Source organism: Dermochelys coriacea, chromosome 3 (assembly GCF_009764565.3).
Source record: "Dermochelys coriacea isolate rDerCor1 chromosome 3, rDerCor1.pri.v4, whole genome shotgun sequence".
Lineage (NCBI taxonomy): Eukaryota > Metazoa > Chordata > Testudines > Dermochelyidae > Dermochelys > Dermochelys coriacea.
This window is the reverse complement of record NC_050070.1, coordinates 201,244,922-201,317,010: the sequence shown is the minus strand read 5'-3', so window position 1 is coordinate 201,317,010 and position 72,089 is coordinate 201,244,922. Positions and strand designations below refer to the sequence as shown.

Below are 72,089 nucleotides of genomic sequence, written 5' to 3'. Positions count from 1 at the left end.
ACAACACCTGTGCTTAGGAATCAGCCAGTGTGTTTCTGGATGCAATTTTTAAAAAGTACCAATAGTGAACTACAAAGTGCTAAATAGTTGGGGCCCAGCTATGCCAACACCCAGAGGCAGATTAAGGTTTCATGGGGCCTAGGCCAGGGTAAGCGGAGGGCCCCTAATGATGCCTTCTGCCTGCAATTCTGCCCACAGGCTACCCCTCCCTCCCCCACAGCCCTGCTCCTGTTCCAACCATGCTTCTGCCCTCTTCCGCAGCCCCCCCGCCACTGCAGTCTGAAACCCGTTTGCTCCTTTCTACCCTCCCCCCCAATACCAGAGAAGCTCTGTCCCCCCACCATGGCCATGGGGCTGCAGCGAAGAGTGAGAGCTCCCCTAGCCCTGAGGCCAGGGCAGGGAGTGAGAGCTTCTCCAGTCCAGGAGCTGCAGCCAGGGTCTGGACGCTGGGGCTTCCCCCACCCTGCCTGGTGCTTCTGCCGGGAAGTGGGGTCAAGGTGCAGGGGCTCCCCCTGCCCCAGCTTCCTGGTGCTGTTACCTGGAATGGGGCGCAGGGGCTTCTGCCGGGGAGTGGGGTTGAGGTGCCGGGGTGCCAATTTTTCTGGGGTCCCCCAATTGGCTGGGGCCCCTGGGCATGAGCCCTGTCGGCTCAATCGCTAATCCGCTGTTGGCAACACCAACTCTCATTGTTACTGTAAGAGTTGAGAACAGAAAAAGTGTTTGGTAACAGTCCCTTGATTTAAATCTGAGGGGTCTGGCTGTGAGATTTTGAGCAAGGGCTAATCAACTCTGGAACGTACTTCAGTAGTTGATTGGCAGAGCCCAATATTGCAAGGTTTCTTCATGCTCTCAGCTCTAAACACGCCTTCCTGGCTAGACAATGAAAGAGGGAGAATTTTAGGTTTATGTTTGAGGGGAAGTATCCATTCTAGTATGGGCACTGGGCCTGTTGAATTTGAATGGATCTTTGTAAGTGGTTGTACATGTGGATAGTGGTTTAGGTAGACGCCATATTAGAAATCAAAATACACAAATAAATTCAAAAAATCTAGGGTTATAATAGTTGATACTAGCAAACTTTTTGGAAGGGATATGAAACCTCGAACTTCAGTGCTTACGCCAATCTTTAACTATTAGAGATCAGGAGACAAGTTTTGGTTCCCACAAATCAAGAAGAATGTTGATAAACTGGAGAGGGGTCAGAGGAGAGCTACCGGAATGATTAAAGCATTAGAAAACCTGCCTTACAGTGATAGCCTCAAGGAGCTCAATCCATTTAACTTAACAAAGAAAGGTTAAGAGGTGACTTGATTACAGTCTATGAGTACTTACATGGGGAACAAATATTTAATAGTGGGCTTTTCAACCTATCAGAGAAAGGTCTAACAATCCAATGGCTGGAACTTGAAGCTAGACAAATTCAGATCTAACGTAAACCTGTACAGAATTGTTGGGTATTGTATTAAATTAACCAGAAGCTTGATCACATTGCAATCTGCACAGGAGTCCTCATGGGTTTATAAACTCTACCAGAAACCCTGCAAGTGTTATGATCTCCAGCGGTGTTGCTGCAGGTCCAATATGCTTTGCTAGAGTCGGCAAATATTTTGGGAAAGATCCTCAATGACATTAGTGAGCAGTTGCTTGTACCAGTAGTCCTGTTGACAGCAGTGTGTATATAGTATGACTATTTACCATTAGATAAGGAAATTCTCCAGATGAGGAGAATGCCTCATGTAAGGGAACCATTTTGTCTAGGGAGGAGGGGAAGATACAATCAGTCTACATGGCTAATAGGTTTTTCATGTCTTAAGAAATTAGTCATGTATGTTTTTGCAGAAGGGGCACAGAATAGGGCAGGAGCTGGATACATGCCTCAAGCTAGTGACACTCAATTATCCAGGTGCCTTTTCATACTTGAGAAAAAGGCAGATATCAGACAATGCATACAAGCAGTCAAGAAAGTGGGGAAGTTCTATGGCCTGTGTTATGCAGGAAGTCAGACTTGATGATCAGAGTGGTCCCTTCTGGCCTCAAAATCTATGAATCTATCAATATTTAATGCTAAGATCATGCAAGGAGCAGTTCTAGTTAAAGATATGCTTGCATATACCCTGTGTCATCTTTGTGTCATGCACGCATGCTTTAGCTCCTTGTGCTGACATTCCTGTATTTCTCTACATACATTCAGTTTTGCCAGTCCCCAGTGTTCAGAAACACATGAGTCAGATGCCCAAAAATCATGAGTGGCTTAAAAATACTGATTTTTTTTTTAAAGAAATGTTGGGTCCTTTTTATTTGTCTTCTGGCTTTTGAGCCTTTAGGGTGCACTTGGGTCACCTTTTCAAGTTTTTCCCTGCAACCATGAGAGCTAGAAACATACGTTTCATTTACAGAGAGAGAGAGAGAGTCTCACCAAATCACATGCCTCCAAGAGCTGAGGCTCTAAGGAAAACATCCAGTATTACAAGAGTTGCTGACACTGTGTATGAATGATCTGGGATCCAGCTGCTAGAGAGACTGCTGCTACTCATGTTTTTGCTGTTGTCTGGATATATTGCCTGGAACTGTTGTCTCGTGTTTTATGACCTTCAATGGTGGCTGCAAAGTGAGGCCTTGAGGGTAGCACAGTAAAGCAAGTTAAAACTGGGGAGATTCTTAAAGCTTAATATGGCTGTGAAGCAGCCCCTCCCCACTGCAGAAAAGATATAGGCAAAACAAAACACAACTCTTGCCTGTTAGCGTGATTAATTCCGATAGTGCTTGTCACCATGATACCCAGCCATCCTCCTAAACACAGGAGTTTAGAAACAATATACAAAGGGTTAGTCAAATGCTCAATGAAAATCAGTAGTTGTTGCATCCTGCCCTAGCTTTTACCAAGTCCAGGGTATTCCAGAGGCGGCAGCTCTCAAGCAAGAGCAATCTGGTGATGTGTGTGGAGTTCTCAGATGATCTTAACGGCTGGGGCAAGGTACCGGGTGAAAGATGGTTTCAGATAACCCAGTCCCAGACTGTTCAGATTTTAAAGATCATCACCTGCAGCTTGAATGGCACCCGGTGCAGATTTGAGCACAAGTGTCATGCGTCCATGCTGGCCTGGGTCACTCAGAAGCTGGGAACTTGGACTCTGATCCTGCAGTGAGTTCCCTATGGGCAGATCCCCATGGAGCCCATTGACTTCAGCAGGGCTCTATGTATGTGTACACAGCACTCCACAGCATAGAGCTGACTGCAAGATCAGGGCCTTGCATTCTAGTTCTGTTGGAGCTTCTGGGACGGCTCCAGGGGGAGTCCCAAGGAGACCACTTTGCAGTGTTTTATACAGAAGATCCCAACCTTTCCTGTGTTCTAGGATAGCTCGTTTCTCTCCTCAGACGGTTCATTCCTTCTCCATTTATTGCTTTCTGTTGTTGCATTTCTTGTACCCGCCTTTTCCCTGGCTGTCCCTAAACATCCTCAGTCTCTTCAGAGGTCCCCTCTTTTCTTTTCTCCTTCCTATGCTTTATTCATTTTGTCCCTTGGGGTTTGATCACTTTCCTTCTATTTCTAAAGCCTCTATTTCCCTGGTCCTATTCTGATTTATTTAATTCGTTTCATTTTCCAATTTCACACTCATTTCCTCTCCCTCGTACTGTTTTTCTCCTCTCCTTTTTCTCTGCTTTGCTCTCTTTTCCTTTCACACAGCTTTCCATATCACTCATCCAACCTTTTCCCATCACTCACCTAACTGCTGCTTTCTACTTCCTCGGTGCCTAAGTCGACCTGCTGTTTGCAGGAGGAGGCAGCTCTTTGTCAAGTTTTTGAATGATGTGTACACATGAAGAAAGTTTTGCCTATTAAAAATCATGAGTTTCATCAATAGTAAAGGGAAATGCAAAATGATAAACTTCCTAGATTTTACTCTTGTCTGTAGCTGGCTGGATTATTTTCACTGTGAATGAATTATCCAAAAGATTGAGCCTTCTTTCTGTTCACGAAAACTCATCCTGACAAGTGTGACTGTATTTGGTATTCAGAAATATTCAAAGAATAGTTTGGCCAAATAATTTAAAAGATAGGTGCCGTTTGAAGTCTCTTCATTTTGACTATTTGATAGTCAGTATGTGAAACGGATAACCTAGGTCATATGGTATTGTTCCTGATCCCTGATTGGATGGGTTAAACTCTTTACACCGAAGAATTCATAAATAAATAATGATGATTAACAAATTGTAAATAATGAATTAGCAAGCACACTTGTTCCTGCACAAATATCATACCCTTCTTCATAAGCACAGGTCTATTCAAATGGGGAAAAATTCTTCCCTTTACAGAGAGCCTAGGCAAGACATCTGCACCACCAAACACCACTCAATCCCTAAAGACAGATCATATGGCCCAGAGAGTTTTGGTTATGCAACCAAAAGTCCTTCTCTATTAATAGCGCAATATTATTGCTAAAAGTCCAAACACTGCCAACCATCTTAGAAATTAATGGAAATGTACTTAAATGGCATAATCAAATTAATTGACATTTGGTCAATGTAGAGCTAAAACTGGGTTCAGGGACTATACCTGCCCCTTTGCCTCACTGCCAATACTTGTGGTTTTGCATTTATATTTAAAATAAAGTTTCTCTTTGCTGTGGCTGTGTGAAAGATTCACACAAAGAATTGGGGAAACTGACTGACTATTGAATGATAAGAGTGATACTGACTATTAGAATGGATTGAAAATTGGACAATTGCCATCTCAATTTCAATTTTGCAAAACCACATTTTCTGACAAAAAACCCCAACCCAACCAAACAAACATTGACGGAAGATTCTTGACCGGCTCTACTGACTATATGCAGAGTGGTGCTTTAATGCACAAAGCAATAAACTAAAAAACAGAGAAACATTCCCCCCACCAATCCAGTTTCATTCAGAAACGAGATCTCAGGTAATACTTATAACAATAATGAGTAAAAAAAGGGTACAGACAGAAATATGACTTTTAAATTGATAGAGTCCCTTTCTAAAGCTACAATTATAGTAATAGAAAGTAAAACCACATAAAGTTAGGATGATGAAGTGACACAGCTCAGATCACAATATACAAAACTAGGGAAATTCTGGGTTAAGGCTGTAACCCAATTCTTAACTCACTCCCCTTTCTATCCACTGGGCTATGCTCTAAATAAAATGCGTCAGAGAGTTCACTTTCTAGTTGCACTTCTATCTTTTATCCTTCCCTGCGGCAGCTCCTCCAGAAATTTTATTCATGAGCCATAACACCGGAGAGCAGTGCACGTCTGATTGCATCAGTCATGTTGAGCTACATGATATAAAACAATACAACATGACTGACATCACAGCCAAGATATGGGTGAGGCGGGGGCGACGGGGAAGATACTTTAAGTAAAACCTCAGTTTTTTTGAGAAAGAAAGGAGCAAATATCAAATGTGCTTGAGCAGAATAATCAGATGCAAGGGGAAAAATCTTCCCATTAACTCCAGGTGGTATGCACAGTGGCCTACGTGCATGTTTGGTGTATAATAAATCCTAACTAATACTTTGCTGAAAAGCACAATACCATATATCTCAAAGCACATAGCAGCTAAAGGTAAGCATTATTGTATGTAAGTAAGATGGTGGATGGATACACCAGCCAGGGAAAGGCAAAGTCCTGTCTCAAGGGGGTAACCTCATTGCCACAAAAGGATTCGAAACAAGAGCAAAGTGGCTGCTATCATTTGCTTTCAGCCACCACCGGCCTTTACAGCTTTCAACAAACTGGGAGTGAAGAGAAAACGCACTTCCTCGGGTACCTTTCCTAGGCCTCTTGCCAGGTCCCCCTAGAAGCGCTTTCCTCAAGGCCTTATTTCAACTCCCTGCTCACTTTCTGAGGGTGAGCCAGGAGAACTCCTTTTATTGTCTCCATCAGGGAGTCACGTGATGAGCAGCTGATTTCTCGCCATCATGTGCCCTGTCTGGAGACTGCAATTCCCAGTAACTCCTGGACTTAAAGGGGATATGCCATCATAACAGACACAGTGGCTAAGCCTGTGCTTAGAGATCTCTGCTTTATTACATCCTCAAAATCAACGAGGAGTCCGGTGGCACCTTAAAGACTAAAATTTATTTGGGCATAAGCTTTTGTGGGTAAAAAACCCACTTCTTCAGATGCATAGAGTGAAAATTACAGATGCAGGTTATTATTATGACACATGAAGAGAAGGGAGTTACCTTACAAGTGGAGAACCAGTGTTGACAAGGCCAATTAAATCAGGATAGATGTGGTCCACTCCCAATAACTGATGAGAAGGTGCCACCGGACTCCTCGTTGATTTTGTGGATACACACTAACACGGCTACCCCTCTGATACTTGCTACATCCTGTTTCACAGACAGAAAAACAGAAATACAAAGAGCTTAAATGTCGTCTCCGAATCAATGGGTATGTCAACACCAGCAGGAAGATGCGATTCCCAGCTAGAGTAGTCATATACACGCTAGCTCCTCTTCAGCTAGCATGCTGAATACCCAGTGTGAATACCCACAAAATACTAGTGTGGTTGTAGTGATACAGACTAACCACTCAAATACATACCCAGAGTGTCAGGTGGGATTGTCCTTGGGTGGCTGGCCCAAGCCATAGCCCATCCTGCTATGGTCACATTGCAAAATTTAGTGCACTAGCTTGAGCAGAACTACTTCATATAGGTCTGCCTGTACTGGGAATTACACCTCCCAGCTGCTGTGTAGACATACCCAAGAGGACTCAGTGGCTAACTCCCATTCCCGTGCTTTGTGCTTTTAAACCAGGGCTGAATTTGTCTCAGTATGCTGTGTAGATATGGCTTAAATATCGTTACATGGGAAAAAGCAACTTCTTAACTAGGAGAGTTGCAGGGGAAAAAACCCTAATGGTTTTTGAAAAATGCCATTTCCATTTGGATGAAACTTTATTCAAGTGGAAATTTTCTGCATATCTCTAGGCTTAAGTAAAATATTTGATAATATTGTTGGATGAACTCATAAGAGCTGTTTGATCTTCCATCAGCAATTTGACATCACTTCTCTGGACTGGGCCACATTGGAGTATAATGGACTGCTCACAATTTGGATTTATTTTTTCACAATTTATTTCATGCAACTTTGGAAATATTTTGCATTAAGCTGGTTGAAGCTTAAAGCTGGTTGAATTTAAAAAATTTTCATGCAAATTATTTGAAGATTTTCATAATTTTGTATTTACCTTTTTGGCTGCAGCTCGTAAAAGTAAAGATTTTCATTAAAATTTTCTATATTTTTTGCAATATCTTTCATCATCTTTTAGTCCGCTCTAATATGAAGTATGTAATGCTAGAACTTTTGGAGAACCGGGATTCCACCTTGGATCCATGTCTAATTGTGTATCACAACAGTTAAGTGTTATATGGCTCAGATTCGCCTCATTTTTTCTAAATGCAGCTGCTACTTGCAATATTTATTTTTAAACGGAGTAATGTCACCTTTATTTGTGTGCAGAGCAATTCTATGAAATAACAGGAAAATGAATTGTAAAAGTTAACACAGCTCATCTCATGTCAATTTGACAGGCATGTATGGGTTGATGAAGAAGCCTTCGGTCCTGCTGTGGGAAGAACAGGAGCCAGACACAAACCGATTCTCTGAGGGAAAAACGTCTTATAAATGGAAGGATGTTTACAGAACTCCAGGTAGGATAAACTTTAGCCAGTTGAGCACATCTGAATATGTTGCTCCTCTTAATCCCTCTCTAGACTTGAGGGGGGGAATTTGTAAAAAAATGTGTAAGCCTATTTGTCTTAATGGAGACTTTTTTTAAGCATCACTTAGCACCTCCGATGACAGGGTTCAATATCTTTAAAAATGTTGTAGCTGCTCCTGGTCAACTTTAGACTCCACCCCTCACTATGGTTGACCATAATTAACTTTGAAAACATATTTAAAATCACCCATTTGAACACACACACACATTCTTTTCTAATCTAGCCAGGGCCTTACTGTAATTAGAATTTGGCAAATAATTGATTTTGCAGTTCAGTGGCCAAATTGGGTGAGAGAGGGGAGAGATTGATTCAGCTTGAACGAAATGTTTCATTTAATTCTTGGGTGCCCCCCCTTTTAAAGTTAATTCTTGCTAAATTTCAAAACAAAAAGTGGTAACATTTTGTTTTGAAAATATTTTTTTAAAATCACTTTTTTGGCTATTTTTTTTAACCCTGGTAGGGTTTTTTTTCCCATCAAAACTCTTCTCATGTTTTCCTCATGTTTTACTTTTCATCTAGTGGACTAAATAAAAAAATGGTAAGCTCGTAAGGACTTATCTAGACTAATACTTAGTTTGCGGCAAGCTGAGTTGCAGATCTACCCTGCACTAGTCTGCCGGGAACTCAGGGTATATCCACATCTGAACTGGGAGGTGGGATTCCAAGCTCACATCGATGTACTTCTGCTAAGTCTGCTTGAGCTAGTGTCTAAATATAGCAGCGTGCCCACAGTTGCATTCTTCTCTTTGCAGCCTTCCTCATGGCACTTCTCTTTCTCCCTGTGAACTATGTGGTGACTTTTGCAAAGAAGAAAAGCCTGCAGTTACTTACTAGCCTGCTGAAGTCCAAAAACTGACAGGTGAGACAACATCTGCATCTTAGATACATCCAGCCTGGCAGAGGGTCCATTCACGTCACACTCCTGAGCAGATGCTGCCCTAGACTCCAAAAATCAGGGTCATTCCAAAATCTGGGGAGTTTAGACCTGAGGCTATTTTCAACCCTTTTAAAATAGGGGCTGTTTGCAAAAGTCACACCTGGATTTGGTTTTTGATTTCCAGTGGCCCCAAGATCCCATGGTGTTCAGACTCAGGGTTTTGGTTTGGGCAAATCTCTAGTATTGGGACATGAGACTGCAAAGTATGCCTGAAATTCTCCCTATCCTGTCCTGTCAGATATCTGTCCTTGCTTTAGAAATTCTATCCTGAAAATTCACTGGGTCTGAGTCTGATCTCTCTTACACCAATATGAATGAGAAGGAACTTCCTTGACTTCACTAGATGTACATTTACAATGTTGTTTTAACCTTGTTGGTCCTAGGCTATTAAGCAAGGTGGGTGAGGTAATATCTTTTATTGGACCAATTTCTTTGGTGAAAGAAACAAGCTTGTGAGGACGGAGGGGTCAGATGTGGAGTGATCACTTTGTGAAAAGTGTTCACCCATCCATGATACAGTGTTTTTGTCTCTTATTATTTTCTGTGTGAGTTCATTGGAGAGCAGAATTATTGTCTTGTGTTACCCCCATAGTTGTTACTTGAGCATTTAGTGCGCTGGACAAGGTATTTTCTGATAGGCATGTGTAAGACCCAGGGATCCTGAAAGGTGTGTTGGGGCATGGGGGGGTATTGATCATCATAGCAGGGGTCACATGTCTCAGTCTTCATCCTCAAAGGAAACCTGCAGAACACCTTCAAAAGATGACTCTGGGAGCTTAAATTCATAACTTTGCTAGACACTAAAAATCATGGACATAGAAGAGACACTGGATTTATGGCTCTGTAAGTGTGTGGGACTCACCCCTGTGGTGCCTCCTGCTGGTGTCCTGGGAATTAGCTCTACTTCCAGCCTTGGAGTGCCCTCTGCAGGCCGGTATCCTGCTTACACCAAGCCCCTGTGTCCTTCCCGGACCCGGTGCCCCTTGTACCCCAGGGTGTTGCCCCCTGGCAGTAACCCCTTACTTGCAGGGTCTCCCCTCCCCAGGGAACCCCCACCCCCTATCCCTACCTTGCCTCAGTCATAGGCTACTGCCAGTCACCAGCAAGACCCCACGCTGTGGGGCAGACTGCAGTATAAGCCCCTCATCACAGGCCAGACTGGGTTTGGACCTGCTGCCTCTGTCTAGCCTGGGGCTGTCCCCTGCACCTGTTTGGCCTAATACTAGGCAACAGCCTGGGGCTTTCCTGGCTGGAGCTCCCCCAGCTCCTCAGGCCCTTCCCCAGCCCTGCTCCAATCCAGGTGCTCTGCTTGGGTCCCTGCAGCCAGGTTCCTCCCTCAGACTAGAGAGAGGCTCTTGAGCTTCAGCCCAGCAGCCCCTTTATAGGGCCGGCCGAGTCTGTTTGGGTGTGGCCACAGCTAAGGCTGCCTCCCAATCAGCCCTGCCCCTCTCCCAGGGCTGGCTTTTAACGCCTTTGGGCTGGGAGCGGTAACCCACCCCAACCCCGTACAGGCTCGTTAAAATGATGTAACACCGATTACTACAGGCTTTCAAGACCTTATCCACTAACCCTGCTTTGTCCTACACTGCAGAGATGTAACTGCCCAGTTCACCTTGAATGGTCTCTTGCAACACATGTTAACTCCTTAAGCTAAACAAGCTGTTCCACCTTGTATTTAGCTGTCATCCTCTGAGTACATTTCCCAGACCCGAAGAAGAGCTCTGTGTAAGTGCAAAAGCTTGTCTCTCTCACCAACAGAAATTGGTCCAATGAAAGATATTACTTCACCCACCTCACTAGATGTATGCCAATATTAACTTTTTCCTGCCAAGCCCATGGGCTTTAACCTATGTCACATCAAATGAGGTCACTTACTCTTATGCTACCAAAAAAACCTCCAAGGCAGAACCTTCCTCTGAGTCTCCCATTGGGTTCTAAGTTGCTTGCTTATTCAAGGCTCAGTTCTGCTTCTGCAAGCACTTCCACTGAAATCATTGGGACAACTTAGGAGGGAAGAAACCAGTCAGCACGGGTGGCAGAATCAAGGCTTTAGATTGTAAACTACTTGGGGTGAGGACAATGGGCCAAATCCTGTGGAATTCTGCAGTCAGTGGAGTTACTGTGGATTTGGATTGGCGTCAGAGCAGAATTTGTCCAGGCCAGTCTCTAATATTGAGATATGATGTGCAACATGCCTCAAATTCGGGACCTGAACTAGCCACCTATTGGTTTCCACAAGGAATTTAAGGTGCTTGTTCTGAACTATAAACCCCTAAATGGCCTGTGACCTGTCTGCATGATGGGCCTTCTCTCCCCCATTGCAATGCTAGCACAGTTGCAGGCAGTGAAAGCCCTCAAGATGGAACTGATGGGAAGGAAAGCTGCCAGCAAGGTGTGCTTCATGAGGGTCCCTCGACTTTGGAACTCACGCCCCTGCTTGGTCCAAGGTAGCCAGACAGTGTTGTCCATCAGGGTATACTGCAAAGGCCCATGCTTCTGGGGAAAGGAGGAGTAGGGTAGAGACTGCCTTTGTGCATGAGGTGGGTCATGTTTGGGTTTCTTCTTACCACTGATTGGCTTTTTTATTGGTTAAAGGCAAGGAGAGGCTCCTGGTTCTGTATGTATGAACATACTTCTTGTGGGTGGTAAAAGCACCTCAGAGGTATTCAGGTAATCCCATTGATTGCAGTGGGAGTTAGGCACCTAAATACCTTTGAGGCCCTAGAAAGCCCAGTAAAGTTAATGAGAGTCTTCATATTGACTTCAATGGATTAGACCTCAGAGCTTGGCATAGATGCTTTTTGAAAGGAATATTAGAAATGGAAATAAATAAATATCAACTTCTCTCTCATTTTGTCTGCACACGCTCACCAGTGGCTGTGCCATAGTAGTGATGTGATATGGATAGGAAAACAGTTCAGTCGAAATGGAATAATTTCCATGAAATCAGAATGACTGGAATTGTTCACTGCTGAAGAAAAAGATTAACCCCCCCCGCCAATACATTTATTTCAGCATGGAACGAAACTTGTGGAATGACTCAACGGGTTATTAATGCCACAGTGAAAAGGAGATACAGGGAGGAGTAACTTGGAATGGAACTGACTGTTTCCTGACTTGCAAGAATCAAGTGCTGAATGGTGTCTTCAAACTTAGTTATAAGACAATGAGAAAACATTGTGAATTAGATCTGGATGGAAGACTATTCCCCTAATTGTATTGCAAGTCTGCTTTCAAAATCACATTTGTAACTGAGAATACGGTGAATGTTGAATTTGTACTGGGATAAATGATCTAAGATGGAAGGAAATAATGAAAAACTCTCCTGAAAGACTACTGAACATTAAGCTTTCGACATACGCTGTGCTATGACTTGGCTTAATTGATGGACAAACTGTTGGTCTTTCATCTCTCAAATTGCAACTCAGAATTATCATTACACATGTGAAATGTAGTCCAGTTCCGGCCCACAGAAAAGAACGACACTTAAGTGTCAAACTGAGCCAAAACTAACCATTAATTCAACCATATCAAAAAGTTTTGTTTTGATTAAAGCTGTTGAAATGAAATGTTTTAACATTTCTGAATAGAAAGTTTTGGTTTCTAGCCAAAAATGTTTGGCCTTCGGTTTTTCATCAAAAAGTCAAAATTTTCTGTGGTAAGCAGACACTTTAAAAAACAAAACTAAACAAAACAAAACACGCATGTAGTCAAACACTCAATTTGCAGTTGAAAAACAGTTTCAATGGAACATTTTTAATCAGCTCTGGTGAGCAATAACATTTTGTCCAGAAATTCCTCGTGCAGTTTCAGATGGATAATGTATTCTTTATTTTCTCCACTAAACAGTTCCATGTCATTGATGTGGGCTTTTAAATGGCTGCTGTTTCATGGATGGTTAAATGATACCTATTTGTATTCACACTGGTATGTACAGCCTGCTTGTACAGTCCTTATTTGAACAAAACACCTTTTAGCTTCAATGGAAATTTTGTTTGCTTAAAGACATGATAGACTAATTGTTTATAATGCTTTATGATCCTTTGGGATAAAAGGAACTATACATTTATAAAATTATGGCTTTAAGGCAATGCTGTTGTGAAACCCAATTATGATATGCCTTCCCTAAAAATATTATAATACAAATTAGCTACATCAAAGTAATCAGAAGTTATATGTTGAGATTTTCGAAGCTGTCTAGGGGATCTGAATGCTTAACTCCCTTCAGTTTTAGTGGGAGTCAGCCACCTAAATCCTTTAAGCAGTCTTGAAACTCTCAGTCATGTATAACAACATTGATAAATTCACTGTTAAAGTTAACACCTTAGCACACCTATTGTTGCCATATGTCCCCATTTAAGCCAAAGGGCAACCTAATTTTGCCAGACCAAAACAAATACGCAAGTCAGAACTGGTCAAAATTATTCCTTTATTTTTTTTTTTTTAAAAAAGGTTTTTTTCCTGCAGCAAATATTTTTTTCTTTCCCCCTGCCCATCCCCATCCAAAAAAATAGAAAAATGGAAAAGGAGAGAAAAAGCCTAAAAAATGAAAAACAAAGCAACTTCGTTTTAGGTTTTAAAATGTATATATTTTCATATTTTCAATTTTTTTTTTGGCAGAACACTGAAAAAATTCGAGAGTTTTGAGAAAATTTTCTGGAAAACAAATTCCCACCCCCGAAACAGACTCACCATTTTCCAGCCAGCTCTAATGAAAATGCAGCTGGGCTACAAATGTTTGGTCCCATGGCAACTAAACCCTCAAATTCAAGAACTGACAATGGAAATGACAGCTGACCACTCAAGCCCTGAACCTTCTCCCATTGAACTCAATGGCAAAATGCCTAATAATGTCACACATGCAGGACCAAGCTGAAAATACACCTGCCTTTCCTGGGTAACCCTCTCAGAATATTTCCCAGCCAAAAGGGTTTATTTACATTACATGATCACTGACATTCTTTCCATTTTCAAAAATATCATGGCAGATGTTATAAACCAATCACATTCTTTGCCAGCTGCCTTTATCAAAGCCACAGTCCCTATATATGCCAACTCTAGCAATGCAGTCAAAAAATACAGCACAAGGCCAATATCAGTACAATTCCACTGGGATAGCTGCTCCTTGGAGTGGTAATTCTCCTGTTAGAATACCTTGCTGTGTTTTCAGGCCTGGTGCTGCAGAATTCCCTTACACGATTAGTGTTTACTCACATGAGTAGTCATACTGAAGCCAAATCTAACTGAGTATGGACTACTCACCTGCATAATGATCTGCAGGGCTGGCGTTTTAGATAAGAAGGTTTTGGGGATAGGAATACCATTTTATCTGCTCGTGTCACTCCTGAAAAGCACTGTAATGCAATGTCAATAATAAATAGCCATTACGGTGGTCTGGTTTTATATTATTGTTACTAACTTGATCAATAAAAACATTGGATGTGCCCTCTTATCTGACCTACATGCTTGAGTTTCTTTTATATGCAACTTCAGAAAAATACAGAATGTATTCACGTGTTTGAATGTCCTTGCAGCTCAACTTTTAGTATATTAACCTATGGGCCAGGAAAGTGTGGGTTCAAATCTCATTCCATGGCTTACACACAACACAGCATAATAATAATTCTGTTAGAGGTTCCATGCATCATACTACACATTGAGCTGAGCTCCTCCTCAAGTTTGCGTTTTCCAAAGTTGGTATTCCTCCCTTTTAATTCAGAAGGGTTTGAGCTTGATCCACATCTTTCGGGTCAGTCTGGTCCCAGCTGAGAGCATGGCTTTCTCAGAGTTAGGATTTCATGTGTAGAACTCTACCCCTAAGAGTGCCCATCTTGGGTCAGCTACTGTTCATTTAACTTCCCCTGTTTCCATCTGCCATTCTGTATGGATAGAGTGGCAGTGTTTGACATAGGGAGAGTCTGCTGTTAGTCCGTCATGTCTGGTTAATGACCATTATCCCACTCATATTCTTGCTGAGTAGTACCTTACTACACGAGTAATCCTATTAGTTTAAGCAAGACTAGTTGTAGAGTAAGGTGCCACTCAGGGAGAGTAATGGTGTTAGAACCTGGCCTTAAATAATCAATTTGTTTTACATAAAGACATTTGGGAGCTAGGCACATAGATTCTTTAAATAAAGAATTTTAAAAATGCATACTTCCCCCCAAATCCCTAGAGACCTTTGAGTTCTTCTTCAACAAAGCAGTTTCCTTGTCCCCTCATTCTCTGCCCCTTTCCTAGCCTGACCGTTTGTTCGTAGTTACAACTTTCTCCTTTCCTCTAGCTGTGCTCTATAAACTTTGAAGCAGATCTGCACTTAGCACTGAATTGGGCTTCCAGGTAATGGATCAGATTCTCAGCTAGAGTAAATGAGTGTAGCTTAGCTGACTTCAGTGGTTAGCTTTGCGGACTTTCCAGGATACACAAAAAGGTGACTAAACAGACAAAGGAAGAAGAACAGGATAACAATGGGGATAGATGTGATTGCACAGCTTAGTTGTCGCACTGCTGACAGTAGTCACTTTTGACAGAATAGGTCATGCTGATGCAGGAGTGGCACTGTATGTGAAAGCAGCATAGGATCAAATATAGTAAAAATCTTGAATGAATCAAACTGTACGATAGAATCTCTATGGATAGAAATTCCATGCTTAAATAATAAGATATAGTAGTAGGAAAATACTACTCACCATGTGACCAGGATGGTGATGGTGATTGTGAAATGCTCCAGGAAATGAAAGACTATAAAAATAGAAAACTCAATAATAATGGGGGATTTCAACTCTCCCCATATTGACTGAGTATATGTCACCTCAGGATGGGATGCAGAGATAAAATTTCTAGACACTAAGCCCTGGTCTACACTAGGCGTTGGTTGAATTTAGCAGCATTAAATAGCTTTAACCCTGCACCCGTCCACATGACGAAGCCCTTTTTTTCGACTTAAAGGCCTCTTAAAATCAATTTCCTTACTCCACCCTTGACAAGGGGATTAGCGCTGAAATCTGTTTTGCTGGGTTGAATTTGGGGTACTGTGGATGCAATTAGATAGTATTGGCCTCTGGGAGCTATCCCAGAGTGCTCCATTGTGACTGCTCTGAACAGCGCTTTCAACTCAGATGCACTGATCAGGTAGACAGGAAAAGGCCTGCCAACTTTTGAATTTCAATTTTCTGTTTGGCCAGTGTGGCAAGCTGCAGGTGACCATGCAGAGCTCATCAGGATGGAGTCCCAGAATCGCAAAAGGGCTCCAGCATGGACCGAACGGGAGGTATGGGATCTGATAGCTGTATGGGGAGAGGAATCCGTGCTATCAGAACTATGTTCCAGTTTTCGAAATGCCAAAACATTTGTGAAAATCTCCCAGGGCATGAAGGACAGAGGCCATAATAGGGACCCTAAGCAGTGCCGTGTGAAGCTTAAGGAGCTGAGACAAGCCTACCAGAAAATCAGAGAGGCGAATGGCTGCTCTGGGTCAGAGCCCCAAACTTGCCGCTTCTATGATGAGCTGCATGCCATTTTAGGGGGTTCAGCCACCACTACCCCAGCCGTGTTGTTTGACTCCTTCAATGGAGATGGAGGCAACATGGAAGCAGGTTTTGGGGACGAGGAAGACGATGATGATGAGGTTGTAGATAGCTCACGGCAAACAAGTGGAGAAACCGGTTTTCCCGACAGCCAGGAACTGTATCTTACCCTGGACCTGGAGCCAGTACCCCCTGAACCCACCCAAGGCTGCCTTCCAGACCCGCCAGGCAGAGAAGGGACCTCTGGTGAGTGTACCTTTTAAAATACTATACAAGGTTTAAAAGCTAGCATGTTTAATGATTAATTTGCCCTGGCATTCGTGGCTCTCCTGGATATACTCCCAAAGCCTTTGCAAAAGGTTTCTGGGGAGGGCAACCTTATTCCATCCACCATGGTAGGACACTTTATCACTCCAGGCCAGTAGCACGTACTTGGGAATCATTGTAGAACAAAGCATTGCAGTGTATGTTTGCTGGCATTCAAACATCCGTTCTTTTATCTCTCTGTGTTATCCTCAGGAGAGTGATATCATTCATGGTCACCTGGTTGAAATAGGGTGCTTTTCTTAAGGGGACATTCAGAGATGCCCATTCCTGTTGGGCTGTTTGCCTATGGCTGAACAGAAATGTTCCCCGCTGTTAGTCACGCGGTGGGGGGGGAGGCAAAATGCGACCTTGTAATGAAAGCACATGTGCTATGTATGTAATGTTAACAGCAAAGTTTACCGTGAAAGAGTTGTTCTATAAAATGTGTCTTTTTAAATACCACTGTCCCTTTTTTTTCCCCTCCACCAGCTGCATGTGTTTCAAGGATCACAGGATCTTCTCCTTCCCAGAGGCTAGCGAAGATTAGAAGGGGAAAAAAACGCACTCGCGATGAAATGTTCTGAGCTCATGCTGTCCTCCCACACTGACAGAGCACAGACGAATGTGTGGACAATGTTAGAGTGCAGGAAAGCACAAAATGACCGGGAGGAGAGGTGGCGGGCTGAAGAGAGGGCTGAAGCTGAAAGGTGGCGGCAGCATGATGAGAGGTGGCAGGATTCAATGCTGAGGCTGCTGGAGGATCAAACTAATACGCTCCAGTGTATGGTTGAGCTGCAGGAAAGGCAGCAGGAGCACAGATTGACGCTACAGCCCCTGTGTAATCAACCACCCTCTTCCCCAAGTTCCATAGCCTCTTCACCCAGACGCCCAAGAACGTGTTGGGGGGGCCTCTGGCCACCCAGCCACTCCACCCCAGAGGATTGCCCAAGTAACAGAAGGCTGGCATTCAATAAGTTTTAAACTTTTAAAGTGCTGTGTGGCCTTGTCCTTCCCTCCTCCACCACCCCTCCTGGGCTACCTTGGTAATTATCCCCCTATTTGTGTGATGAATTAATAAAGAATGCATGAATGTGAAGCAACAATGACTTTATTGCCTCTGCATGCGGTGATCGAAGGGAGGTGGGGAAGGTGGTTAGCTTACAGGGAAGTAGAGTGAACCAAGGGGCGGGGTGTTTCATCAAGGAGAAACAAACAGAACTTTCACACCGTAGCCTGGCCAGTCATGAAACTGGTTTTCAAAGCTTCTCTGATGCGCACCGCACCTGCTGTGCTCTTCTAACCGCCCTGGTGTCTGGCTGTGCGTAACCAGCAGCCAGGTGATTTGCCTCAACCTCCCACGCCGCCATAAATGTTTCCCCCTTACTCACAGATATTGTGGAGCACACAGTAAGCAGTAATAACAGTGGGAATATTGGTTTTGCTGAGATCTAACCACGTCAGTAAACTGCACCAGTGTGCTTTTAAATGTTCAAATGCACATTCTACCACCATTCTGCACTTGCTCAACCTGTAGTTCAACAGTTCCTGACTACTCTCCAGGCTGCCTATGTATGGATTCATGAGCCATGGCATTAAGGGGTAGGCTGGGTCCCCAAGGATAACTATAGGCATTTCAACATCCCCAACAGTTATTTTCTGGTCTGGGAAGAAAGTCCCTTCCTGCAGCTTTTGAAACAGACCAGAGTTCCTGAAGATGCAAGCGTCATGTACCTTTCCCAGCCATCCCACGTTGATGTTGGTGAAACGTCCTTTGTGATCCACCAGTGCTTGCAGCACTATTGAAATGTACCCCTTGCGGTTTATGTACTCGCTGGCTTGGTGCTCCGGTGCCAAGACAGGGATATGGGTTCCGTCTATGGCCCCACCACAGTTAGGGAATCCCATTGCAGCAAAGCCATCCACTATGACCTGCACATTTCCCAGGGTCACTACCCTTGATATCAGCAGATCTTTGATTGCATTGGCTACTTGCATCACAGCAGCCCCCACAGTAGATTTGCCCACTCCAAATTGATTCCCAACTGACTGGTAGCTGTCTGGTGTTGCAAGCTTCCACAGGGCTATTGTCACTCGCTTCTCAACTGTGAGGGCTGCTCTCATCTTGGTATTCTTGTGCCTCAGGGCAGGGAAAAGCAAGTCAAAGTTCCATGAAAGTGCCCTTATGCATGCGAAAATTTCACAACCACTGGGAATCGTTCAACCTGCAATACTATGCGGTTCCACCAGTCTGCTTGTTTCCTGGGCCCAGAATCGGCGATCCACTGCATGAGCCTGCCCCATTAGCACCATGATGCCCACATTGCCAGGGCACGTGCTTTGAGAGAAGTCGGTGTCCATGTCCTCATCACTCTCATAACCGCGCTGACGTCGCCTACTGGCCCAGTTTCGCTTTGCCAGGTTCTGCTGCTGCATATACTGCTGGATAATGCGTGTGGTGTTTAATGTGCTCCTAATTGCCAAAGTGATCTGAGCGGGCTCCATGCTTGCTGTGGTATGGCGTCTGCACAGAAAAAAGGCGCGGAATGATTGTTTGCTGTTGCCCTGATGGAGGGAGGGGTGACTGACAACATGGCTTACAGGGAATTAAAATCAACAAAGGGGGTGGCTTTGTGAGAAACTGAATGGCCGCCTCAAGGATAGAACTCAAAACTGTGTTTAGCAGGCCATCGATTTCACAGAGGGAGGGAGGAGAAAATTATACAAAACAAATCTGGTCTATTTCTTGTTTTGAGCCACTTCATCTATCTTTATACATCTTGCTGGCAGCAGACTGTGCAGTACGACCGCTAACCATTGTCACCTCCTGGGTGCTTGGCAGAAGACGGTGCAGTATGACTGCTGGCCATCATCTTCTGCTGGCTGCAGATTAAAAGACAGTGCACTGCCGGTAGGACTCAATCGCCATGAGATGAAACAAGGGAAATGACCTGGCTGAGTCACTCTCATGTTTGCCCAGGAGCCCGGTTAAAAGAGCACCCAGGATTACGTCAATGATGGCTACCAGTCATACTGCACTGTCTGCTGCCAAAAGGCAATAAACTGCTGCTGTGTAGCAATGCAGTACCACGTCTGCCAGCACCCAGAAGACATACGGTGATGGTTAGCTGAGTGGGCTCCGTGCTTGCTGTGGTATGGCGTCTGCACAGGTAACTCAAGAAAAAAGGTGCAAAACGATTGTCTGCCCTTGCTTTTACGGAAGGAGGGAGGGAATGGGGGCCTGACGATATGTACCCAGAACCACCCGTGACGATGTTTTAGCCCTATCAGGCACTGGTATTTCTACCCAGAATTCAAATGGGCGGCGGAGACTGTGGGAACTGTGGGATAGCTACCCCAGTGCAAAGCTCCGGAAGTCGACGGTTGTCTTGGTACTGTGGACACACTCCGCCGACTACATGCACTTAGAGCATTTGTGTGGGGACACACCCACTCGACTGTATAAAAATGCTTTGTACAAAACCGACTTCTATAAATTCAACCTAATTTCGTAGTGTAGACATACCCTAACACTATAAATGACTGCTCCTTGGTGCAGCAAGGCCTGGAACCCACAAGGGGTCAGGCAATTCTTGAACTAGTCCTCAGTGGAGCACAGGATCTGGTCTAAGGGGTGAATATAGCTGAACTGCTCAGTAATAGCAACCATAATATAATTAAATTTATACTTGGGGAAGGGGGAATGCCTAAGAAGCCCACCACAGTAGCATTACATTCAAAAAGAGGAACACAAAAATGAGGAAGCTAATTAAATGGAAGTTACAAGGTACAGTCACAAAAGCTGCAAACCAAATAGAGCTTAACTTAAATTTACACCCCAAATTAAATTAAATTTGGTCCTAGTAAGAGGACCAAAAGGGTGCCACTATGGCTAAACAACAAAGTAAAACAGGCAGCTAGAGGTAAAAAGGCATCCTTTAAAAATTGGAGGTTAAATCTTCCTGAGGAAAACAGAAAGGAGCATAGGCGCTGACTCTGTGGGTGCTCTTTGGCTCAAGCATCCACAGAAAAAATCCGGGATGCTCAGCACCCACAAGCCATAGTGGTTCCTGGCCCCCCCTGAGTTTTATGCCTGAGGTCTGCTCACAGCACAGGTCCCAGAGGGAGTGTGGAAGGTGATAAATTCTGTGCTGCTCCCAGCTTCTGTTTAAAAACAAACTCCCTGCCAAAAGGGCAGAGGCAGGGTGATTAAGATAACAAAAGGCTTGTCATTAAATTAAATTATGGATCCTTAGATGATCCTGAGAGCATTGCCAGGCACTCCAGTTAAAAAAAAATCAGAAACCAAGCGTAGGAATAAATGGTACAGTTTTCAGAATGGAGAGAGGTGAGTAGTGGTGTCCCTCAGGGGCCTGTACTGGGATCAGTGCTGTTCAACATATTCACAACTGATCCGGAAAAGAGGGTAAACAGCGAGGTGGCCAATTTTGCCGACGATACAAAATTACTCAAGACCGTTAAGCACAAAGCTGACTGCAAAGAGTTACAACGGGATCTCACAAAACTGGGTGACCTGGCAACAAAATGTCAGGTGAAATTCAATGCTAAATGCAAAGTAATGCACATGGCAAAATATAATCCCAAAGACTCATACAAAATGATGCAAAAAGAAAAGGAGTACTTGTGGCACCTTAGAGACTAACAAATTTATTGGAGCATAAGCTTTCGTGAGCTACAGCTCACTTCATTGGATGCATCCGATGCATAATGAATAATTATGCAACTGAATGTTAATTATAATAATTAACAACTGAATAATGTAGCTGTCCTTAACTTTCATCAAGAGCATACCAGGGAACCAGATGTAAATAAGATTGCTGACAGTTTCATCCAGAAAGCTACAGTAAGATAAAATGTCTTTAAATTGGGATGTTAGTGAAGACAGCTTGTAGGTGACTGCAATGATTTTCGTGTACTGTAATTCATAATGTAATTATGTAGTTCATAACAATTTAATCATTATTAAAATAGTGAAGCATAAACTCTGACAAGACAAGTGTAAAAGTGAAATTAGGCAGGCCAAGAAAGAATTTGAAGAGCAACTAGCCAAAGATTCAAAAACTAACAACAAAAATATTTTAAGTACATCAGAAGCAGAAAGCCTGCCAAACAGTCAATGGGTCCACTGGATGATCAAAGTGCTAAAAGAGCACTCGAAGATGAGGCCATTGCAGAGAAGCAAAATGAAATCTTTGCATCAGTATTCACTTGCAGAAGATGTGAGGGAGATTCCCACACCTGAGCCATTTTTTGAGATGACAAATCTGAAGAACTGTCCCAGATTGAGGTGTCAGAGGAGGTTTTGGAACAAACTGATAAATTAAACAGTAATAAGTCACCAGGACCCGATGATATTCACCCAACAGTTTTGAAGGAACTCCGATATGAAATTGCAGAACTACTAAGTGTGTTATGTAACCTATCATTTAAATCAGCTTCTGTACCAGATGATTGGAGGATAGTTAACATGATGCCAATTTTTCAAAAGGCTCCAGAGGCAATCCTGGCCATTACTGGCCAGTAGGCCTAACTTTGGTACCAGGCAAAATTGGTTGAACTGATAGCAAAGAAGGAGAATTATCACACAAATAGATGAACACAATTTGTGGGGAAAGAGCTCTTTCTTTTATAAGGAAATTCATGCCTCACCGATCCCATAAGAATTTTTTGAGGGGGGTCAGCAACATATAGGACAAGGGTGATCCAGAGGATATAGTGTACTTGGACTTTCAGAATGCCTTTGAAAAGGTCCCTGACAAGGCTCTTAAGCACAGTAAGCAGTCATGGGATAAGAGGAAAAATCCCCTCATGGATCACCAACTGGTTGAAAGGCAGGAAACAAAGGGTAGGAATAAATGATCGGTTTTCAGAATGGAGAGAGGTAAATAGTGGTGTCCCCCAGGAATCTATAAGTGATCTGGAAAAAGGGTCAAACAATGAGGTGGCAAAATTTGCAAATAATATAAAGTTACTCAAGATAGGTATGTCTAAAGTAGAGTGCAAAGAGTTACAAAGGATTCTCACAAAACTAGGCAAGAAAATGGCAGATGAAATTCAATGCTGATAAATGCAAAGTAATGCACTTTGGAAAACATAATCCCAACTATCTATACCCAAAATGATGGGATCTAAATTAGTTGTTACCACTCAAGAAAGAGACCTTTGATAATTCTTTGAAAACATCCACTCAGTGTGCAGCAGCAATCAAAACAGTGACCAGAACATAAGGAACAATTAGGAAAAGGATAGCTAATAAGACAGAAAATGTCATATTGCCTCTATATAAATACATGGTACACCCACATCTTGAATACTGTGTGTAGTTCTGGTTGTCCCGTTTCAAAAAAGATATATAGAATTGGAAAAGGTACAGAGAAGGGCAACAAAAATTAGAAGTATGGAACAGCTTCCATATGCGGAGAGATTAAAAAGACTTTTCAGCTTGGAAAAGAGACGACTAAGGGGGGTAGAATATGATAGAGGTCTATAAAATCATGAATGGTGTGGAGAAAGGATAAATAACATTTCCTTATTTACTTTCACATAGCATAAGAAACAGGGGTCTCCCAATAAAATTAATAGGCAGCAGGTTTCAAACAAACAAAAGGAAGTACTTCTTTACACAACAAATAGTCAACCTGTGGAACTCATTGCCAGGGGGTGTTGTGAAGGCCACAGCTCTAATAGGGTTCAAAAAAGAATTAGATAAGTTCATGGAGGATGGGTCTATCAATGGCTCTTAGCCAAGATGGTCTGGGATGCAACCCCATGGTCTGGGTGTCCCTACCCTCTGTCTGCCAGAACCTGGGAGTGGATAACAGGATGGATCACTTGATGATTGCCTGTTCGGTTCATTCCCTCTGAAACACCTAGCATTGGCCACTGTTGGAAGACAGGATACTGGGCTAGAAAGACCATTGGTCTGATCCAATATGGCCATTTTTATGTTGAAACCTTGGCCAGATCTTGTATGTGCTAAGAACTAGTTGTATATGCAATTTATTTAACACAATATTATTTATGATTTATTGTCAAATATCCTTGTCAGGCATTTTGGTATTGGACAGCCATGGGCCTTTCTTATGTTACTTATTGTTGATGAGATTTTGTTTGGGCAAGGAGAAAAAAAAAGTTGCCTTCAGCTGTTTCTTTCAAATCCCCAAAAGGATTAATAAGCACTGTCAGGAAGCTTCATGACATGTAAAAACTAATTCATCTGCAGTAAGTTTAGGATAATGCTAATTACATTATAAAGGGCTAAAATTGAGCTGAGAGAATTTCGCAGTTGTTGACTCCAAGAAATTAACTCTCAGAAAATTTAGGACCAGATCCTCAACAGTTGCAAAATGGCCTTCCTCCACTGAAGTCAATGAAGCTGAATAGAACTAGCTGATTTACGCCGGATGAGTATTTGTCCCCATAGGCTCAAAGACTAGCTGAGGTTGTGCCATTTATAAATTTTAGTCTTTGAGCAGTTCCACATAATTGCAACAGTAAATGCTACAGGCTATGTCTGTTCAATGAACCCTGTATGCGATGTTCCAAGACACAGGGACACCGAAATATATGGCCATGAGATTGGTTTGATTTAACATCTGATTTATGCTGGCATTCCCTGAAGAAGAAAAAAAAAAAGAAACCAGCAGAACACAACTCCAGGCAACGTTATTGTATCAGCTCTTAGAAAGTCTGAGCAGGAAGCATGAGAGAGGCCATTGTTTTTGTTCTTGGTTTTGGCTGGGATTTTATTTTTCCTGGGCTGTTCAATGACTGATGCCCCATACTCAGGAGCACAAAGTTAAATGGGTTTTGAAAACTGTAGCATCGCATGATTTAAGTTACCTAACCATTTTTTCACAGCGGTGGCTGGACATCCACCAACCAGCTTCTCTGGGGAGCTCATGCAGATGTGCTTTTCACTGCATGGAATCATGGGACAAAATAAGGTCAAGGCTTGAGGATGGTCGAATGTATGTCTGGGGCTGGACTCAGAAAACAGTGCCCCATCAGAGCTCCTCACCACACCTGTGTGCACAATCGGAGGCAACTCTGATAACTCACCAACAACAACTAGTGTCATAGGCATATACACAGTTCCTTGAACTCGAAAAAGACTGCAATATCAAATCTAGAGCTGGGCTTGACTAGCAAAATTCAGATTAGGTCTAGATTGGAACTATTAACATTATAATTAATTATTTGTATTGCAGGAGCACCTAGAAGCCCCAGCTAAAGTCATGACCTTATGCCAAGACTTATGCACATGTTCAACTTTATATACGGTGACTAATTCCATTGACTTCTATGGAGCTAATCACAGTGCATAAGGTAAAGTCTTTGCAGTATTGGAGCAGAAAAGACAGTGACTGATCTGAAAAATCTTACAAAATTTTGAGAATCTAAACTGACAGGACAGTTAAAAGGTAGTAAGAGAATAGCAGCCTGGAGAGGGGAAGTGACTTGCCCAGCGTTAGAAGGACAGTGGGTGGCAGAGTTGCGAATAGAATGCAGGTCTCCTGAATCCCATTCCTGTGTCTGTTAACTAGATAATGTTGACTCCCAGACTGAGATCTGTGTAGCAGGTTTTAGCCTTTATTACAAAACATAAGAATGGCCCTACTGGGTCAGGCCAAAGGTTCAGTTAGCCCAGTATCCTGTCTTCCAACAGTGGCCTGTGCCAGGTGCCCCAGAGCGAATGAACAGAACAGGTAATCACCAAGTGATCCATCCCCTGTTGCTCATTCCCAGCTTCTGGCAAACAAATGCTAGGGAGACCATACCTGCCCATCCTGGCTAATAGCCATTGATGGACCCATCCTCCATGAATTTATCTAGTTTTTTTGAACCCTATTACGGTCTTGGCCTTCACAACATCCTCTGGGAAGGAGTTCCACAGGTTGACTATGCTGTGTGAAACTATACTTCCTTCTGTTTGTTTTAAACCTGCTGCCTATTAAATTTCATTTGGTGACCCCTAGTCCTTGTGTTATGAGAAGTAGTAAACAACACTTCCTTATCTACTTTCTCTACACCAGTCATGATTTTATAGATGTCAGTCATATCTCCCCTCAGCTATCTCTTTTCCAAGCTGAAAAGTCCCAATCTTATTAATCTCTTCTCAGATGGAAGCCGTTCCATACCCCTAATCATTTTTGTTGCCCTTTTCTAAAGCTTTCAATTCCAATGTATCTTTTTTGAGATGGGGCGACCACATTTGCACACAGTATTCAAGATGTGGGCGTACCATGGATTTATACAAAACAAATCCATACAAAGATGTATTTATACAAAACATCTTAATCCAAAAATCTGAATCCAGATCTAGGTGCAGACATTCACCCTGCCAAAAGTTCAGGGATGTTTGGATTTAGGATACCAGTTGCAGCCCCATCAAATGTGGGTAATACCATTGACTAATCAGTCACCCAAATGAGAGAACTTGCATGAGTAACACTCTGCAGGATTGGACCTGTAAAATGAGTGCACATCTTGATCAAACAGGTGATCATCTGATGCCTTCTTTCTGTTTAAAATACGCACTGGATGCTATTCTTTTTTAGTGCAAGTTCTGTAATGGAAAGATACAGAACGTGTTTCTCCATTTTTGAAAATAAAAATGTATGCTGTGCTAAAGTTACTGAAATGTGCCAGGGAACAGCAGAGGATATTAGACTTGCATTGTCCTCGATGATGAATTTGAAATATCTGCTTTGTAAAAATCATTCCTGATTCCCGCAGGTAATAGAGCCCTTTTGAAGAGAACATAATCAAACTTCTGTAAAATCATATATTGAGAGAAACTTTAAAGACCCAATGTCCCATCCGACCCAGCATCCAATATCTGCACATAACCACAATAGCTGGAAGAACTTGGAGAAACCTTGCCCAGCAAGCAAGCTATTTCTTCATGGTAAAAATAAAGAGAGGAATCTTGAGAGTCCAGAAATTAACAGGGGGAATGTGAGAGCAAAGGGATTGAGAGGAGCTGCTCACAGGAGACTTTAAGCCTGCAGCAGGCTTACTAATTGAGTTAACCAGAGACCCTGGTTTCAGGGAGGAAGCTTCAAGCAGCTGGTTCCTTATGAAAATGCTGAAGCGGTTCCTGAAGGAGCAGACTCTTGAAAATCTGTCAGGGAGTCAGCTCTGAGCAAGGCAGGTGCCAACTGAACCCCAGAGCAGGTCATCCCCGAAGAAATGATAAAAGGACCCTGGGAAGGAACCCCCTCGCTCACCCAGGCTCTGAAGTAAGGGCCATGTCCTGGGATCGACTTTGGCTTTTACTTTGGAGTCATTTTGTCTGAATAAACCCAGCCCCAGTAAATGTGATGATTGGATGAGCAGGCATGGGGAGTCTGGGTAAAAGGGCCTGGAGAAGGGAGAATAAAGGGCAGGGCACTGCAGAGGCACTCCAGCCACAGGGGGGCAACGGGGGGCGGCCAACTCAAGTACAAGGAAAAAGCAAGGACAGCAAAACATGAAAGAAAAAAACTAGACAAGGGAAATAAATAAAAGGAAAGAAGAGCTGAAGCGCTAACCAAATGCTTTCCACCAGACAAATGGCTCAAACAAATAAAAGTAATACCAGTGTTCACAGGAGCATTAGAGGCGGGAAAGAGCTGCCCGGTCATCTAGTCCTTTCATTCCCCTGCATTACAACAGAAATGTCTCTACGTACTCTTCATGAGTGCTTTAAGCAGCCTGCTCTGGATTATTTCCTGTGGTTGGGCATCAGAACTAGCCTCTGAAAATGATTCCATCAATGTGCCTTTTACTATCAACTTTAGATCAGGTCTTTATGACTGCGGTTCCTTTATGCACTCCTATTGCATTGCTCTGGATTACCCCTCCCCGAACAATGCCTCTCATTCGTAAAATGGATGCCCTCTAGATACTTGTAGGTTGTTCTCATGCTGTTTTGGAGAGTCACATTCTCTTCTCAGCTACTCCAGTATCAGTCTGGAGTTGCAGCAATGACATCAGGGGTTACTTTAGATTTACATTGGGGTAACTGAAATCAAAATCTCTCCCTGTCCTCATTTTCCCCCTCAGAGCTTTCTAGCTATCTGGCCTTCATCTTCTCCTCATATTTTACTGGATAAATGTGGTGTAAATCGGTCTTTCCTGATAACAGCTGCCCTTATTATGGTGGTCTCATCCTAGAGCACATTCAGTTTGTCAGTAACATTTTTGGGTCCAAAAGTGCACCCAGGTTCTGATCCAACAAAGCATTTACACACATATGTAACTACAAGCATGTGAATAGTCCTATGGAAGTCAAGGGGATGATTCACATGCTTGAAGTTAAATATGTGCTAACTGCTTCATTAGGTCCTCAGTGCACCTAGTTCAACGACAGGAAAATCCAAACCAGTCCCACCTAGAGTGGTGTAATGCTTGTGATTATAAGCACACAAAAGTCAGGAAGTGTAAAGTGCTGGTCCCCATGGATAGCATGGACAAGTATGTTCTTCGTTACCTTGTACTTGTCTATGTTGAAATCATTGGCCATTGGGCTGCTTAGTTATTTAGTTCTGTTAGATTCATTCATAGATTCTAAGACCAGAAGGGTCCATGATGATCATGTAGTCTGACCTCCTGTATAACACAGACCTTATTAAGTCTTTTTCTAATCCTCCTTGTTTTGACTAACCTCAATAATGTTGTGACAACAGCAAATTTTGCCACCTTGTTATTCACCTCTTCCTCCAGAGAGTTAATGAATCGATTGGACACAATTTAGACTAGGACAGACCCATTACTGAATCGTCCTTTACATTTTAAGTGCTTTTAATGCTTCTGAAAGGTATTATACTGATAGCTCTCGAGACCTAGGGCCAATTTCTCGCCTAATGCAAAATGGCACAGCTCCATTCAGATCACTGGCACCATATCAGCTTATACCAGCAGAGCATTTGAGTTCTGTTTCTCTCTACTGATCCCTGAGTTCTGGGACCAACTGCTTCAGCTCCCTGTGAGGAAGCAAGATGCTGAAAGCTTGAGATGGATGCAGCCGACAGAGACGGGGCTGACATATGTCAGGGAGCAATCTAGCCCTTCTTAATGGATGGAGTAGATTGTGCTTCCTTGTATTCATGGAGCTTCCCTGGAGAGACTGCGTCTTACAGAATGTTCTCGCCATAGTTCCCCTGGTGTGGTACAACTCTGCACCACCCCCTACTCAGGGCTTTGACTTAAATCCAACCATCTTGCTGATGGTGGTGATAATGCCAGTGATCTCTTCTGCCCATATAGTCTCATTGAATCAAATGGCATTACTCACATGAGTAAGTGCTCACTAGTGAGAGTAAGACTGGCACAATCAGGCCCAAAGTGTGAAGCGTGTTTTTTTGTCACTCTCCACACAGCTAGTCATTCACCTCTACTCCACTTCGCTGTAATTCAAATGACTGACTGACTCAGGGCTCAACTCTCACTCAGATAAACCTTCTGTTTGGGGTGGACTTACTCTGTCTCTGCCTGTTACTTGTTTCTCAGCGCAGGCTGGACTCCTGCTCTTAGGCCTTGCTTTCATTCTGTTCTAGCAAAATCACTCCATTTCCTCAAAGCAGCAAAAAAACCTTAGGTCATATCAATTACTCCAGGCTAAAATTAACTTTATTCAATCAGAACCAGGCATCTGTTCGTGCTATCACAGTTCCGACGCAAAAATCATTATTCTTCAGAGAAGTTTTCAAAGAAACCAAATATAGTTTCCAATCGCTAATTTTCTGCAATATGTAAACTTCTCGTTATATGCAGTCACTCTTATTCTGTCTTTCACTTTCTCTTGTCTCTTAGATTGACTTGGAAAGAATAAAATAAACAAACTATGGTGGTCACTATAAAAATAGATGTGTTGAAGAAACACATTCTATGCAAACAAAGCCAAGAAATATACGTGGACTCCTGTTGAATATTTATCAGCTAGCATAGTGTATTAATGAAAATTGAATGCAACTGTAAGGTGGTTATGAAATTTCAAGCTAAGAAAAAAATCAAGTGGAGACAGTATTTCAATAACTTTCTGGAATAGCAGAGTTTCTTATTTCTGGAAGCCTAGCATGACTCTACCAGAGAAAGTCATTTTACAGACTATATTGGTTGTTTACTAATGATTCTGCATTATATTTTTGTATATTAATTCATCTCTTTAAGAAAAAGCGCTGAGCTGGCAAGCACTATACAATAGAGACTCCAAGGAGTAGGTTCACTATCCATCTTATTGCTAGCACACCACTTCATGGAGCAACAAAATGAAATGGGAACCAAGACTTGGAACTAAAAACTGTCTTGAGTTATCTCTATTGTTCCTTAGGTTCCAGCCCAGCACGGCACTTAGGCATATGCTTAACTTTAAGAATTGAGGGGTCTTGTTGACTTCAGTGGCACTATTCACATGCTCAAAGCCAAGCACTTCCTTAAGGCCCGATTCAGGAAGCACATAAGCATTTGCTTAAATTCAGCCCTATTTAGGACAGCAATTAAGCATCTGCTTAAAATTATGTCCCTGGGGACTTTTCATGGGAGATGTAGTCCAGCTGGGGGGTCCTGATCATAAGAGAACTGAGGCATAAGGCACTTGAACTACAACTCCCAGGAGGCATGAGGGCAGCTCAGGGGAAGGCAGATTAATGTCAAAGCAAGCCAAAAGAAACATTTCAATTTGGTTCTATCAAAAATGTCCAAGCGAAACTTTTGATGTTTCTGGATAGAATTATCCTGGAACTTTCCAGTTTGTCAAATATTTTGACATTTTAACTTTTTGTCATAATTTATGGAAAACAAATTTTGAGATTCAGAATTTCCTGTGGGATGGAAATTTTGATTTCCAACCAGTTCCGCAGATAATTATTATAAACAAATCAAATAACTCATTAGGTTCAAGCTGTAGAGGTATGTGAAATTGTGAGCATTTTTCTTTTTGGTATGTGAACTTGCAACAGTGCTATGCTCCTGAAATCATGCTTGTTTCTGCCAGGGGTGCAATAAGGAGCTGGCCCCAGGAAGCCCAGCCCCCCCTTGCCTTAACCCCAACCAGAGCTGGAAATTTGGCCCAGCTGCACTGCTGCCCAGTCATGAGGGAGGGGTGGCCAGGCCAAATTTGAGTGGTGTTGCAATCCTGTGTGCCGGCTTGGCCTCCTCACCTTTTCCAGTCCTTCTGGTGCCCATAGGCACCAAGCACCCCTATCGCTTGGGGAGAAGTGGGGCAGAGGGCACCAGGACTCCCAGTTACCAGGAGGGTGGGAGGATTGGATCTGGGCTTTTGGTGCTTCCTCAGAATTGGAGACGCAGAAAGAGGATGGGGTCTGGGGCTCCCAGAGCTGCCTGGCCCCTGTGGGCAAGTCCTGGCCCGGCAATGGGGGTGGGGCGGTGGGCAAAGGGGTCAATTGCCCAGGGGCCTGGCAATTTAAATGGGCTGGGGCAGATGGGATATATATTTTAATAAAAATTAAAAGATTAAAAAAAGTTAACTAGATCAAGCAAAGCCACAACTTATGCATAGTGGGTTCTAATGTGTTATCAGTAGGATAAAAAGTAGTGTTGTAAACCTCAGCCATGCCTTTCTATAGGGGCCATTGACTGTTCGGCCCTGAATTGCTGTCTGCGGGCCTGCCTGTGGAGAAGCTGCTCTTCAGCCTGACTGCCTCTCTTGGCAAGAGCTCAGGTCTGGGTGTAGGGCAGGGAGACTATGGTACGGAGTGGTGGGGGGAAGAGCATAGGTCTGGGTGTGGGGCAGCAAAAGGGGGAGTGTGCAGGGCTGGGTGTGGGGAGGAAGAGTGGAGTGGGGAGAGCTTGGGGTTGAATGCAGTCAGAGGAGGGAGAGCTCTGGGTCCCTGCCTTAGGAAAATTCTGGGTGCATCCCAGGTTTCTGCTATAAAAAAATTAATTGAAAAATTGTCTCTTTTTTTGCTTTGCCCTGATTTTAGGTCTTGATTCAGTGCCATTTGAATTCAATGGGGGTCTCTTGCTTGGCTTTACTGGCAGCTGGATTGGACAGCTGGTGTGAATATTCAACCACAATGGGACCAATTTTGAATTTGGAGCAAAATGTGAAAATTTGAAGAGTTTTGAGTTTCATGGTGAATATTTTTACATCTGTGTGTGTGTGTGTAGGTAGAGGGGGCGCATATCATGTAAATGGCCATGAAGAAATATAACTATGTCCTCAAGTCCATCATCAGCCAACATGAAAATAAACCAAACCAAAAATGGCACACTGGTTAATGGAAACTGCTTGAAGAGATTCATCCTATCCTGCAAAGATTTATGCACGTGTTAAAATTTATGCATACAAGTTATCCCATTGACCACAATAAAGTAGAGGTGGGGGAAGTTTTTTCGACCAACATTTTCCAAAAAAATCCAGTTTCAAGTCAACCAAAATAATTCTCAAATGTATATCAAATTGAACAAATAGTTTCAGCTGCCTTTTTAAAAAATGTTTTGGAAGAGTCGAAACACTTCCATTTTTGGTTTTGAAACAATGTTTTGCTTCAAAATTTGCCAAATTTTTTTTAAACGGGGGAGGGTAAAAATTGAAATGTTTCATCTGGATTCAGATAAAATATTTCAGTTGACTTAAAATGATTCCCCCCCCCTTTGGCTCAGCCAGCAACCTGAAAATGTATTTATTTGCACAGCTCTAATCAGTAGATGGGATTCTCTGGTCTGCCAACTGACGGGAGATTCCCCCTAGAGAATTCCCCCATCTAGATGGAAATCTCTGGCCTGTTTAAAGCGGGCAGAGTTGGCTCTCCAGTCTATCCTCCACCACTGCTGCCCTGCCCAGTAAGGAGGGGTAGAGGTGCGTCAGGAGAGGCGAGCCAAGGGCAGTGGGTGTGGTTGAGAGATGCTCGACTATTCCTCAATCTTTCCTGGCAGAAGCTTTGCTCTTGCAGTGTAATTTAAAGCTGCTCCCTGTCAGTTTTAAATTACACTAGGGCTGAGCAAAGCAGAATCAAGGAGACATGATCAGGTCCCGGTCAGCTCCCAAGCCCTCCAGGTGCCCAAGTTTTGCTCAGGTTCAGTGGAGAATTGAGCCCATTGGGATCACTGACGGACAGAGTTAAATCTGGGCAGGACTGGACCCTAGATTCACAACTGAGATTGCATTTTCAACTCTTTAATCTGATTAAGAGATTTTGTCAATCTCCATCCATTTATTGTTAAACAACAATTCAGGAAGGAAACTGGAATGCTTTGAAACCTCGAACCTGACCTAAAGGCCAGTTAACTCAATTGCAGTCTCTATTTCAATGGGCTTTAGCTAAGGCCCTTAACATTAACAAAACTGGCACTGTCCTGTAGATTAACTGCTGAATACATGTTGTTGGATTTACCTGGGAAAAATAAATTCTTATCAAATCTATTTCATGGAGAAAAGGAAAAACCTATTAACAAATAGAAAAATCACTGGGAATACATCTGAACGCCGTCTGGCTGCTGCTGTTATTTAAAGAAGCTGGTGCCTGCAAGACAGCTCTTTTGTAATGTCAGAACTTAGCAGCTTATTATGCCATTTATTATTTAGCAACCTTTGCTTTGTCTGTTGCTTTTAAAAAGCAGACGTGCTCTTGCCATCATGGCAAGAAGTTTCAAACCCTGAATTGCTAACTGAACACAGCACTGGGGTTTGGATTCTCACTTACACAGAGGCCCCTTAGCACTGTTCTAGGAGTGTACATGGGTCCTAAAGTGTAATGTATGCTCTTTTTAAGGCCTCTTTCCACTGCCAGAGTGGTGTAGAAAGGGCCTTGGTATCAATGAGAATCAGGGCCAGAAATAGAAACAGAATTTAACTAGCGTGTATAATGTTTGAATTCAGAAAACATAATTAACCCACTTACCGAGAGAACCGCTAAAGATGGGCCAGAAGCACAAGCTCAAAGCCCGACACCGTAGGTGGGAAATGGCCAAAATCCAGATGTGAACATAGATCCAGAGTTTTCAGTTAGTGCCTTCAGCCGCAACTTCCAAACGTGGGTGCTCCGAGTATGGCTCTAAGATCCACATTTAGGCACCTAACCCAAAGGGGCCTGATTTTTTCAGAGGGTCTGAGAACCTGCAGAGCCTGTTCAGTGGGCGTTGTGGGTGCTCAGCTCCTCACAGAAAGAGTCCTCTTTCCTTTGGGCGCCTTGCTATAAATGTAGGACGCATCCAGGTATGGAAATGTTGGCCTGAACTGGGACCCCAAACCTGAGCACTAGCAACCTTTGGGGGAGACTCCTTCAGAAGGCACAGAACAGAACTGAGCCCTTTATTATTAACAATAGTCCCTATTGTTTCTGTAGAACTTATCAGTAGATCTCAAAGCACTTTACAAAGGAAGTCAGCATCATTATCCCAATTTTACAGATGGAGTAACTGAGGCACGGGACCGTGAAGAGACTTGCCAAGGTCCAGTGTCAGAGCTGTGACTAGAGACTCAGGTCTCCTGAATCCTAGTCCAGTGTGCTATCCTTTAGGCCATACTGCCTTCCTACAGTTTCTATACTATATGGATTACATGGTCCTAGGAACTTCATTACCTTAGCCAAGATCAAAAACATAGCCTGGCACATGGTGTGGGCCAGAATGTTATCCTGTGCAATTGCTTAGATGTGTGTGTGTGCGCGCGCGCACACACACACACACACACACACACACACAATTGCTAGCACTGCAGGCAGCTGGAAATTGAGCCACATCATAGACCCCTGCATTACTTATTGACGGTACTTTCTAGGAGAAATCAAATATGTTGATTAGATTCCTTCTGAATAGCATCAGTAGGGTTTATGAATGCAGGGCAGGTGGCTGATTGGCAGCTGGATAATGCCTGTAGCATCCCTTGCAGGGATCTGATTGATTTCAATGGGCTTTGGATTAGGCTATTAGCCCTTTCTTCCCTCAAGTATTTTATTTCCAGGGCCCTACACTGTCTGTAGTTAAGTCCCACTTTTTAACATCCACCTCTGTGGTGCTGCCTGAAGTGAAGTTGTCTTGTATATATAAAAAAATCCCTATTTGTTGTTCCCTTTCCCCAGTTGTAGTCTGTGACACTGTCTTTATATTGCAAGCTCCTCCAGACAGGGATTGTCCCTCCTGGAATTATTTGGACAGCACCTAGCACATAAATAATACCCAGACTAATACCAAGTAATGGATGCTAGACTAAGATGATTTCTTGGATTGCTTAGCTCATATTTGGAAGATATAAATTATATTTGCTTTCCCCTTATATTTTTATCTTTCCTTGGTTATTCATGATTTTTTAGAATTACTTATCTGATTGGTAAGCTAGGACCTGATTTTTAAAGGGGATCAGCACCCAGTGGCTCCCATTTAGTCACCTAAACAGGGTCGTGATTCAGCAAGGGACATAAGCGTGAGTAGCCACATTGAGGTCAACGAGGCTACCCATCTGATCAAAGATGAGCATGAGCTCAGGACCCTGGCTGAATCAGGGCTGCCTAGTCTTGCAGGAGTATAAGGAAATGATGAGTTATTTTTAATATAATCCTTTGCCTCACATGGGCTAAGCATCATGCCTGGGGTCAATAAGCCATCCCAGTTCGTACCCGCCCCTCTGCAGGACCCAGCCAACAGAGTCTTTGTGCTTCCTTGTGCTCCAAGCTAAAAAGGGGTGGAATTAAGAAATGTCCACACCCCTGTCTATACCGCCAAATGGAGTCAATGCAACACAGGAATAGGCCATGCACCTTTTCAGAGGCTCACGCAGCTGTTGCTCTGGCGTAAGCTTGCTTAGAGTCCCAGGTGGTTTTGGTTGGCTCCCTCACACAAGACTGGTCATCACTTAAAACAATAGCGTGGCCTTGTAGGTGAATTTTTTTTACCCCCAGCTGGTATGAGGTAGCCATCAGTGAGGGATAATACAGTGGCTCTTCGACAAGGCACAGTGGACCCACTATAGTTTAGCACAGTAAGCCAAGAATACTTTATTGAACTGAAAGTACAAGGCAAATTTTAGGAGATTAAATCTAATTATCCGGTTTGCAATTTGACCAGGACACCAGAGCCATGGGTTGTCTAGTGACCACACTAGATAGGACTTTGTCTGAAAGACAAATACATGTACATAACTAGCGTAGATGTTAAGTAAGGTGGGAATAGGCTGTGAAGAGCCTTGAAAGTGAAGACAAATGGTTTGTGCTTGGTGGGATGGAGAAGAAGGAGCCAGTGGAAGGATGCAAAGAGAGGGATGATATGGTCAAAGTGAAAAGCCAGGAATAGGAACTTTGCTGAAATCTGAATGGACGTGAGCGAGAAAAGACTGCATTTCTCAAGGTGTCACGTGGTATGCGCACCCCATCCTCCTTTGGGGGTGGAGTGGGGTTGTGATACCACCATGGTTACACTCTACCAGACTGTCCTTAGGCTGAAAGCAGCATGGCCCAGGGGCTGGAGTCAATATGGTGGGCCTCGGGTACAGGGCTGTGTTGCTTAATGGCCACAGTCAATAGAACTGTCCTTGGGGTCAGGGCAGCATGGCCTAGTGGCCAGTGTCTATGCAGCTACCATTGGAGCCAGGGCCGCATGGCCTAGTGGCCAAAATCAGGGAAGTGGGCCACCATCTAGGGGTAAGTGGCAGCCAGGGTAAGGGGACCCAGATATTCCCTCTCCACCAGGTCCCAGCCCAGGGTCCTGTCGGCGACGGGGTGGTTGCCACACAGTCAGAAGGGAATCCTACTGCAACATGCTAACCTGAGTGGTAGATACCACTCCCTCCACCTCCCTGGGGCACTTCCTACCATGTCTCTTGAGGTAGCAGTCCATACATCATCAGGGTTCCCGGCGGGGGTAGCTCCCTGGAAGTCTGACTCCTGGTGGTTGACTGAAGGTAACAGGTCTCCAGCCTGGTCCCCGGTTTCTCGGGTTCCTTCAGTCAGTAGCTGTAGCAACTCCTGGCTTGAAGCCTCCCCCAAGTGTCCTCTCTCCACAGTGATCAGCCTAGAATGAGCTGTGCTGCTCCCTTTTATACTGAGGCAGCAGTTGGAGCATGCCCAGCATGATCTGAGGGGCAGGACTTTCTTAGCGTGGGGTTAACCCTTTCTTGCCCAGTGTGGGGTACGCACACCCCGTCACACAAGACCAGAGAGAAGGATGTTACAGTAATCCAAGATGTGATATGATGAGGATCTGAATGAGAGCTTTAGCTTTGTGGATGGGTAGGAAAGGCTGTATCTTAGAGATGATATGCAGAAAGAATTGGCAAGATCTAGATACAGCCTGGATGTGAGGACCCAGAGAGAGGTCAGAATTGAAGATGACACACCTAAATTACTCGCTTGAGTGACAGGGAGGATGGTGGTGGCACACACCGTGACTGAGAAAGGAGGGAGAGTTTTAGAGGAACGATTAAGAGCTCTGCCTTGGCATTGCTGAGCTTAACCTGGCATTGGACATCCATGAGGAGATACACGAGAGAAAGGCTGAGATTTTAATTTGGACAGAAGGAGACAGGTTCAGAGTGAAGAGGTAGATCTATGAGCCATCAGCATAGGAATGACAGTGGAATTTGTATACGGAGTGGAATTTGTGTCTATTACAGTGGTCCCTAGAGGGTCTGGGGGAAATCACTGTCAAGACCCTACACAAACACATAGGGAAAGACAGCCCCTGCCCTCAGGATCTTACGCATCAATATCTTTCTGGCATTGAGATGCAGAGAACTGAATCTAATACCCCAGGTACCATTGCAGCAGAACCATAGAGAGAACTATCACCTCTTTCCTCCGTCTTCTGCCCCTGCATCTGCAGCCCCATTCTACTTCCATATCATACTCCAAACTCATATGTAGTCACGAGTCACCACCTCAAGGTCCCTGTAGACTTTCTCCCTCTCATGTTTCTTTCATATTATTCCCTCCTCCTGCAGATATACTAGCTTGTATTTTGTCACGTTATTTCCCTACAATATTTGCAAGGTCTGGAAGCCCCTTTGAATGGTTTTTCTGTTCTCAATGGTATTTGCAACACGTCTCAGTTTGTCATGTGTGCTAAATACCTGCCAGATTTCTTGGTACGTAATTAGCAGTGGCATATCTGCATGGCATGAATTGGCTTTTTAAATTTTTGTCCACATTTTTTTTTCTGTGCAGGGTCCGCACTCGGCCTCCATCAGCTGTCCTTGTACGTGACTGCGGGCAGCACGTCCATTTCAGTCTGCAAAACTATAGGTGACATGTGAATATGGTCTTGATTCACTTTCTTCATCTGTAAATATAGGTAGTCAGGTCAGTCATCAATTTTTTCACTGCACAGAATACCATCCGGTGGGCAAAGCGTGGAACAAGCTTTTCAGAGACTATCAGCTTATGGGTATGAGTAATAGGGCATTGCCAATATTCTGTCTAGGTGTTGGTACCAGGGTAACAGGAAACCTCTGTACAGCTGATGTACATTTAAAGATAAATGGAACCAATGAAGCTGTTCATCTTTTATTAATGGCCAGTGGAAACGATGTCCCTTAAAAATACCTGTTTAAACTGGCAAGAAAATCTGTTAGGACAGAATACAGGGACAAGGTGGGTGAAGCAGTGTCTGTTATTGGACCCGCTTCTGTTGGTGAAAGAGACAAGCTTTCACACTTCAGTCTGGGAAAGGAACTCAGGATATGTCTACACTGACACTGCTACAGCTGCAGCACTGCAGCTGTGCGTTATGGACTGGGATGTAGGCAGAGTGGCCTAGTAGTCAGAACAGGAGTCAGATCTAGTGGGTGGAGCAGACATCCAGACTGGGGACCAAAGCAAAGAGTCAGCACCTGAGTCAACTGCCAGTTACCAGAGCCCGGGGTCAAACCAGAGTCAGAACCAGGAATCAAAGCTGAGGACCAGAGCCAAGGTCAGATACGAAATGCAGAGCCCAGGGTCAAGCAAGAATCAGGGTCAGAAGTCAGAGGCTGGGATAAGAGCCAGGACTGGTAACCGATAATTGGAGGTGAGGTGTAAGGGCAGGAACTGGAGGAGAAGCAAGGATCAAACACAAACACAGAGCAGGAACACGGTGAGAACAGGAAACAAGGCAGGGGTGAGGTAGGAGCGAGGGGCAGAGCAGGAAACTGGAACAGGGTTGGATGCAGGAGGCAGGCACAAGCAGGGTCCAGTGCAATCACAACAGGAAATCACCTTGCTTAGACAAACTTCCTGTCTCCTTCTGGCTTAAATAGCATGGTTGGGCCAGTCAGTGGAACCGGACGATTCTCCAATGAAGGCTCCCGTGGCAGAGAAAACATTTTGCATTATCTTCCTTATCAGATTACATAGAATGGGTCCTTGCGTTGGTCCATCTCATTCTGCATGTTCCTTGGAGGTGTGCCTCTGCATCTTTTTTATGCTGTTCAGTGTAATGCAGAAAACAATCATGTATGCTAACCTTTAAAACTTATGTTAATGTACACTGACCTTTTTTTATCAACCTCATTGCATACAAGTCACATGATATCCCATATTATGAACTCTTGAGATTTTATTGCAAGTCCAGACTTATTTGGTGTTTTTTCTCACAGCCCCAGCTCCCAGAGTCATGTGATTATGTGACAATCTCAGCTTTCATAAAAAATAAGTCTCCATATTTCATGGTTGCAGAAGAGTGCTTGAAAACAGGACCCTCTAAAGGCTCAGAACCAGAAGACAAATAAAAAACACCCCAAATGTATTATTTTTTAAAGATTTTTAAGGCGATCTCATGATTTGGGGGGGCCTGAATCATGATTTTTGAAAATTAGGGGTTGGCAATACTACTGTCCGTTCACTTCATAGGCTATATTCCTTTCTCCCCCACTTTGTCCCATCTGGTTAGATTTTACTCTCTTTGGAGTAGGAGCTATGTCTTATTACACGTTAATACAACTCCTAGTGCAATGAAGCCCTGATCTAGTTTGGGACCTGCAGGCTCCACCATATTATAAATAATAATGGTTATCTAAAGAAAAGACATATTGAACGCACCCTACCAGTCCATACTGGCCATGTTAATTATAGCCAGTAGTTTCAGTGCTAGGAATATATTTTGCTAATGTTTAAAGACAAATTACTTACTTGTTCTGACTGCCAAACAGCTTAAATTTAATTCATCTTTACATGCAAGTATTTTAGTATCAGATGAACTAGCTTCCCATTGAGACAGTTAAAAGGGGGTGATGTATGTGAAGGTTAGCGTATACAGACAAGGTATTCTGAGCCTGATCTCACAACAAAGCTTACAGCTTTCAGGGCTGGCAAGCTGCATGTCTGGGCTCCACCCCCACTAAACCTGTTCACAGCAAACACTGGTCTGCTGTAGTGCCAAAGGAAAAAAGCTAATTCAAAATTGTCAGTGCACATAGGAAGGGAGAAAAGGTTACACCTGGGACATGGTATGAGGAATATCAGGTCTTTGAAAACTAAGCAGGATGCAAAGTTCTATCTAAGCTAATGCACTTCATTAAAATCTCACGCCACTTTTTTAAATGTGTTGGACTTGTTCAATAAAATATACAACAGGTATCACACAGTGTGATATGAAATGTGAGGTGTCTGATGATTTTTTTTTTACAGAAATCCAGGGATATTCTTGTGAAATTTTTGGAAAACACCGGCCATTTGGCACACTCTGATCTGATGCTTCCTTCTTCAATAGTCTTTTATTGACCTCGCATCTCCAACAGGAAATAATTAGCCGCATCCAGAAAAGGAGGGATGTTGATGGAGATGTCAACCTAGCTGCATCTACACCAGGGGTTAGGTTGACATAGCAATGACACTCCGGGGTGTGGATTTTTCACACTCCCGAGTGCCGTAGCTATGTTGACCTTAGTTTTAAGTGTAGACCAAGCCAATTGGACCTTCTCAGTGATCAGTGCTTTTGATCATCTAGCCGCATATTCGAGGAAACGTGGATTTAAGGTCTTAATTTTAGGCTCACATATTTGAAAATATTGGCCTTGAGCTTTAATTCGGTCACCTGTTATTTCACACATACCTAATTAACATATGTTGGAAACTGGTGAATATTCACTTTTGAAACATTTTATTTACTGTTTCACAGATTTGTGTCCCTAGAATTTGTCTTTTCTTTTTTTGACAGAACTATAAGGAATGGGAGATAGCTGGTTATGTTAGTAGATAACCAAACCCACTTGCCCCTATTGCAATGGCTTTCCAGGAGCTTTGCAGGGGTGCAGTAATTAAACCCACTTGGACCATCATCAGTAATTGGCTTTTATCCAGCCTGAATTTGTTTAGTGTTTTCCTCCAAATCTAGATTTTCCATCAAGCTTGCTGCAGGAAAATCACAACTGATTTGAGCTGCACAGAATGTAGAAATTATGAGATAGAGGAGGCAATGAAGAATAAAATGTGTTATGAAAACTACAGTGCAAATTCAGATATTGCACAAAGCACAGAGCCGGAAAGTCACAGTCTGAATTTATATTAAAAAAAGAAAAGTATATGAATTGGAATAAAATAATACAGTACCAGAGGAGAGAAAAAAACATTAGAGCAAAAAGAAAAGAAGCTCTGCAACAAATATTAGTTTTGCTTATCATATATCTCAGTGGTATTATTTATAAAGTTAGGGAGCATGAAGCTATTTCTTTTCACAGGATAATCTCTTACATTCCAAATTCATACCTTTCAGCCTAAGTGTTTCCGTTGCTATAACAACATAATGCTTTTGTTCTCTGATGGGGTTTTTGATCACATAACTCACCGTGTTTTAATATCTTTAGAAGTTTGTTTATGGCAGAGCTAGTGCAACGTTTCCATGTTTAGGTCACACTTTATTCTTGAGGGAAATGGCTTTTTGTCCCCGCCTGCGCTTGTCATTTCATAAAACAAGGGTCCAGGGCAATTGCTGTCCTGTCCCTGAACTTGGGAGAGAGCAGAAAGTACACCCCCCTTTCCTCCATAGAAGCAGATTACCCATAAGGAGATGGGCGGGCGCCTGGAGGAGGTGGACCCATGGCACCGCCCTGTCCCAACTTCCACACTGGGAGGAAGTAGATAAGGGACGTAGTGTTGCAAGCTCTTGTGATTTTATCAAGGCATTTGCAATGCTTTTTTTTTCTTTTGAAAGCTGTTGCTCCTGCAGTAATATGATAACATGAGAATCTCAGCTTTCTCTCACTGTGATCTGTGCGTTGAAGGAAGACACCTGAAGACCTTCTCTTGCATAGAAGGGAAGACATTTCTGCGTCTAAATGTGCCTCTCACAGAAGCATAACCAGCTCCCTTGAGCTGCTTGAATTGAAGTATATATATTTCTTTACAGATATAAATACAACATTAGTACTGAACAATGCACAGAGACAACACTGATAACATCTAAAGAACAGTACATCTAGGCAGACTGGCAACAGGCAGACATGGGAATTCACAGGGCCGTGGAAACAGCTTTTAAATATTATTATTCTGTCCCTGCTTTGGGCTCAGTTCATCCTTATCCTATGTCCTCATTGCACTAGCGAGACTGCTACACAGGGGCCCAGCTCCAATGTAGGCAGAAGACAACCCCACACCATCCCTAGGGGATATTCCAGCACAGAGTGTCCCTACACCAGCTGTAGGACCTGCTCCATCGGCTCTGAACTGCTTCTGCAGCAGCTCTGGGTACAGAGGCATTCTGAGGCAGGCCACAAAACAGGGGAAAAGGCAGATTTGGGGTTAACTACTGCATCCCTGCAAAGCTTCTGGAAAGCCACTGCAATGGGGCACAAGTTAGGCAGGCGCTTGAGGTCCCTCGCTGCCTCTAAATGGGCAAGGTACCGATTGCAATCTCTGTCCCTGAGTCTGCACCAATGAAGGGATGAATCTGCCCCTTTGACTTTTCCATGGGTCAGTCTTAGTTCACAATTTCCTCACCCTAGCATCATGTTGATCTTGCCATTTAATTTTAGTTAGGTAGGATAGATCGCAAATACATTCCCCTCCAGAAACACTTTGTGGAGCTACCCAGCTGGAAGAAAGAGGGGGAAATACAGCCAGACTCTGTTCCTGCTCTCTTATTGCCACGAAAGAATCTCTGTTCAACAATGGATGAGTCCATCACCGTCTCATAGGAAGAGCTGAGATATTTTACCTTCCCAAGGAGGGTAGAATTGGGAGAACACATCACTGGGGAAATGGCCCAGGCCATAGACCTTGAGCTGGCCTTAGTAAAGCACATAAACAAATTTTGGCTAATATTATAATATTGAAGACAGTTAAAATCTCATTCTGATGGATGCTGGAGTTTCCATATTGCTGCCAAATCAGGCCCATTTCTCAAGTCTTTCCTAGCAATGGGGTGGTACTGTAAAATCAAGCCCAGTTTTTGGTAGGGCTTGGATTTGTATCCCTACATCTGGGCCTGACTTTGATTTTTGTTCTGGGACACATCCAAAAACCTGCAGAAGGAGACTAGCAGAAATCAACTGATATTGCAAGACAGCTGCTGTGTTGGACCCAAACTTCACAAGATTTTGTTACTCTATCTTGAACTGAATGCACACTGAGAATTATCAAGGGCATATTCCTTCACAAGTGTTACCCTCCTAGAACTAAACTAGAAATATTTTATCTGTTTTGGTATTAAAATGTCTTTATAATTATTGTTTGCATTGGTAGCATGCAGAGGCCCTGTCAAGGTTCCTTCTCCACTCTGAACTCTAGGGTACAGATGTAGGGACCTGCATGAAAGACCCCCGAAGCTTATTCTTACCAGCTTAGGTTAAAAACTTCCCCAAGGTACAGACTTGCCTTGTCCTTGAACCGTATGCTGCCACCCCAAAGTGTTTTAAACAAAGAACAGAGAAAGAGCCCACTTGGCGACGTCTTCCCCAAAAATGTCCCCCCAAGCCCTACACCCCCTTTCCTGGGGAAGGCTTGATAAGAATCCTCACCAATTTGTACAGGTGAGCACAGACCCAAACCCTTGGATCTTAAGAACAATGAAAAATCAATCAGGTTCTTAAAAGAAGAATTTTAATTAAAGAAAAGGTAAAAGAATCACCTCTGTAAAATCAGGATGGTAAATACCTTACAGGATAATCAGATTCAAAACATAGAGAATCCCTCTAGGCAAAACCTTAAGTTACAAAAAGACATAAAAACAGGAACATAAATTCCATCCAGCACAGTTTATTTTACCAGCCATTAAACAAAAGAAAATCTAACACATGTTCTAGCTAGATTACTTACTAGCTTAACAGTAGTTGTAAGGCTGCATTCCTGATCTGTTCCTGGCAAAAGCATCACACAGACAGACGAACCCTTTGTTCCCCCCCTCCAGATTTGAAAGTATCTTGTCCCCTCGTTGGTCATTTTCGGTCAGGTGCTGGCGAGGTTATCTTAGCTTCTTAACCTTTTACAGGTAAAAGGGTTTTGCCTCTGGAAAGGAGGGATTTTATAGCACTGAATACAGAAAGGTGGTTACCCTTCCCTTTATTTTTATGACAGGCCCCAACTGAGATTAGGGTCCTATTGTGCTAGGCACTGTACATACACATAGTAAAGGAGAGACCCTACCCTCAAGATCTTACAGTTGAAATACAAGACAGACAAAGTGTGGGATAAAGAAAGGAGCATTATCCCCATTTTAAAGATGGATAAATGAGGCACAAATGTATTAAGCAACTTGACTAAGATAAGCATTGATTCCATATCTCCTGAGTTCCAGCCCAGTGCCATCACCACAAGATCCTCCTTCCATGCAAGACCTGGCTTCCAGCTGCTTACTCTTGGTATCTGCACCACATTCATCAAGGTCCTGTGTACTCTGCAACAAACTGGAATGAAATGGCTTTAAATTCCCTGTATCCTCTGGCATGGCAGACTGGAAATTCTGTGGTAGCATCATTTTAAACTACCAATTGAGGTTTTTAATTAATTAAATATGAAAATCAATAAATCAGTCAGCACTGCAGTGGCTGAGTTGTTAATTCTAATATTAAATTCAATTTATTTTATGCTGCCCTGACCTTTTCACTTTTTGATATGCCACATATTTTTGTACTGGCAATATATAATTACTGTATAGAAAATATCAAGGGGCAAGGTATAGGTTTTGGTAGGTGAATAGGGGACAGAAGGAGCTTTTGCCACCTGTGGGAGGCAGCTTAGGTTTGTGGGGTAAGCATATTTGCTGGATATTTCTGCTAAAATAACCAACAATTAAATAGTTAACAATAACAACTTTTAAATTGTAATTGGTAGGTTTCAGAGTCAACATAATATTAAGCTGAATGGTGGCACTTCAGCCTTCTTAGAACTATTGTTTCAGTCTATCCACAGACTCAGAAGGACAACACTTAGTTCTTGTTTTCCAGGTTGCCGTTACAACCATGAGGACTAGAATCATATATATTTTTAAACGAAAGAGTAGATTTCAAAGTACAATTTGCCAACAAGGCACTGGTAAAGGGAGGACCCTACACAAAATTCTAGAGCAGAAGAATCACATAATGCCTGGGGCCATCCCTATAATAAACCTAATCTGGATCCCAACACCAGTTTCTAAGCCCATCTCTCGGGACTGTTGGCACAGCAACCTTACTAAAACCACAGACCATAATTCATACATTGTACAAGTAAGGGGCAAGAGTTGTTTTAAAATCATTTCAGTAAATCACACTGAGAACAATCAAGGACATATTCATTTACAAATGCCACTCTCCTTTGAAATATTGGATCTCTTTTGGTAATAAATCTGCCTTGAGGATCTACTTTCATTACAATAAGGGTAGAGGGAAGGTTAGAGTAACCATCTTGCTGCTTGTAAATGGAGCATATTTGATACAGACATCATTGGGGCGCAATAAATATGCCATTTTTACAATCACCTTTTGGAGTAGAGCAGCACTTCAACTTTTAATTATTAAAGAAAAGAGTTTCTAGTTCTTATGAGTATGAAACTGGTTTTCCAAATATGGACCTATGCTAAGTTGTCTGAAGAGAGATTGAAACAAGAGGGTATGGGGGCAAGAACTGCCTCTCTTATTCTTAATATGTTAGCTCTGAACCCTAAGTATGGCCCCTCAGTTGGCAACATTGTGAACTATTTCAACGCTAATCATTTTAGCAGAGGTATCCAGCTCCCCTGGAATTGTGGCTGGATTGTAGGTAGAAGACCATCACTTTTTATTCCAATCCAATCCCTGTTTGGAACAAACCCAGCCATCAGACAGGAATCACGACAGCTCTGGCTACATCTGTCCCATCCCTTCTCTTAAGATTATTCCTTTGCACATGGTACCTATCAAACGAGATCAATACCTTGTGGGAAATAAATGTCTGAGCTATAATGACAGCTTCCCTCAAAAAGTTTGTGGACAATCTGGTTCATGATTCCAGAGCACCTTTAAATTTAAAAAAAAGAAAAGGAGGACTTGTGGCACCTTAGAGACTAACACATTTATTTGAGCATAAGCTTTCGTGAGCTACAGCTCACTTCATCGGATGCATTTGGTGGAAAATACAGTGGGGAGATTTATATACACACACAGAGAATGTGAAACAATGGGTTTTATCGTACACACTGTAAGGAGAAAGAAAAGGAGTACTTGTGGCACCTTAGAGACTAACAAATTTATTAGAGCATAAGCTTTCGTGAGCTACAGCTCACTTCATCATAAATGCATCCGATGAAGTGAGCTGTAGCTCATGAAAGCTTATGCTCTAATAAATTTGTTAGTCTCTAAGGTGCCACAAGTACTCCTTTTCTTTTTGCGAATACAGACTAACACGGCTGCTACTCTGAAAACTGTAAGGAGAGTGATCACTTAAGATGAGCTATTACCAGCAGGAAGGGGGGGGGGAAGGAGGAAAACCTTTTGTGGTTTTCCACAGTTAACTGCTGGAAATGGCCCACCTTGATTATCACCACAAAAGGTTTTCCTCCTTCCCCCCTCCTTCCTGCTGGTAATAGCTCATCTTAAGTGATCACTCTCCTTACAGTGTGTATGATAAAACCCATTGTTTCACGTTCTCTGTGTGTGTATAGAAATCTCTCCACTGTATTTTCCACCGAATGCATCCCATGAAGTGAGCTGTAGCTCATGAAAGCTTATGCTCAAATAAATTTGTTAGTCTTTCAGGTGCCACAAGTCCTCCTTTTCTTTTTGGCGAATACAGACTAACACGGCTGCTACTCTGAAACCTTAAATTTCCACCCCAGCTGTGGGCCAGCCCCTGGAAAGAGGTGCCCTGAACCCAGATGTGTGTGTGCCCTGACCCCTCCCCGGGCTGTGTGTGAGAGCCTGTTTCTCCTCTCGCCGGGCAGGGCAATGCTCCCTGCAAAGGGCGGAAGGGGGTGGGTTTCTCTCTAGCGAACTGCTCGGTGCAGGGACACTGGCCAGACGGAGCAGAGCCGGGGCGGCGCAGCCACCAGGTGGGAGGCGACCACGCTGCTGCTGCTGGCCAGGCTCCCGCGGCAGGCAGCGCTGCAGCCGGCCGGCCGGGCGGGGCTCATCACCGGCTGGCGCTGTGCCCGCACCGCCTGGGCTTCACCGTCTCCGCCGGCTGCCTCTGGCCGGGCGGGAAGCCGCCTCCGGCTCCGGCCGCCTGCGGGGGCTACCGTTGGCTGTCACCTGGGAGCGGGATGTGGCCACGGCCAAGGAGTTTGCGCTGAGCAACCTGCCGGAGGCAGGTGTGAACGTCCTGCGCTCGGCCCTTACTCCGGAGGCAGCGCGTTCACACGGCACTGCCTTGCTCCGGCTCCTGGTCTCTGCCCCCGGCTGCCACCTGCCAAAGACCCTTCCCAGAGACAGCAGCCACCCAGGGCAGCCACTCATCCTCTGCACCGGGGCCAGGCTCGGGACACTGGAGTAAATCCAGAGCAGCGTTTGCTCCCGTGTCGGAGCAAGGTCTGGCCCTAGACTCAGGGCTGGAAGTTCAAGCAGGGTCAATATAGGGGCATCTGAAAGCAAAAAGAGATGATCATCAATAAACCTTCCGGTGTTGTAAACTCCTTGGGGCAGGGAGCCTGCTGCCTTTGGCTCTCGTCCAGCCCCAGGTTTGCTGGGAGGCTCCATCAGTAAAAGGTATTGATCTGGCCATCAAATATCAATGGAAACAAAATTGTAAACAACCTTCCCCTGAGGTTCCAACCTGCTCTGCTAGTTCATACCCCTTTTGTCTGGGGTAGTTCAGACCCCTGCTGTGTCCAACCATTTGGTCGAGCTGAATACGCCATGTGCTGGGTTAGGTGCTGGGGATTGAAGTTCATGAAATCTTTCTTCTGAGGTTTGACTGCTTGGGGTTTGAGCTCTGAGATCTGGGTTGGGATGAACCCAAATATCTGAACCAAAAATTCAGCGGGCACTACTGACTATCACCTATTTTTTTGAGACTTTTAGCCATAAATCAACCCAAACTGTTGTTAATTTGTCTGGTGACAGCACCCTTCATGGACCTGGGACCCCTTGTGCGAGGTGTTGTGCAAACACAGAATAAAAAGACAATCCCTTCCCCCAAAGAGTTTACAATCATGAGCTCGTCAATGAATCTTGACTAAACTTCAAGTTTGTAATGAAAAAGGAAACCCACCAAGTGTTGCTTGTCTGGGGGTTTCTTTGTGAGTATTTTGCAGAGATCTAATTATAGGTAATAATAGGGGGGAGAGCAAATTAAGAAGTACAAGCAAGAGGAAAAAAGTAGTTTCCAGAGTGATTTGAAAAGAGGTGCATAAATGCAGGAAAGCTGCAGAGAAGAAGGCTCTTGTACCAAGAATGACCAATTATTTATCAGTCTAACCTTTTGTTTTATAAAGCTAGTGCATAGCACTTGGTCAGATTTGGGATGAATATTTAAAACCAAAGGTAAAGTCTAAACCTTATTCAGTATGAATGGCTGACCTGACACCAAAGGGAGCAGAGATGTGCTCATTTGCACTCTTCATTGGACATGTTATAACTAGTAACAGAAATGAGGCAATTTCCCTGAAATTAGGGACAGCATGTAACCAGAATTGCTTTGTCAGGAGGTTTCAGAGTAGTAGCCGTGTTAGTCTGTATTCGCAAAAAGAAAAGGAGGACTTGTGGCACCTTAGAGACTAACAAATTTATTTGAGCATAAGTTTTTGTGAGTTACAGCTCACTTCATCGGATGCATTCAGTGGAAAATACAGTGGGGAGATTTATATACACAGAGAAGATGAAACAATGGGTATTACCATACACACTGTAACCAGAGTGATCACTTAAGGTGAGCTATTACCAGCAGGAAAGCGGAAGGGGGGGAACCTTTTGTAGTGATAATCAAGGTGGGCCATTTCCAACAGTTGACAAGAACTGAGAACTGAGAAACAGTGCGGGGGGGGGGGGAGATAAACATGGGGAAATAGTTTTACTTTGTGTAATGATCCATCCACTCCCAGTCTCTATTCAAGCCTAAGTTAATTGATGACATCTTCATCATCTGAACCCATGGAAAAGAAGCCCTTGAGGAATTCCACCATGATTTCAACAATTTCCATCCCACCATCAACCTCAGCCTGGACCAGTCCACACAAGAGATCCACTTCCTGGACACTATGGTGCTAATAAGCAATGATTACATAAACAACACCCTATACCGGAAACCTACTGACTGCTATTCCTACCTACATGCCTCCAGCTTTCATCCAGACCACACCGCACGATCCATTGTCTACAGCCAAGCTCAACGATAGAACCACATTTGCTCCAACCCCTCAGAGACAAACACCTACAAGATCTCTATCATGCATTCTTACAACTACAATACCCACCTGCTGAAGTGAAGAAACAGATTGACAGAGCCAGAAGAGTACCCAGAAGTCACCTACTACAGGACAGGCCCAACAAGAAAATAACAGAACGCCACTAGCCATCACCTTCAGTCCCCAACTGAAACCTCTCCAATGCATCATCAAGGATCTACAACCTATCCTGAAGGACGACCCATCACTCTCACAGATCTTGGGGGACAGGTCAGTCCTTGCTTACAGACAGCCCCCCAATCTGAAGCAAATACTCACCAGCAACCACACACCACACAACAGAACCACTAACCCAGGAACCTATCCTTGCAACAAAGCCCGTTGCCAACTGTGTCCACATATCTATTCAGGGGACACCATCATAGGGCCTAATCACATCAGTCACACCATTAGAGGCTCGTTCACCTGCACATCTATCAATGTGATATGTGCCAGCAATGCCCCTCTGCCATGTACATTGGTCAAACTGGACAGTCTCTACATAAAAGAATAAATGGACACAAATCAGACCTCAAGAATTATAACATTCAAAAACCAGTCGGAGAACACTTCAATCTCTCTGGTCACTTGATTACAGACCTAAAAGTGGCAATTCTTCAACAAAAAACCTTCAAAACCAGACTCCAACGAGAGACTGCTGAATTGGAATTAATTTGCAAACTGGATACAATTAACTTAGGCTTGAACAGAGATTGGGAGTGGATGAGCAAGCTTATGCTCAAATAAATTTGTTAGTTTCTAAGGTGCCACAAGTCCTCCTCTTCTTTTTGTCAGGAGGGCATGCTAGAGATGGAAGAGCACATGGGAAGCCTCCTTTGGTCAGCTCCCTGTCCCACCTGCTCAGCAGTAGGGTCCAATTTCCCTCTAGCCTGGGCAATGAGATCCATGCGGGAGGACACCTCTGCCTGCATAGAGCTGCTTTAATTTCAGCAGGGCTGTGTACTAACACAAGTGCACCCACAATGATTTCTCTGCAGAACTGGATGGCTGGGCACAAAGTTGGTGAGGGGATGACAGTGACCCTTAGTTTCCACATAATATATGAACTTAGGATATATTATATTGTCCAAAATAATCACAAGCAGCACAAATCCCTGTTTACCTTATCAGAACAGTGTTAAACTGCTACGAGTGAACTTATTGGACCCGAACCATGCATGTGCCACGCAAGGCAAAACTCTTTATAGACTTTAGTCTGCAAGGCGTAAACACTTCTATTAGCCATTGAAGCCAATGGAGTTGCATCAAGGATGGATTTAGCCCAATACATTTACTCAGTTCTTTGCAAAAGAAGTTAAGTGCATCTGTAATTCTGAACAAATGATTTTCATTAACACAAAAGTTATAATGAAGAATAAAGCACATGACACAACCATGGAAATGCAGGACACATTCTTGACTAGCTTGTTAGGATATGTCATGGAAAGGAACAAGAATATAGAAAGTAAACAAAAGCACAGAAGCCTCTCATTAGGTATGTGTATTTATGGGTTATCCTGACCTCAACTGATTAAGTCTTTTAGGTTCTTTCCCCAGCTTTAGAAACAACAGCTGAATCCCAAGGCCGGTGTTTATAGGCTAGACAGAGCCCAGGGACTTAAAGGAGCATCACCCTGAAACTCCTGTGCAGGGGCAATTAGCTGTACCTTATACCAAAGCAGTAGCTGGCATCTATTCAGCGAAATCTTGAATAACAAGGTTAGCTTGCCAGATTGGGGGTATTATGAAAGACTCTTACTGCAAGGCCTGATTCATGGGGGCAGCAGGGAAGGGAATTTTCCAGGGATTATGCTTGCTTGATTCAGCTCATTTACATGGAATGCCCAGATCATAATATATACATTCTCTTACACTGATCTAGACCTTTAAGGCCTGATCCAGAGATGAAGAGAGTCAGTGAAAAGACTCTTCTTGCCTTAAATGGGCTTTGGACTAGGCCCTTAATAAGACACTTATACCTATTCTGTTATATTACATTATATATAATCAGGATGTTGTATGTATTATACATCTGATGATGGCCCTTCACTTTTTTACTCAACCTCTCTGCTTGAGTGTGCCATGGAGAAAACCAGGTAAAGGTCAAGGTGAAGTGGTTTTTACAAATCCTACCAACATGTACTTTACTTCTAAATTACTAGGCAGTGTTTCTCCTATGAGTATATTAACATTAAGTACAATGGAGCCACTGGCTTAATTTAATATCTGATTTAATACAGTGAATTCCAAAGGCCTTATTGGTGGTTTGCAAAATATAGGAGCATAAATCTTTTCATTTCAAGTGGAACAAAAGCCAAGAAACTGATGTATGTGGAATTGACACGAGCAACCTTCCTGCATGGGCTTCTTCAACCAGGCAGGATGTGGTGATCCATCTCTTTAATTATAATGGGCTAGATTGTGCCCTCCCCCCTTTCATGAGTGTCCTGTGTGCAGGGGGGCTGGAACAATTTGTGTTGTGGGGGTGCTGAGAGCTATTGAACCAAACTGTAAACCTTGTATATAATGAAAACCACTTCAAACGAGAGGGTGCTGCAGCACCCCCAGTATCCCTAATTCCAGCACCTATGCCTGTGTGGGTGGAGAGAGTAAGGACTCCTGCCTCTTTTGTGAGGCCTAGATAAGGGTCTCCTAGAATTTCTTACACGGTGCGTGTGGGAGGAGGCAGTGGTTTAGAGACTGTTTCTGAGTTGCTCGCCTCCTTCCTATTTCCCTAGAGCAACTTCCCGTAAGACGGTGGGCCAGATTTGGGGGGTGATAGTATGAGGTGCTCCTTAAAGTGGTGTAACCAATTACTTTCTCTGCAATGCATCCTGGAGCTCAGAGCTTGTATGCTCTCCACGGGACAAAACCTCCCAGGTTAGCCCAATATTTCAGAAGGGTCTAACTCTGCAGCCCTTACTCACACCATTCATCTCCTTGGGACTCTTGGTGAAAGCTATGTACCTTAGTTGATTTCAGTTGGCCTCCTTGTCTGAGTAAGCACTACTCGGTGTGAGTAAGGGTTGTAGAATCAGAGCCTAAATGAATGAAACATTAAAATGAGATCCTCCTTGCCTCCCAAAAATATATACAATATTATAGATAAAATTCTACATCTCATTAGGCTAAATATTATTTAGCCACTAGATAAGTATTGCACTTTGAGTGTTGCATAGAGTTCCAGACAAAATGTAGTGCCTGTTAAATAAATCCAGATCAAGCAGGAACTCAAGCTGTCTGGAAGCCTGTTTGCTTGTGCCTGGAGATACAATAGCTTTTTATAATAAATTCCTCCTGCTTAAGAAAGACTGTGATCCTGGAATTCCTTATGCTGTGACACAGACTAGGCAGTATTATTCCAGGCATAATAATGACTTTACAGCCAAATCTTCCAAAGGGGCCACAGATTTTGGGTGCCTCAGTACAAAGACTTCAATGGGAGTTGCGGGTGCTCTGCACTGTGGAAAATAGGGCCTAAGGCGACTCATTTTTCAGTAACAAAAAAAAATTAAATTAGTGAACCATTTGTATAACAGTTTTGATACAAATTTTGATACAAATGCTGCAAATGTATTTTTTGGGAAAAGCAATTTTTTTTAAAAAAAGTCAATTTTTTCACAGATTTTTCTATTTTTGAAAAAGAAGTCCATCTTTTTTTTTTTTTTACAAAAACCCTTTTCATTCAGAAAAAAATCTGACCTGTGTAATCATGACCTATAAGTACCTACACGGGAAGAACATATCTGATAGCGGAGAGCTCTTTATCTATCAGATGAGGGTAACAAGATCCAATGGCTGGAAGTTGAAACTAGACAAATTCGAGCTAAAAACTGGAGCAAATTTTTAACAGTGAAGGTAATTAACTATTGGAGCAGTTTACGAAGGGATGTGGATTCTATATTATACCTAATCTTTAAATCAAGATCAGATATCTTTCTGAAAGATATGCTCTTGTTCAATCACATTACTCGGCTTGATGCAGAAATCCTTGGTGAAATTCTTTGGATAGTATTATGCCGAAGATCAGACTAGATTATCATAATGGTCCCTTCTGACCTTAAAATCTATGAAAACATCTTGCATTAGAATAATACCTAAGGTTTCCCGTTCTAACTGAAGAGGATAGCTGGTTTCTAGTTTTAAGTATTGTTGAAGAATTTCCTGACCCTCTTAATACTGTGAAGAATACAGTTGTATGCATGAAAGAGGTGTTGGATCTTTTCGAGTCAGTAAACATTTGTTCTTCAGACGTGATCTGGCGAATAGCTGTCTTCTGAGCCCCCTTTCATAACTGATAGGCCAATATTCTGTCATCTTTGTTCCCTTTATCATAAAAGGAGTATTTATTCACTCTTTTTCTCTAAGGAGCTGATTCAGTTTTCCTCTAGTGTTTATTACATCCCTAAATAATATTTCCTCCACTTTGGCCTTCTGCAGAACATCCATTACTATTTCTATTTCAGGTTTCAGAGTAGCAGCCGTGTTAGTCTGTATTCGCAAAAAGAAAAGCAGTACTTGTGGCACCTTAGAGACTAACAAATTTGTTAGATCATAAGCTTTCGTGAGGTACAGCTCACTTCATCGGATGCATCCAATGAAGTGAGCTGTAGCTCACGAAAGCTTATGCTCTAATAAATTTGTTAGTCTCTAAGGTGCCACAAGTACTCCTTTTCTTATTTCTATTTCAGTATCACCTAGAGACCCCAGGGCTGCATTGTGCTAGGAATATATATACATGTAGTAAGAGACAGGCTCTGCTCTCAAGGCCCTACGGTCTACATAGACAAGACAAAGAGTATCATATGAAAGCAGAAGATAGGGAATTGAGGTGCAGAGATTAAGTGATTAGCCCAAGGTCACACAGGGAATCTGTGAGAGACCAGGAAAGGCATCCAGATCTCCTGAATCCCACTCTGTTGCCTTAACCTCAAACGTTTCCTTCTTCCCAAGTTCTAACCTATGTTTTCCCTCTTTTCTAGGGTCCCTCGGTAGGCTGCAGGGCCTTTGAACATCAGTTCACTCATCAGGATTGCTTTGGCAGCTTTCCATAACAGATCATCACTACAGCACTGTGTTCCTTGTTTGCCATGTTCTCTGACATATCATTTCTCAAGTTTTTAAGGCTGTTTTCCTTATGTAACATAGTGTTATAGGGGGCCTAGTGCTACTGGACCCATGGGAAGTCATATGTCAGCAAAATCAGTACCAAATCAGATACCAAAGTACTGGTAATACCTGATTGGATTCTCTCTCTCTTCATAGATTGTTTCTCTCTGTAGAGCTATGGTCTATTCTAGACTATAAAACCAGGTGCTTCTGAAACTCGTTTTCCATGGGTATGTTGCTTTCTCTAGACATAGATTCATAGATTCATAGATACTAAGGTCAGAAGGGACCATTCTGATCATCTAGTCCGACCTCCTGCACAGTGCAGGACACAGAATCTCACCCACCCACTCTTACAAAAAACCTCACCTATGTCTGAGCTATTGAAGTCCTTAAATCATGGTTTAAAGACTTCAAGGAGCAGAGAAGCTCCCTCAAGTCACCCATGCCCCATGCTACAGAGGAAGGCGAAAAACCTCCAGGGCCTCTCCAATCTGCCCTGGAGGAAAATTCCTTCCCGACCCCAAATATGGCGATCAGCTAAACCCTGATCATATGGGCAAGATTCACCAGCCAGCTACCCAGGAAATAATTTTCTATAGTAACTCAGATCCCATCCATCTAATATCCCATCTCAGGGGATTAGTCTTATGACATCTGACGTGGAAGATGGTATAACACAGGGCGTTCATTACTGAATCACCCTCTTTAACCATTTATAACATAATGAGCAGAGCTGAACGAAAAGTAGGAAGTATGTTTCAAATGAAAAAAATAGAAATAAAAAATGATTTTTTAAGTTTTTCAGTTTTTGAAACCACACAAATACACACACAGAAATAAATAAATCGGGTTTTCTTTTCTCCCTGTCTTCCTATCTCTCCCTTTTTTTTCTTTTTCTCCTTTTTTCATTTTGTCACTGAAAGGGAGGGGGAAGGGAAAAACAGGGAAGTGGGGAAAAAATGAAAAATTTCCATTGGAAAATTAAAAAAAAAATCAGTGAAATTTTGTTTTAAAAAAAGACCCTTTTTCATCAGAAAAAGTTTCAAATGAAATTTTTCAACCAGTTCTAATAACTGTGCTTTTTTCAATGGATTCTGAATTGTCAACACACTGCAATACATATAATGAAGCAGGAATATTTACGAACAATATATTTCACAGAACCAGTAACCCAATTGGCATCTATCTTGTAACACGTTCTTTGATTTTATATTCCATAAAACCCATGGTCAAATATTCCCTTCCACAAATACAATGTCCCTTCCTGCCTGCCGACTCATGCATAAGCTGGAGAATCTAAAAAATAATCAAATCTGAAATTGCAAAAGAGAAATAAAGCTAGAGAGAGCACATTCTTTATTTTGCTTTTCACATTTTTCACCCTCTTTTCATCTTGCATTCTCATTTGCAGATTTTGAGTGCAGTCTCTTATCCAGGGAGCTGTTGAGATTGACAGACCGGGGGCTTCACTGCCCCGTAGCTTTTTCCAAGGAGTCAAGGAATTTATTAGCTTCTTACGGATGTGCCGAGAGATTTGGGTTTGTTGTAAAGAATATGCAGCTTTGCAAGGTACCACACTGCCGAGTGTGTACCCAGCTCCATAAGATTTTATATATTTTAAACCAGAGTGAATTGTATTATTTTTTTTCTCTGTTTCTACCCTCACATCAGAAAGAACATCAGGATATCTTCTTTAAATGAAAGAGACATCATTTCACGTGGCAGGGATAAGAGTTTTTCTTTGTCCTTGTGAGAGTCTACTCCCCTTTCTGGAAGCCCCACTAATCGTAAATGAGGTCTCCTAAAGTGAACCTCCAGATCCTCTACTTTATCTGTTAATCTTTGTCCTCAGAATCCGTTTTAACGACCACGGTGTTAGTGAGACTCTTCCCCCATCCTATAATTCTGTTTGCAGCTTCAGTCCTTCTGTTTCTGATAGAATCTGTACATTGCCCAATGTCTACCCTGCTTTCAGAAACTGCCATGAGCTCAAGTGAATGTGTGTGTGTGTGGGGGGGGGGGAGAGAGGAGGGACATTTCTGAGAGCTGGATAGACATTGGATGAGACCCTGACCAAGCACTGCCTTGAGATCTGGAAACACAAAATCTAGTGAAACCACTCTTGTGGCTTTGCATAGGCAGCTCCAAAAGAGGAGAGTCTGAGCAAGGAGACCCTGGAGCCTGCTCCACAGGGGTGGTCTGGGGAGAGGCGTGATAATATCCATTAGGTCTATGAACGATTCAGCTCCCCTCACCAGGAACCTTGCTGGTGTGGTTGCAGCAGGCTGTGGTCCCTGCTGCAGTCTTGTAGCCATAGATAACTGAGCAGATGCCAGCACCCTGTGTCAGGATTAAGAAGAAAATTCCATTACCCACTCCAGCCCCTACAAATACTCCATTTTCACTGATTCTGTGCAGGGCATGTGAAACCGACCATTTGTATCAAATGCTGCCTTCAGATAATGATGTGCAAGACCCCTGGCGGAGCTAACAGTAAGCGAAGCTGATGAAGCTGGGAGAGACTTAGGACAAGTCTACACTACAAAATTAAGTCTACCTATGGGTATGTCTACACTACCCACCAGATTGGCGGGCAGCGATCGATCCAGCGGAGATCGATTTATTGCATCTAGTCTAGCAAGTCTTGCAAGAGGTGCAAGTGGAGTCGACGGGGGAGTGGCAGCAGTCGACTCACCATGATGAAGACACCACGGTAAGTTGATCTAAGTATGTCGACTTCAGCTACGTTATGCACGTAGCTGAAGTTGCGTAACTTAGATCAATCCCCCCTCCAGTGTAGACCAGGGCTAAGTTATGTTGACGTACAGCCACTGCAGTAATTAAATCACTTTTGCATGTCCACACTGCACTCCTTGTGCTGGCGGTGCATGTCCTCATCAGGAATGCTTGTACAGACTGTACTGTCAGTCTGGGGCATTGCAGGATGGCATCTGAAAGGATCAACAGTTGATATAAGCAACGCAGGGTCTACACTGACCTAACTACATCGACCTAAGTGCTACGCCTCTTGCAGTGGTGGTGTTGTTAAGTCGGTGTAGTGGGTAAGTTACATCGGTTGGAGCCACATTTTTGCGTAGATGCTTGTAGTTAGGTCAACATTACATTGACCTAACTCAGCTATTGAGTCCAGTATAGACCTCCCTATGTGATTATTAACCACTGCACAGATATTACAGGGCTGGTCAGCCTGGAAATACCTGCAACAATTATTTGAGGACAGGATCTGGAGTAAAGTTTTCAAAAATGACTAAATAACTTTGGCTCAGTCCCATCTTTTAAAGTGATTTAGGAGTCTAAGTCCATTGACTTACAATGGGTGTGGGCTCCTAAATACCAAATTGCTTTTTAAAATAGGATTTACACTCCTAAGTTACTTAGACACTTTTGAAAATGTTACCATTTGGTCTTTAGTCTGCTTAATACTGTTTTCACAAAGGTGCTCCAAGTTACACAGCAGGATTAATGTAGTTAAAATACCTTGGTGTGCTGTTTTGGCAGCAGAAAATGGCTTCCCAGATCATGTTATTCATAAATAACTTAAGGAGACAATATAGTGAATGATTATTAAATAGCATTCAACCGGCTGATATGGTCCAGATAATGGCCTCAATTATGTTCCTTAATTAAGCAAAATGTGTATATGCTTATGAATACAAACCTAAAATATAACGTAGCCAAGGACTTATTTCAGATTGATCTCATTGTGGTGTTCAGTGATATATAAACTGCTTGCAAGAGCTCTGCTTTATTCTATGTCAGTTCCAACTGGGTGGGCTTCAGAGTGCCCTGCCCAGCCTCTGTCTGGGAAGCTAAGTCCTCAAAGGCACAGACCAATACCACACTCATCCTATGAACATTGTTGAAGGCTCTGAGGGTGTTGTGTCCAGTTTGTCTGGTGGTTAAATATGTTACAGTCAGGAGACAATTTTTCCCCCTTCAGGTTTTTGGGGACTGGTAAACAATGCTGGAATATCGACATTCAGTGAGACAGGGTGGCTGCCTATGAAATATGAAAAATTTGTGGATGTGAATCTCCTTGGGTGTATAAGGTCAACGTTGGCATTTCTTCCCCTTCTAAGGAAATACAAGGGTAATCCTAATCCAATGTCATCTACAGTTGTAGAATAATTAGTTTACTATAGTTAACTGAAACAAAACCAGTATGTTGTCCAACTTCCTGAAGTGTTACCTGAGAGGACAACACTATCCTGACAAGAGGGCAAGGATGTATAGGATGAAAAAAGTAGTTAGTTTTAATTTATGAGGAATTAATGACATCAATATCTGTCATTGGAAACAGAGGGAAATACTTAAAGCTAGTTGTTAGCAGCCTTCCTTCGAGTGCAAGAGGCTGTCAGCATTGGCACTGGGATACATGCAGCATGGGCAAGGACTTGTTCCGGTATTTAGATCATGCTATTTTATTGTTCATTGCTTCTGGGAGGAAAGATAATCTTTTGGAGAAGGACTCAGGAGATCTGAATTCAATTTTGGCTCTGCCACAGGTTCTCTGAGTTCTAGGGCTGGTCACTTAATCTTTCTGTGTCTCGGTTGTCCCCATTGAACAGATTGGGGATAATAATATTTCCTTTCTTCCACCTTTTGTCTGTCTTGCATTAAGCTCTTCGAGGCAGGGATTGTCTCCTACAACGTGTGTGTACAAGGCCTCACACAATGAGGTCTCGATTGTGGTCTGGAGGTGCTACTGTAACACAAATAATAGAAAGGACCCTGTGATCCAGAAATGGATGTTTTTATCCTACTATTTATCCCTTAGTCACAAATACACCGCTCTTCAGCCTCCTAGTAACACTGCTTTTTCAATACGTGGGAAAAAATGTAATGAAACCTTAACACACTGTAAAACGAATGGCCAGGTTATGTTAATATCACAAGAGCACAGCCCTGCTTCTGCCTGTTTAGAAGCTATGGAAGTGCTACACTGCTAACTTGTGGGATGCAGTCACTCTCCTTCTATGATATGTCGCTGCTAACACTCTATCACCCAGACCAGCAAAGACTTTTATGCATATGCTTAACTTTAGGCACTGTATGGCGATCCATTGACGTTATTCCTGAAACACTGCCACGATTGTAACAATTTATATTTTGTCTGAGCCCAGCACCCTCTCATTCTGGCCAATGGAGATAGGTCCTGTGCAAGGGAAGAGCTGAGTGATCCCAGAGTGGCCAGGCTGCCTTGAGGTTCCTGGGCCATTGTGTCTTCCTGGCACAGTACTTATTACAATAGCACCTAGATACCACAACCAAGATCAGAGCCCCATTGTTTTGGGTGCTGTACTTACATACACATACTCTGGGCTGGTCTACACTAAGGGGGGAGATTGATCTAAGTTATGCATCTTCAGCTACGTGAATAACATAGCTGAAGTTGATGTACTTAGATCTACTTACCACGGTGTCTTCACTGCGGTGTGTCAACGGCAGACGCTCTTCTGTCGATTCCCCTTCCGCTTCTCATTGAGGTGGAGTACCGGAGTCAACACTAGAGTGATCAGTGGTCGATTTATCGCATCTATACTAGACACAATAAATCGACCCCTGCGGGAATCGATCGCTGCCCATCGATCCGGCTGATAGTGTAGACATGCCTTAAGATGCGATGCAAGCCCTGAGCTTGCATTCTAAATTCTAAATAGGCAAGGCAGGGAAAAGGAAGTACTTGATCCCCATATGACAGGGGAGCTCTGAAGCAGAGACATAAGTGGCTTGCCAAGGTCACACGGTGACTCTGACACAGGAGTTGAACCCAAATCTCGAGTCCTTAACCACAAGACCATCCTGCCTCTCAGTACCTGAGGTATCATTTTACATGTAAACATTTCTAGTTCTATGGTATAATTATTTGTTGGAGCTGTAGGAGTAAATTGTTCAGCTGGGTTGGAGCAAAATTCCTTGTTCTGGATAACTTTGAACTTTAGTAGACTGGTACATTTGACAAAAATCATAAAATGATTATAACAATGGCACAAGCCATGGAAATCACCACCAAAGGGAATGAGAAGACACACATTTGTGGAAATCACATTACCTTTCCAGGGCTAACCTTCTTTGAAGTCAATGGAGTTGCACTGGTATAAAACTGGTGTTACAGTGAAATCAGCCCCATCATGATGAATAATTAGACACTGTCTCTCTCCCCTACTACAATCCTCCTTTTAGATGCACAATCCCTTCATTTTTATTTCTTTTAATTACCCACTGATTTTAGGGGTTGCTTTGCTGCAATCTCTTTCCTCCTCTCTGTGGAGTGGTTATACAATTCCTGGTCTTCCACAGTTTCCAAGGAGGACCAGGATATATTTCACCAAGGAGCTTAATAAATGTAGGAATTTCGTGATCAGGGAATTCTCTAGTTGCTGGTTAAAGCATGGCTCTTTGCGTTTATGGCCTTACGCTACACACTTTATATCTGAACTTACTGGCTCAGAACTGGCAGGATGCAAGTTGTGACTATATTACACTTAGTCTGATTCAGCACCTGCAAATAACCAAGAAATGAGGCTTTTGGAGGAAGCTTGGTTTTTTGAGCTACAGAGCTGAACATACTATAGTAAGCTTATGATGGGAATGCACATCTTAGCCTCACTGCACAGTAAGCAGTTATGAGGGAAAGATTATGAGGGAAAACAAGGAATTTAAATACTAAGTTATTTGACATTTGAACAATGTTTTCCCCCCTCCAGGACGTATGGTCTTTATGTCTAGTATTACTGCATATTTTACTTTGGGGAATGGCATTTACTCTATGACCAAGGCAGCCATAGAAAAATTTTGTGATGCCTTAAGACTGGAAATGAAGAAGTTTGGAGTGCTGGTAAGATACTTATTCAGCTTTTTTTCACTCACAAAGCTGTTTATCTATTTCAGGAGTAACCATTAATTTTGCATGAAGAAAAGATGTATTCTATAGTTTTATAGCATCTTTCCTCCTGAAACTCTACACACGTCACTGACCTGCCATTATTTCTGGGGTGGAGGGGAGCAAGCAGCTTACGCAGAGAATATTGCATATTGATGAGGGGAAAGGGAAATTTTGACCAAGCAGACTCTTACTCTTGTGAAAAGTCATATTTAAAAGCCCCTCTCGATAAACGGCATATATTAATACTGGAAAGATGAATAGCTGAGTCAACCCTGGGATGCCAGCCTCTGGTTCCAGGATGTCTAAGATGCAGATCCTTCTAGGATCTATGTTGGTTTCTAGGTATGTGATTCTCAGCAGGCTGTGTGGCCTAGTGGATACGGTACTGGCTTGGGAGTTGGATGCTCTGGCTGCTATTCCCAGCAATGTGGGACTTTGGGAAGACATTTCCCTTGTGTTTCCCCTCCCATTCTTTGTCTGCCTCATCTGTTTACACTGTAACTTCTCTGGGGCAGAAACTGTCTCTCTCCATGAGTTTATACAGTGCCTGTCAAGAAGAAGAAGTTGTAACAACATACTGTAACTAAAATGTCCCTTCAGTGGGGCAGTTAATTGGGGATGATGAGGACTTCAAAAGTGAGCGGTGTGGGACAAAAAGGGAGCGGGACCAGGTTGCCCAGGGAGTACATTGACCTGGTGTCTCTCACTCACAGAGCTCCTCTGGAGTTTCCAGGAGGAGGTAAAGGTTCATTCCTCTGGTAGAAAACTTGAGACATCCCTCCCCACTAGATTGCCAGGGTTGCGCTGATGGTGACTGGTGAAATATACACCCCCTGAACCAGGGCTCCTTTGCCAATGGAACACTAATGACCAAACCTAAAGCTTCGATCACTGAACAGCTCATCTAGCTTTTCCTTTGAATTGTTCCTCCATTTAAATCCTCATTTAGCGCTCCCTAAATGGTCCCCCGAAGAAATTACTACAGCATAGACTAATTGTATGCACCGCTCACAGCAGTTTGGATGTGGAAAAGCTGTAGCTGTGTTTCAACAGCCGCCCCCTTTTGGAAAACAATATACAATCACTTGCATCGTATACTTTGAAATACCTATGGAATGATGAGGATTTGAACTGCTTAGCTAAGGATAATCTTGAGTGCATGGAAGCGCTTAGTTTAAGAGTTTAGCTTTTCCAGTTTGCTTGAACTTTAATGTTCAAAAATATATTTCTCTACTAATTTCCTTTGCGAATAAATATGGTGGCGGTATTTATGAGGATTACTTTTTTATCCACTCACTTTTATATCCACTCACTTAGCTAGTCCTCCTTGTCCCCTTCACCACTGCACAGCCCGCCTAAAGACTGGCAGGATGCATCGCCTTGAGAGTCTCTCCCTCTTTTCTGGAGCCACTCTCCCAAAAGGGGGCAGGGAGCAGATGGAGCCATGGCTCTACGTAAGAACAGCCATACTGGGTCAAACCAAAGGTCCATCTAGCCCAGTATCCTGATTTCCAACAGTGGCCAATGCCAGGTGCCCCAGAGGGAATAAACAGAACAGGTAATAATCAAGTGATCCATCCCTGTCGCTCATTCCCAGCTTCTGACAAACAGAAACTAGGGACACCATTCCTACCCATCCCAGCTAATAGCCTCCCTGAATTTATCTAGTTCTTTTTTGAACCCTCTTATAGTCTTGGCCTACACAACATCCTCTGGCAAGGAGTTCCACAGGTTGACTGTGTGTTGTGTGAAGAAATACTTCCTTTTATTTGTTTTAAACCTGCTGCCTACCCCCTCTATACATTGGCCAGCCAAACTGACTGCCCACCCAGTGCACAGTATGTTGCACCCATTAAAGGGATACAGCAGTTTGTGCTCTCTATAGCTAGGCAGGCCATTCATCCAGTAAATGGTCCTGCTTTTCTAAGGTTTGTCCCCTGTCCAGTACTGAGACAAAACCAGATATGGTTTTGTCTGGGGGACGCCATTTTGAAGAGTGCGCTGCCCTGCCCCTGCCAGCGTTACCTCATATACATCGTGTGTGAGGTCCAGTGCTCCTTGCCTTGCACTGGGTCTGTGTTGCCACTTACAAAAGGCTGTGGCTAAATGTCTATGTTGTAATTAAAAACTCAGAGCTGGCCTGTGCCAGCTGAGCTGGACCTGTAGGGCCAGGACTAAGGGGCTGTTTAAATGCAGTGTAGATGTTCAGGTTGCCTCCCACCTCTGCAGGGTTCTCGAGCCCATGCTCCATCCCGAGCCTGAACATTTACAGCTCCTTAGCCCAAACCCCTTAGCCCAAATCTGCTGGCAAAGGCCAGCTGCAGGTTTTTAATTACCGGGTAGACAAACCCATAGTGTCACTGTTATGTGACTTAGGTAGTTTTAACAAATATGCTGTTAAGCACTTAACAGTAGTCAGCTATTCCAAGTCAGATGTGCCTGCTGTAGTGTGAAACATGCCCTAACATTCCACGGCAATCTCTGGGAAGCTAACAGGACAGCAGCACAAAGGCAAGCAAGGACAATGGAGACTCAGCAGCAAAGGATTTGGAACCTTTGGATGTAAACCTAAACATACAGAAATCAGAGGGAGTTTTGCTACAGACTCCAGTGTGAAAAGGAACATAATCTTTGTCCCTATATACTTGGAAATTAAAGTCCACTACCTGTTCCTTAGAACTGCTAGGAAAACAGAATTTCCATCCCATGAAAAATTCCAACATTTCATAATTTTCATTTATCTCGCAATGGGACAAAAAATTGAAATTTCTGAATTTTCCATGTAACTGAAATTCAAAACCATTTCATTTTGGATACATTGAAATGGCCTTATCACAATGTTTCATTTAAATAATGTCAAAACATTGTGTCCTGATAATGTTTCACTGATGTAAAAAATAAAAAAAAGTTATATACATATAAATATGAAATCCACTGTACAATACATAAAATATATAAACAGGAATTAAAATTTAAGGAAGTTTAAAAAATTAAGTCAAAGTGAAGGGAAACAAGACAGTTGAAATGAAACAAAGTCAAAATGATATACTCCATTTTGATTGTAATCAACATTCCCACGAAACATTTGATTTTGCAGAAGCCACATTTTCCAGCAGAACTATTCTGTTAAAAAAAAACAACCCAATTTTGACCAGCTCTACTGCTCCTATTATTTCACTGAATTCAGAGCAGCTGATTATATTCTAATAGGTTTCAGAGTAGCAGCCGGGTTAATCTGTATTAGCAAAAAGAACAGTTCTAATAGTTATTTCCTAATTTTCTTTTCCTTTTAGGTTTGTGTTATTCAGCCGGGAAATTACATATGTTCAACTAATATTCAGCCACCAGTCAATGCACAGCAGATCTGGAATGAACTTAGTGAGGAGGAAAAGGCAGTCTACAATAAAGAATATGTGCAAGAACATTCAGACTTTTTCAACAGCATGCTTAATGAAGAGTACACCACAGGCCATGAAGTTGTAGATGCCATAGTGGATGCTTTAATATCACTTGCACCCAAGGCATGTTATATGGTTGCGAAGCTAAAGGAGAAACTGTTGGTCTTTATATGCACAGGTTTCCCAACAGCTGTGATGGATTCAATTCTGTCCTTTGCACTGAGTAAAGTGAAACTCACATAGCCCTATGAAGAGAATACTGACTCCTCTTTCTGTTCTATTATTCATGTTGGACAACTTTTGTAAGCAAAGGATTTACAGCTTGGTCTAAAGCCTGTTGAAGTCAGTGGACAGACTCCCATTGACTGGTCTGAGCTTTGGATCAGACTCTTATACAGGACTGTAACTTTTGCATGCCGAAATGCATCTGGAGTTGAATGTAAAATAATTCACTTGCTGTACTCTGGCATTGCTCCACTTGTTGTAAGGATTAGCTCACATGAGGCTGTATTCCTTGCCTGTTGAATCCAATGCATTTTATTTTTCTATCGAATCTTTCAGATGAAAGTACCACAAAATGCTTCCACGTCAGTTACAAGTAGAGTATACCCTACAGTAGCATTGATAGATACAATCAGGCAGGGACGAAGAATGTAATAGTTTTGAGAGCCTGAAAAAGTATTTTATTGTTTTGTAAGAGGCAGAGCTAGGAGTGTTAGGCTGGAAGTGAGAAATGGGCATTGAAGTAGTTTTGAATGGAGTCATGAGGGTGCAGAGAGCTAGGGAGCCTTAAATGAATTATGAAAGCACAGGTCCTTACCAATGGAAACAATAGCTATCACTGTGAAGTATTTTAAGCTCACTGATATTTTGCTTAAATCTGTAACATCAAAGCAAATATGTCATATGCTTTGTAAAATAAATAAGTAGCACATTCCACTTACAAATGAATGTTCATTCCTAACACGATTTATTGCCTGTCTCTAATGTCCAGATTAACCAATACATTAAGCCAAAGTGCAGTCAGAGAACTAAACACAAAAGATGGCAAGCAGTTAGCACGGCACAATCAGCAGCTAGTAGTTGAGGGAAGTCTGCATATATAGCTTGTGGCTCAGTTTGATGTTTCAGAGGTGCCATTTCTTTCTGTCAATATAGGAATTAATTAAGGGTCTGATGAAAAGTCTATTGAAATCAATGGAAAAAGTCACATTGATTTCAATGGGAGTTGGGTCAGAGCCTAAATGCTTTTGGATGTATATGAATTTAGTGCTCATGAAACATGCTAAATTAACACATGTGAAGCTGCTGCCCCATCAATCTGCCTCCATCCATACTGGAGATTACTCCAATCAGTGTTTTCCCCAGGAATTAAAATTAGAGGAGGTGTTCGAATCTACCAGGGGGTGAAGGCCAAGGAGTGAGACCATACGGGTGAAGGTGGGCTGCATGGCACCATAGTAAAAACTGAAAAATGTTTCACGACCATGTTATTAGATTTAACTCATGTTTTAAAAATCATCACACAAATTAAAGTTGGCTACTCAAGCCTTCTATGAAACACTACATTTACATCCTTCTTGGTTTCTTGTTGTAATTTTGCACAACTCTGTTAATGAGCTTCTCAAATGCAGTGTGCTCATCTTTGATGGCTTCTTGTGGGTCCGGCATTTCCAGTCCTTCAACTGATATGTTCATTCATATGATCAGGCAGAAGGCGACTTTTTTCAGATGCAAAATGCTATCAGTGATGAAAAAGAACAGTCAGCTGTACCTGTTGGGACTGGGGGTAGCAACAGATGAATTCCTACTTCTTTCATCTCAGGAAACAGAGCACAAAGATCAGGTCAAGCCACTAGTGATGATAAAAAAGAAGTTGAAGTCAAATCTTTATTCATTTGTTCTATGACATTCCACTCTGTGTTCAAATTCTCCATTCTGTCCTGACCCATTAATGGTAGTGCTTCACTCCATTCACCTGTCAGGGTTTTATAAGACGGGCATCTTTAAAAGCTATGTAGAGATTGAGTAGAACCCAGAAGTTGCTGTTGTAGATTTGTAAGGATCAAGTTTGTTCAGTTGGCTTAACAAAAACTTCTTGTCCTCTTCACTTAAGGATTCAGTATAAATGCCTTCATTGGTCAACATCTGGATTGAAGTCTTTGCTTCTTCCAGTATATTTTCAATGGTTATCTCTCTGATTGATCCAAGTGTAGCTTCTATTGCTGGACAAAGATCGACTATTATTGTAGCAGATGCCTGGATGGCATTGTTTAATGACCCAAGTGGTTTCAACAGTAGACTTACAAAAGAGAGAATGGCAATTGTCTTCTCTGAATGTCTAAGCAAAAGTAGTCCACCAGCCTCACCACTTAGATCCATCCCCTCTTGGTAGATACTTTCCAAAGCCAGTAATAACAGCTGCAGTAATTTTAAGACAATACCAAGAATTGATCAGGAGAAAGCCAGCGGGTTTTCCCAGGTTGGACTAATTTGAACTTCAGTTCCAGAGCCTCTTCTATTTTTTTCCAAGATGTTCAGTCTTTTTGGACTCTTGTTCAAAAAAAAAGAGTATAATGAAGACATTAAACATATGGCTTTTTTAATGTCTTTTGAAGGTTCTGCAGCTTGTACTAGTGCTAGTTGGAGTAGATGGCCTCTGCAGTATGTATAGGAGAGATTAGGGTTACACTTTTCTCTGAGCAAAGCTTGCACTTCATCATGTCTTCTAGAGAAGTTTGCAGCTCCATCAAATGCACAAGCAGCCATCTGTTTGGGGTCCAATTTAAAAGCATTTAACTCTTCTAAAATGTGGATTATCAATGATTCAGCTGATGTGTCTTCTATAACCTGAACATCTAAAAATGCATCTACTGGCCTTCCACTGACATCAAGAATAACGTATGCAATGATTTAATACTTGATTCCCATTTGCATCGGTGCATTCATGAGCCATGTACACAAGTCTTTGTTCATACTTTTCAAACCTATTATGCTTTTTCAGGTACAAGTGTTTTACCATATATATGCTTTTAAAGTGTGTGTTAATGTTCCAATTTCAATTCAAATTTCCAACCAACTACATGGAATTTTTTCCAACTAGAAAATTTTTAAAACAACTAGATCTAATTGGAAAATGACTAAATTGGTAATACTGCATGTAACTAGTTGACCAATGGAGGGGTGGACGGGAGAGTTCAGGGGTGATGGTGTAGGGAAATCCCTGGTTCCAGGGGAACTGATTTGTTTCAGTTGTGTTGGTGATCTCTGTGACATGGATTCTTCCCCTTTTTGAATTGGACTGAGCATTCAACAGCTCATTCCAGATCTGTCACTGAGGATCCTAGATGGTCATGAATTTTTTTCACAGCAGACCTGAGACTGATTTGAACCAGTGGCCATTGGCTAATTTTGTTACAACAGAGAACTGTTAGGGGAGGGACTGCACAGCACAGGGGTATGTTTTTGTAAGAGTTATTAACAAATGAATACAAAGAGAAATAACCATGTAAGAAGAAGAGTATTTAATCTGAGAAAACGGGTGCACATTTCAAGCTCTGCTTCAAACATGTTGCTGTAATCCTGCCTTCCTACTGCAGGTATGTTCTCTGAAATAATCATTACTCAAGGGAACAGCAATATTCCTTTAGAAGGAGTTATACTAGTACCAAGTAAGTCATTGAGCACATGTTCGGTAACTTTACGATCTGAACCAGGGGCAGTGCATAGCCCAGGAGAAAATCAAGGAATGCACTGGAACTGTCAGTGTTATAGTTCCTCTCCTGAGGACCCCTTGCTTTGCAGGGGAACAGCAAGTTACTTCATCCCTTGTAGTAAAGCAGTTTACTCCCCCTCATGCTTGACTAGCCACACTGGCTACCAAGTAGGGAAGGTCAAACCAGAGCTCTTCTCATCCTGTGGCTCTCTCCACCCATTGCCTTCTGCCACCCACCTGAGGTGGGATTATCGGATATGTAGCCCTTGTTCTCCTATCTAGCCCCACCAGAGAAAGGCTGAGCAGATGAACAAGGCTGGGGCTTCCGGTAGATTTAGCATCCCTCCTTCCCCACAAAGCCAAGTCGCTTTAATTTGGGAATTGCAGCCATCTTTCCTTACATTAGAAAATCTGGTTCATCTCTACATTCTTCACATAGGGTAGACAAACTGTGTGCATGGCTCACGTAGGGTTAGCGTTTGATACACTCACAGTGAGGTAGCACTTTACTTCTAAAGTAGATCCTTTTAAATCAATGGGACCGCTTGAGGAGAAAGGGACAACACAATGTCAGTAAGGGTTTCACAATCCAGCACATGGTACACATGGTCGTTCTGCTCCTTCCATCTCAAGGATGATGTTGCTTTTCCATTACATGCTGTTTTACTTTCCGTTTACAGGTTACATTTCCAAGAGGTTTAGCAATAATTCGAGGTTTGCAGGAAGACAGCAGGCATTTCAGAAGAGCAGCTTTCCCAACTCACTTCTGTCTGACATGCATTATTATTTGCTGAAAATTGCTCCATTGTTTGCTGCATATGCAATGAGTCTGATCAAAATTTCATTCGCCTTGTTCATAAGAAATGCTAGACGAATGACGCACTTGAAGCCATTGTTTCTCATCAGTCTGGCAAACTTAAGTAAGAACCTACAATGCTTATTAGCAGACAATAGTGATAATGTAACAGCAGGGCTCACAAGGGTTAGACATTAGTGTATGCAGAATCAAATGGAGTCTAAGATACCCTATGACATGTGATGAAACCTCCAGGAATATCTCCAACCAAAATTGGTAACCCTAGCTACGTCTCATCATTACTAACCTGCCCTAACTACACTAACATTAATGCAAAAGAACTACAAAAAGAACTCTCTTCTTACTTTTTTTTCCTAATGATAGTTGCCTACAAAGAACTAATGAAAGGAGCGAAGTGGATCCATACTACTGTATTCATTGGGCTTTGGCCTAGGCCCTTAGACAGGTGGACAAAGATGACCTGAGGAATGGTTAGGAGACAGTAATTTATATCCCCTCAGTTCCAGAGCTTAAGAAGCATGGAGCACCTTTCGGAGAGTGGGGATTGGATACACTAAAGTAACCTTAAAGTAGGGGTTTTCAAACTGTGGGTTAGGACCTCTCAGAGGGTCGTGAGGTTATTACATGGGGGTCGCAAGCTATCAGCCTGCACCTCAAATTCCGCTTTACATCCAGCATTTATAATTTTGTTAAATATATAAAAACATTTTTTTAATTTATAAGGGGGGGGTCGCACTCAGAGGCTTGCTGTGTGAAAGGGATCACCAGTACAAAAGTTTGAGAACCACTGCCTTAAAGGGTTAAAGTGCGGAGCCTCCCACAGCACATTAAAATTCTGGTTCTCTCTCTTTTGTGCATCCAGAGCTCCTGCTGAAGCAAGTGGGAACTTTGGGTGGACAAAAAAAGCAAGACAGGGCCTGACATTTGTACTTAGGAAGTTAGGAGGCAAGTAGAGCTGTGTGAATGATTGACTTTTCAGTTCCCTGGCTGGAACGAGACATTGAAACAAAACATTGTTTTCGATTGACTCCAAATTAATTTTTTTCCCCTCTCTTGGTGAAACAACAAAAAACAAAATTCATTTGGGGTTGACTAGAGGAGAGGTAGTAATTTGAGACACCCCTTTATGATGTCTCCCGAACCCTATACACCCATCCAGCTCCAGTGGTCAGGTTGTGAGGGGGAGGATATAGGGCTCGGTCCAGACTCGCCCTTCCCTACCCAATCCCACTTATTTGTTCCTGTGAGGTTCTGTGCTCCCTTGAGAGTCTGGAGGAGTGATGCAGGTAGCACTCAGACAGCTATGCAGGAGCTCCTCCTTCCCTATAGTGCCAGGTGAGGGCTAGGCACAACCTAGCCCTTGGTTAGGAGCAATGTGTTATTTAATTCTACCAAGACTAATACATTCATTAGCCAGGCTAAAGTGATCTCACACTCCTGCAAGGTAACATGTGGCTGATTTTAACATCATTTATGATCAAGACAGACATTATAATTAGCCCACATGCTAGTGTCATTGCACTATGCATCAGGTTTGCAAGCTGGTATGGAGAAGAGCATACAACAAAAGGACGAGTCTTGCAGTAACATGGGACAAGATGAAAGAGTATAGTAGTAATTAACCTTGGGAAGATAATGATTGGAGGAGCAACAGGTTTAAGTCACAAACATGTTCAGCGTAATACAGAACAGCATGTAATACCAACGAAAATCATACTAGGCTCCAAACCAGCTCCCACTGAGGTCAACAGGGCCAGAATACCACCCTTTGTGCCTCAGTTTCCCCTATCTGCATAATATTTGACACTATACAATGCCACCTTCACAGGTGGGCTGTGAGGCTTAGTTAATGTTCTAGGCTTTGGGATCCATGGATGAAAGGCACAATACAAATGCAGCATGCTGGCATATTAAGACTGCCAGCAGTGTGCTGCTCCTGTCTTGTAGAGAGAATTTCTCCAGTTGCTGTCAGCCTGATGCCTTCCACCAGCACTGAACAAAGCACTCAAAAGCTCTTATATTTTAATTCCAAGCACTCTGAAGCAGCTGTTCTGCATCAAAATCTTTTCATGTGTAATTAGCTCATCCTGCTGCAACAAAGTGAGCATATTGGTAATGGGAGCTTTGCCCGCCATCATATGAGACACGCATGCTGTCTGAGTCTGAGTAGGTTAACACTTAGCATGTATAAAACAGGACGAAACAAATTCCCTTCTTACAAATTAATATTTTATTGACATAGCGCTGTTTAGAAACTAATACTTCATTTATTTCTGATCATCTAACTATCAGAATCTGCTGTTATATGCTGAACAAAATGATACCTCCTGCATCCTGTTCTGTCGTTGGATTAAATTCATTCCTGGTGTCACTCTTTGGAGAACACTTGAGTTTGCTCCATCAGTTGCAGGTTTCCTTTTGTTTACCACTGTCAGGGCAAATCCTAGTCTTTGGTTCGGCCCTTTGTGTCCTCCAGCATTACCAACAGGGCTGTAAACTCCCCTAAATGGGGCAGCTGAAAATTCACCTGGAGTGGGGGAATCCCCAGCTGGCATAGTCAGCTTTACACAAATCTCTCCTGGCCCCTCATAGTGTAAAGAGGTGTGTGGGGAATAAGGGAGTATGGACAAAGCATGCAGAACTGGAGTAAGTCCTGGACAGCTTAACAGACCTTTGGGAGCTGTTATAAACTAGTGCCGGTTAGAGGAGCTCTGAGGCTGCCCTAACTTATGACATGTGTTAAAATGGCTCTGCCCAGCTCTGCAGATCAGATGAGTACAAAGGTAGCATACAGCAGCTTTGCCTGCTCCATTGAGTGCTACATCAATGGCAGTTCGGCCAGATCAAAGTAGATCAGGATCCGATTTTTCCTGTGTCTTGATCCCAAGTTCTTCACCTTCTCTGGCTGATTGAT

At 42.9% G+C, this 72,089-nt stretch overlaps 2 protein-coding genes across 3 annotated transcripts in view; both read left to right on the top strand.

Annotated features, from left to right (window-relative positions):
- The window catches only part of LOC119853596, a 15,517-nt gene extending 1,301 nt beyond the window's left edge, over positions 1–14,216 (top strand). The window contains exons 2-4 of one of the 2 annotated variants that reach the window (XM_038396825.2): positions 7,569–7,688; positions 8,513–8,619; positions 11,713–14,216. In XM_038396825.2, coding sequence (XP_038252753.1) covers positions 7,569–7,688; positions 8,513–8,616 — 224 coding nt within the window. In that variant the 3' untranslated portion in view covers positions 8,617–8,619; positions 11,713–14,216. The remainder of the gene's footprint in view (positions 1–7,568; positions 7,689–8,512; positions 8,620–11,712) is intronic. The other variant, XM_043512112.1, reaches the window with a different exon arrangement.
- Positions 14,217–42,285: 28,069 nt separating this feature from the next.
- LOC119853005 (D-beta-hydroxybutyrate dehydrogenase, mitochondrial-like) lies at positions 42,286–65,714 on the top strand. Its single transcript, XM_038395227.2, is given in 7 exon segments — positions 42,286–42,294; positions 46,837–46,984; positions 46,987–47,046; positions 47,049–47,156; positions 58,300–58,449; positions 61,067–61,197; positions 64,539–65,714. Coding segments are annotated over 7 exon segments (954 nt in total). The 3' UTR covers positions 64,887–65,714.
- The last annotated feature ends 6,375 nt before the right edge of the window (positions 65,715–72,089 follow it).